This window comes from Thalia democratica, chromosome 3 (genome assembly GCF_965202585.1).
Source record: "Thalia democratica chromosome 3, ktThaDemo2.hap1.1, whole genome shotgun sequence".
NCBI lineage: Eukaryota > Metazoa > Chordata > Thaliacea > Salpida > Salpidae > Thalia > Thalia democratica.
Genome location: NC_139167.1, coordinates 43,544,251 through 43,612,768, shown reverse-complemented (window position 1 = coordinate 43,612,768; position 68,518 = coordinate 43,544,251). Strand labels below are relative to the sequence as shown.

At 25.3% G+C, this 68,518-nt stretch overlaps 2 protein-coding genes across 5 annotated transcripts; both read left to right on the top strand.

The window, feature by feature from the left end:
• Positions 1-8,357: 8,357 nt before the first annotated feature.
• Positions 8,358-29,921, top strand: LOC145832708 (formylglycine-generating enzyme-like). Of its 2 annotated transcripts, XM_082940018.1 has the most exons (7): positions 8,358-8,443; positions 13,023-13,179; positions 14,605-14,853; positions 17,897-18,064; positions 20,465-20,651; positions 22,383-22,442; positions 27,939-29,921. In XM_082940018.1, exons 1-7 carry the CDS (start codon positions 8,377-8,379, stop codon positions 28,074-28,076), a joined length of 1,026 nt encoding a protein of 341 aa, XP_082796144.1. In that variant the 5' UTR covers positions 8,358-8,376; the 3' UTR covers positions 28,077-29,921. The 2 variants fall into 2 exon arrangements, with proteins under 2 accessions (XP_082796144.1, XP_082796145.1); XM_082940019.1 differs by lacking the exon at positions 22,383-22,442.
• A 952-nt stretch (positions 29,922-30,873) lies between these two features.
• On the top strand, positions 30,874-66,385 carry LOC145831658 (putative ATP-dependent DNA helicase Q1). 3 transcript variants are annotated; one of them, XM_082938967.1, is made up of 14 exons: positions 30,874-31,094; positions 31,446-31,676; positions 34,219-34,401; positions 35,059-35,165; positions 35,672-35,779; positions 42,361-42,451; positions 47,431-47,510; positions 47,735-47,903; positions 48,537-48,685; positions 52,881-52,982; positions 56,084-56,292; positions 59,641-59,747; positions 64,533-64,722; positions 65,859-66,385. In XM_082938967.1, exons 1-14 carry the CDS (start codon positions 30,875-30,877, stop codon positions 65,977-65,979), a joined length of 2,067 nt encoding a protein of 688 aa, XP_082795093.1. In that variant the 5' UTR covers position 30,874; the 3' UTR covers positions 65,980-66,385. The 3 variants fall into 3 exon arrangements, with proteins under 3 accessions (XP_082795093.1, XP_082795095.1, XP_082795096.1); XM_082938969.1 differs by having other exon boundaries at positions 52,881-52,985; positions 56,087-56,292; XM_082938970.1 differs by lacking the exons at positions 42,361-42,451; positions 47,431-47,510.
• The last annotated feature ends 2,133 nt before the right edge of the window (positions 66,386-68,518 follow it).

Genomic DNA, 68,518 nt, shown 5'->3' with positions numbered 1-68,518 from the left:
TTAAGCCATTTTTGTCGTTAAAAAGGGTCTTGTTAAACAGTCAAGAGTATTTTTAAAGAAAGTCTAAATTTACTAACTAATAAACTTTTTTTTCTTAAACATGAGAATACATACAAATTCATATTTTAAATATTTTTCGTTGCGAAAACCAAGAAACTACCAAATGGTCTATAAATTTTACCTTTTTATCGCAACATACTTAAAAAAAAATCATTTTTTTAAATAAGAATGTTTAACAAAAATAAGTTTATTAGTCAGTGAATTTAAGTTGTCTTAGAAAAAGAATAATCTTTTTGAATAAGCAACAAGATTCTATTTAAAGAATAAAACTCAAAAAAAAAAGGTTTATATTTCAATAAGTATTAAGTTTGTATAAAAAACAAATCCGATCAATTATAAAATAATTCAAGGTTCAAATTTAATTTGCAAAACTTCGTATCTTGAGTAAGACGCTCATATATTTTTAAAATACAAGTTTTGAGTCGAAACCTATGATTATTTGTGAAGTAAATTTAAGACAATTGTATTTTTAGGGTATTATATTTGTAAAAAAATATTTTTAATGCTATGTTAAACAATTTTAAAAACAAAATGTTTTTTCTAAAATTTTAGACTTTGAAATCAAAAAGGTACTGTTTTTATTTGTCTTAAAAGTCTTTTTACAAGAGAGAATTTGTAAATAACATAGCTTACCTTACACATAGTAATGCATCTATTAATTACAGTCACACTAAGTTAAACTACACATAATGCATCTTACTAATTTTGTGTTGATTTATTCTGAAACTAGGGGATTTTATATTAGCAATTCCCACCATGCTTGATTAAATCGAATTGCCTAAAAATTAGAGCATAAAGTTAATTTTATTAGCAAATTAATTAATTTTTCAAAAAACATAAAACTTTAATGTAAATTATTTTCCTCATCTTAAAAGCTATCTAAATTTTTTATTTTATTTTAGAGAACGCATCTTTATCTTTAATTTAAAAAAAATATTTGGTTTGGGGTTGGAATTATTTCATGGGGTCCCTCCAAAAATAAAGTTTTTTTTTTGTTTTTTCATCATATAGTATTAAAATTAAAAAATAAATATTTTTATTTTATTTTATTTTCTTTTTCCTTTAGTTTGTATGTTATTTAAACTCTTAAATGTTTATTTTACCAATAATGTTAATATTTTTTACGATTTGGCCCCAAATCAAAATGATGTATACTACACTATCATTTGCCTTGGCCATTTTCTAGATAAAAAATTGATAAAAGGAAAAAAATTAATTAATAAGAATGTAAATTACAACAAGTTTAATTAAATTATTTTATTTTAATTAAATTTGATGTAATTCACATTCTTATTAACTTTTTTTTCCTTTTATCAATTTTTTATCTAGGAAATGGCCAAGGCAAATGATAGTGTAATTTACTACATTTTGATTTGGGGCCAAATCGTAAAAGATATTAACATTATTTATAAAATAAACATTTAAGAGTTTAAATAACATACAAACTAAGGGAAAAAGAAAAAAAATATTTTTGGTTTTAATACCATATGATGAAAAAAAACAAAAAAAATCCTTTATTTTTGGAGGGACCCCATGAAATAATTTCAACCCCAAACCAAATATTTTTTAAAAAATTAAAGACAAAGGTGCGTTCTCTAAAATAAAATAAAATTTTTAGATAGCTTTTAAGATAAGGAAAATAATTGACATTAAATTTTATGTTTTTTGAAAAATTAATAAATTTGCCTAAAAAATTAACTTTATGCTCGTTAAAAATTATGAGAAAGAATACATGATAAAGTTGGTAGCTAAGTAGAAGTACTACATTTATCTCTTTATTTGTGAAATTTATGTACATATATTATAATACAAAATAGGATATAGAAAGAATCGTAAATTTATACTTAGTTTTGTATTTTATAAAACTGAATAATTAGACTACTAGCTTTGTTTTTGTTGGTAAATTTGGAGGGTTATGAGTTTGTGAACAGAACTTCTAACATTAATAAGTCTAGAGGTGTTGCTTTCTATGTGAAAATTTGTCTTGACTATGAGATTGTAGAAGTTGTGTCTTTAAACCAGTGTGATGGATGATCAGTGGATTAATATTAAACTTGGAAATAGTAAATGTGTTATACTTGGTTAATGTCTATAGACACTCAAGTTCTATATTTGCTCTTTTTGAAAAAAAATTCTTCATGCTTTAGAATTTTTGAGTGAAACAAAAAATGATTATGTTATTAGTAGTGATGTGAATATTAATTTGTTAAGATGTGACCAGGCGTAGTCTTGACTATTTACAGGGTTGCCACTTTACCTGGAAACCTGGAAAAACCTTGAAAAACCTGGAGTTTGACAATTTAGGCAAAAATAACCTGGAAAAACCTGGAATTTTGAAATTTTGAAAATAACCTTGAAAAAACTGGAACTTTGAGCAAAAAACCTGGAAAAACCTGGAATTTTTAATAATTTTAACATTTTCAATACCAAAATTTTAATTTGACACAAAAAATCTATCATATAAATAAGATTTTTTGTCATTATCAAAAAACTTTTTTATTAAATAACACATTTAAAGTTACTTTACAGCATCTTTTAAATGTTTTTGTACTATTTAACACAGTTTCTTTTACAGAAATTAACTTAAAACTATAAAAAGACCCAAAAATTTTATTTTTAAAAACCTGGAAGTAATTTGGAAAACCTGAAAAATTTTTTGAAAAATCAAGTGGCAACCCTGTATTTAGACTGTATTTCCAGAGTAGGGTAAAACAATTTGTTGTCTCTCCATCAAGGTAGTCTGCTGAGTTTTATTCTATTTCATTATTCAACTATGTATACTCTAACCTTGATTGTAAAATTCTGAATATTGTTGTGGTGAACTATGATGTCTCCAATTATATGTCTGTCTGTTGTGTGTAAAATTATTTGTGAAAAAACTAAAACTGAAACTTTTAACCAGAAATAAGTTTAAGATTTTAGTATATTTGATATTAGGGTCATTTTAAATAGTCTTAGGATGATATTGCAAAATATGAGGTTGTATGCAGAATGTTGTGAAGATGTGAATAAATGCTGTGATGAGTTTGTAAATAATTTTAGTGGAATGAATCATGCTTTAATCATCATGGTTTATCATCATGCTTTAATCAAAGTATTAAATAAAAAAGAATAAAAATTAAAAGCTAAACTGTGGTCAACAAAAGGTATAACTAATTCAGTTAATAATAAAAACCTAATAATTAAATTTTGCAAAAAAAAGACAAACAAAAAATCTGTTTCATTTAAAAATGTTAGAAATTTACTTAACACAGTTATAAACCTGCCAAAAAATTTTGAAAATTGTAAATAATATTGTTTCAACTAGTTCTACTTCAGGCTGTAAAATAAATGGTGTGCTTGACAATAGTGGTAAAACTAAAAGTGACCTGAAAATAGTAACTGATTTAATGAATAAAAAATTTGTTAATAAAACTGATAAGTTATTTTAATAGTATGGTTAAATGTATGGTAAAATTATAATTTTTAGTAAAGTTTCTGCTTAGTAATTAGTAGTTAAAAAGGATTATAATAAATATCAAAATAATGAAAACCTAGATGTAGGCTTCTTTTTTTCATCTTGCAAGCTTTAAAAAATAAACATTGTTTAAATGCGATGATAGTTCTTAGTAGTTTAAGAGTTATAAATTAAAATACATTTTGATGTGGTTAATTAGAATTATGGTGTAGCTATAGTAAATGAAAAATATATATATGCTTCTAATAGCTTTGAAAACTTGAAATTTTACTTGAATCCTTTTTTAAGAACTTTTTTAGTTTGCTGAAAAAAGTAGCCACTAAAAGCTTTTTTAAAACATACAAAGAGCCAATATTACAGACAACTTTAGAACTAATAAAGTGTAGTTTTTTAAGTGCGGGTAGGAATAGAAGAGTTTGTATTATTTATTTAGCTTATACCTTCTGTCAGATTTGGCAATTGCGCCTTTTTCAAGTATTCAAGTACAGTGCTTATTCACTTATTCCAACTTCACTAATCCGGACTTTACTTATCCTAACAGTTTTAGTCAAGAAAAAATTGTAGTATTAAACACAAAAATTATTGTGTGATACAAGTATTTAGGCTTTCATACTGTAAGAAAATTTTAAGTTTATTATAATTTCTGCAATTAAGTCCTTTATGACATTGTAATACTACTAAGGCTTACATTCAAACTTTTTTCAAAATTAGTTTAGTTATCAAAAACCTTTGTATGTAAAGTAGTCAGTTTTTATTTTTTTTACAATGTTATTTAAAATATGACTTGAAGTTTGTCATTTAAACTTTTAAAGCTTTTCTGATAGGTCATTAAATTCTAATTTTAAAAAAATGTATGTATAACAGTACTGTTATGTTTGAATTTTTTTCAAACTGTACTATAAAACAGGGTTGCCACTTTACCTGGAAACCTGGAAAAATATGGAATTTGATAATTTAGGCAAAAAAAAAACTAGAAAAACTTGGAATTTGAGAAATTTTGAAAAAAAAAATTGGAAAAACCTAGAATTTTAACAACTTTCACATGTTCAGTAGTGAAATTTTGATTTCACTAAAAAAATCTATCATATAAATAAAAATATTTTTCCATCATCAAAATTATTTTATATTAAAAAACATATTTAAAGTAGCTTTACAGTATCTTTTCACTGTTTTATACTTTTAAAGCAGTTTCTTACCTTAAACTTAAGTTTAAACTAAAAATAGACCCAAAAATGTGTACTTTTTAAAAACCTGGAAGTAATTTGGAAAACCTGGAAAAAAATTTGAAAAAACAAGTGGCAACCCTGATAAAAGTTGTTAATTCAAGCACTTTTTTGTTTAAGATGAGGTGCCTGACAATTTTTATTTATAAGCTATATAAATTTGACACACTCAACATACCAGGTTTTAGAAATTTACATAAAAATAGACATAAAAAAAAAGAGTTGCTCTAACTGTTGAAAATAAAAAAGTTTTTAAATGATAAAAAATATGCTAAAGTTTTTATAGTGCAGTAGTTCAGCAAAGGCAGGTCAACTTTGTATAATCTTTTGAAACATGAGGAAAAATTAAAAAAGTTTAAAGCAGAAATAGAGGAGCTGAGCTTTTATCATTTACTATGCTTTGCATAATATACAGCGGTTTTTATTTTGTATTTATCCTGAAAAATGCTTATCTGGACACGTTTATAGAAAAATCTTCAACATGTCCAGATAAGTATATAAGCACTGTACTGCAAATATTGTGCAGTTTTTTAGCTTTACCAATAAGGTGGATTATTTCCCAGTCTATTTTAAAATTAATAATGTTGTTTTTAAGTTTACAGATGTATTTTGATAAATCTGTGCTGTTTTCTCTCTAATTTTTAAAATCACTGATATGGTTCTACCATCTTTTTTAAAAAGTGAAACCTGTTAAAGGTTATAAAGCAACTTTATTTTTGCAAAGAAAATAAATGAACTACTAAAACCCTTAATAGAATTTGTTTCAGATTATACTTAATTTAGGCAATACATTTATATTATTTTCTATTTTAATATAAAAAAAACAACTAATTTTCAAATTGTTTACTTAGTTTTGATGCTTTATGCATCTCCTCAGAACGAAATAAAGAACAAAGTAAGATTTTTAAAGAATCACACAAAAAAAACACATTGTGATGTTTCAACTAAAATTGAATAATTTTAGTTAGCCTATTTTAAAAACAACTTATGTACAAGTTAACTTATTTTTGCTTTGTTTGTTCTTGTTATTGGATTTATTTTGTTGTTATTTTTTTGTCATTATTTAGTGGCTTTTGATTTTTTAAAGTATATGTTTTGATTATGTAGGCAGGGTTGCTGCCTTTCTTTTCTTTTATTTAATGATATATCTTTTTTAATTTTTTCAATATTGTACTTTACAAGCAACATAAATGGCAAGTTTTATTGTTTATTGGTTTTGTATTGGTTCTGCAGAGTATTTCTCATTTTAAATTATTGTCTTTTTTTGCGTCTTTTAACTCCCAAATGTAGTTTGATAGTTTGGTATTGTGTCTTTTTAATTTGTTTGTAAAGCTTGCTTTATGGTTGCTATATCTGTTTTTAAATGTTGTACTAGTGGAACCTACGTAAAATTTGGTTATATCATTTGTTTTTATAGCTGCTTGGTAGATTATATTTTTTGATAGGCAATTATTGTTTAGCGGGCATTTTTCTTTCCTGCAGTTGCAGGTTTTTTCTTGTTGTTTGAAGTTTAGGTTGTTTTATATTTGTTTTTGTGTTTAAGAATTTTTGTTTTAAAATTTTCCATACAGCTATAAGAAATTTTGAGTGTGTTCCTGTTAAAGATTTTGTGATATAGGTGGTTTGTGTCAAAGTGTTTATTTACCAGGTTTAAGAATTCTTTGCCTGTTTTAGTTGCTACAGTCAGGGAAAAAGGTGGGTTGAAATAAATAATTTTTCTTTTTTATTTCTTTTTTGTTGTTTTTTCATTTGCTTTTTGGTACGTTAGGTTGAATTTGTAGTTGGCGGATTTTAGTGCTGATTGATAACTATGTTTTATACGGTTAAATGATTCTTTGTTACTTAATAAATTGTTTAGTCGTTTGTTAATAGTTATAGGTAATTGTTTTAATATTTGATTAGGGTGGTTTGATTTGTTGTTTACTTTAAGGATGTCCGAATTTGATTTTCTGACTGGGATGTATGTTTTGTTGGGCAAGTTTAGTTTGATATCTAAAAAATCTGTTTTGATTAGGCCTGCATCCACTGTTATTTTAAATCCCCATTTGTTAAAAATTTTGTGTAATTTTTTTGAGGTATTTTCTATGGTTTTCGGCGATTTAGATTGGATGACCGCAAGGCCATTGTCTCTATATATGCCGAGTTCTTCTTCATTGATTAAATTAGTTTTTTTTATTTTGCTTAGCATGAAAAGTCCTACCATGTTGCACACTTCGGCTCCATTTTAGGATCCCATGCTAACGTTAAATAAGTCAAAGGTGTTTATTTTTTCCCATGTTTTGTTTTCGTGAAAGATTGTAGATTTGCAGGAATGTAGTATTAAGTTTTGATTGTTGTTTGTGATTGGTGTGAATTTGTCAGCAAATTTTAGTGAATTAATTAAAGTTGTTTTTGTTATGGATGGGTAAAGTTTAGTGATATCGAATTTTATGAATCGGGTTTTAGGGGTTATTTTTAGTTTATTGAACCAGTTTATAACGCTGTCATCGTTATTCCATTGATTTAGTTTTAAGCCTGTTATTGTTCTTTTATTTATTGTGTATAGTTTAGCTTTAGTGAACTTGTTAAAAGGGGATTTGGAGGGGTTCAAAACTCTACAGTTTAGTTTGTGGTCTTTGTTTTTAATGAATGCAGGTTTTTGTTCTATTTTTTTTAATTTTGCCTTTTACATTGTATTTGATGGTGAATTTATAGGTTTCTTCATTTATTTTTTCAATTATTCCTGGGTCTGATTTTTTGTAGTCTGATGTGATATTTTCTTTCAAAAGTTTATTGTATGTGTTTTTGTCTATTTTGTAAATGTTAGTTGATTTGTGAGAAAAAATAAATAATTTGTCAGAGGATGTTATATTCTTGATATCTTTTTTCATGGTATTTAATAAACTATTGTTGTATTTTTTAAATTTAAGAACAAAAACCACTAAATAATAACAAAAAAATAACAACAAAATAAATCCATAAACAAGAACAAACAAAGCAAAAATAAGTTAACTTGTACATAAGTTGTTTTTAAAATAGACTTACTAAAATTATTCAATTTTAGTTGAAACGTCACAATGTGTTTTTTTTTGTGTAATTCTTTAAAAATCTTACTTTGTTCTTTATTTCCTTCTGAGGAGATATTATTTTCTATATATTTACAGTAGTTAATTCATTTCGAAACATATGTATTTTTTATTTATTGTATAGTTAACTATGAATAATTTCTAGTAAATATGATACCTAAAGGTGACAATATTTTAAATGTTAGTGTATCATTTATTAAAAAAAAATATATTTTTTACTTTTACAGGGTTGCCACTTACTCATGACACTCATGATATTTTGAAACTTATGAAACACATTATGAATTAAAAAAACTCTGGATAACTCAATCCAGTCTATTTTTTAATAAAAGCTCAGGGTAGTTTTAAGATTACTGAAAAAGTTAAAATAGATTATTTTTTTGGATAAATCAAAACAGTTTAAAGTCACTCAGGAGAGTTTTTTTTGACTAAAGAGTGGCAATTATATATCATGTAGCATTAATTTTGTTTTTTTTTAAATAATGTATTAGATGTTTTATTATATATCTGATGAGATTTTGTAATACTTGTAATAAGTGTATTCTATACAGAAAAAATTTAATAGTTTCATATGTATTTAAAATATATATTTCTGATAGTCACTATTACAAAAGAAAGTTACACTTATCTTTCTTCTAGTAAGTTTTACAATTGTTTCTATCAGTTTTTAATTTTGTCAAATAAGTAGTTTTGGTTAAGCTAATGTTTCATAAATAAATTTCTTAATTAAAGATTATTATTGCTGGTAAATTTATTTGTTAAATACTGTTTCTTGTTTAATTTTTTTGACTTTAAAAAAAAAACGCTTTAGTGTTAATGTACTGAAGCACGTTAGTTATATTGATACAATTATTAGTTGTAGTTATTCCTGTCTGATGAATTCTAATTACCATTAAACCAGATTGCATAAGTTGCACAAATATTTGTTGACCTCCCTTTGTGTATTCTAGTGCTTATTGTATAGATAAATAGCAATATACAGTAATATTTCTCCTAAGCAGTTACTTTGAAATAGCCCAAAATTTATTACTTATCAGTAATTTCATATATAGGAAGTCAAAAGAAAAATAATTAACACAATTTTTTTTGCTTAAAAATGCCTACTTATCATGATGTGTCTACTCAATAAGAAGATAACTGAACTAAAAATATTTAAAGACTTTTGACTAAGCCTTGTTAGTAAAATTTGTCTAATAAGTTAAGTAAAAGTAAATTATATTTTGGAATGAAAATGTTTTTAACTTAACTTTTCAAAATGATGTACTAGTTTTTAAATTTTACTCACAAAAACTTGAATTTCAAATTTAAGTTCAACTAAGAAAGTGTTAAAAAATACTACTTTTTTATCTGATTCTAAGAAAGTTCTTAATTACACCAAACAAAATAAACAATAATATTAAATACTTAAAAATAATAGAAACTTTTGAAAAACATATAAAAAGCAATTATTATTTAAGAAGTATGAAACTACTCACTTATATTAAGATTTTAAATATCTAGAACATAAGACAAACTTTTTGTTTTTTCATAAACTTCCTTTTAAAGAATATATAGACAAAGCTTTCAGCATATTTAGATAATTACAAAAAAAGAGAAAGAAAAGTACTCACCCTTTAAGCTTCTAGGCCAAACCTCTTTGTTAATTCAAGTTATAAGCATTTATTTGTTTAATGTTTATCCAATTAACAGTAGGCCAGAGTCACACTGAACTTGACATAGAGAATTAAATTTTGTACGAAATCAATTATTGTAAATCTTTACAAAAATCTTTTGTTTTATGTAGCCTAAAATTACACCAATTGATTTTTCAAATAAATAAAAAATCATAAAAAGACTTATTGAACTAGTAGAAGCTTATTAATATTTTTTTATTACTGTTGAAATTTAGGTTTAATTGTTTGCTAACAAAAGATCCTAGTGAAGTAACTTCACTGGAATATAAATAAAAACAAATTATACAGTAATCTTCCTTTATTCTACCAACATATGTTTCTGTGTGTCAACGAATCAACACACTTAAACAGGTTTGTTAATAGGAATGATAACAGTTAAAAGTTATCTTTCCTATTAACAACCCAGTTGAAGTGTGTTGATTCGTTGACACACAAAAACATATGTTGGTAGAATAAAGGAAGATTACTGTATAATTTGTTTTTATTTTATTTTTTTATTATGAATTTTTTTAAACAAAAAACAGATTTATACAAAACTTAAAATAGTACATACTAAATTAAAATTTTTATAAATTTTGTGTTCTAACAACTTGTAAGTGTTTAGTAAATGCTAGATGAAATAAAATATTAAAGAGAAAGAACATTTCTATAGAACTTAATCAATAAAACTTTAATCTAAAGTTAGTTCTATAAAGAATTTTTGAGCAATTCATTGGCATTATATATAAAAAAGTTAAAGAATCTAAATAATTTCATAATGCTTTTATAACTTTATTAAAGTTTAAATCTTTATAATTTTTTTGAGTATTTTCATGAATGTGGTATTACAGTCAAGAAAATACTTAATCTTTTAAGGTTTGCTAGAATTAGAACAGAAATAAGTGAAAATTAAGTTTTATGTTTACTACTAACTTAAAGTATTTTTAAAAACTTTGAAATACCTTTACTAAACTATGAAAAAGTAAAAACAAAATTAATTTTAAAAAATTTTTCCTTGCTTGCTTTTATATTTATAAAGGCATTAAAGTTAGATCTGTGCAAAAAACTTTCACATTGCCTCACGCCAACTGTCATAACTTCTGTTGTAAAAGCTAGTTTAAAAATTGGTTTGAAGCTCTAAATTTGCTAGAATCTTAGCTAATATTTTTTAAAATAATTTTTTTTGTTTCCCATGTCAAGGTGATGGCCTATTGTGAACCCTTAATCCAGTCTCAGAGATTTTTTCCCACATGCTGATCAGATACCACAAGTGTGTTAGAAACCAAGATCATATTTTTTTGACATTGATTGAAGTTTAAAACTCTTTCCAGCTAAATATTCTGGAAGCATTTTTATACAACCATTGAAACCTAGTTTGTATGTTTATCAGGCTGTACTTTTATAATTATTCTTTAATTTATTTTATTTATATAATTTATGTTTTTATTTTTTAACTTGAATATTTAATTTTGTTATAATAAGTTTTATTAAGGTATTGTTATTTTAGTTTAGTATAAAAAACAAAAATTGTATTGTTATAAATAATTGTAAAAACAAATTATACAGTAATCTTCCTTTATTCTACCAACATATGTTTCTGTGTGTCAACGAATCAACACACTTCAACTGGGTTCTGTAAAAAAATAACAATCACTGTAATAAGAGAATAGAAGCATTTTATTATTTTTTTACAGAACCCAGTGGAAGTGTGTTGATTTGTTTACACAGAAACATATGTTGGTAGAATAAAGGAAGATTACCGTATAATATGTTTTTATTTATATTCCAGTGGAGTTACTTCACTAGGATCTTTTGTTAGCAAACAATTAAACCTATATTTTGAACAGTTATAAATAATTGTAATAATATCAAAAAGTTCAGTTAACTTCATAGTTCAATTAAAGTTTATAATTTTATTTTGTGCAAGCAAAGCTTATTCAATTATTGCATAATTTTGACAGCTTATAATTAAAATTTTTTACTTAAACTATACATTAGCTTCATTTAATTAACTATTTAGATTTTACTGAGGAAGCTTAGTTGCAGTGTATTTAATTAGGTGTTTTATTCAAGTTATGGATGAGGAAAAAGTTGTTTAAGTATATTTTTTAGAAAATAACCTTTGTTGTTTAGTTTTATATTTATCATTTAAGCATCATAAAGCTAAACTTTTTTTAAGTATAAGAACTAAGTATTTAAAAAAATATAAAAAGAGATTTTTTGCATTTTAAGTGACTAAACTAAACTTTTTAACTCTATACTATAAGTTGAGGTTTATTTAACCTTTACAGCTCTTAATTATTAGAATAATATAACGTTTGTATTACCTTAACTTTACTTACATACTTTTTTTGTATTTAAAAATTAAACTTAGTTGCTTAAAGTTTACAGTAAGTTATAGAAAAAAAGTTATACAGGGTTACACAAAAGCATTTGACAAGTCTAATATAACAGTTAAATTTTGATAATAAAGCTCTTTAATAAGAATAAGAACTTAATTTACATAACTCAATTTACTAAAGTTCATACTCCAACAATAAACAAAATTAATTTAAGGCCATAGGGAAGATAAAGCACTTTTTTTAATAAAAGTTAACTTTGGCTTTTATATGAAAGCTTTAAGTACAAACTATAAGCCAGTTTTTATAGAATTCAAAAATATCATTTAATTTTTGAGACATTTTATTTTTTGTAAAAAGTTTCCAATACAATAGTATGGACCAAAAATTTTTCACGGTCAATTTTCTTGGAAATTTTAAAAATCAATAAAAATCTATTTCTTCCTTCATTTTTCAAGCAATCTTCTTCAAGTTTTCAGGAAATGTTCCTTATATTGTAAGAAAAAAAGCATTACTTTTGAATTTTGATAACAAAATATAAAAAAAAGTCTTTTTTTTTTCAATAAAAATTACCTAACAGTTTTTTAAATTCACAAGTAACGTTTTTTGTTATTGTATAAAGATTAGACTGTGAAAGTTTGAAGAAGATTGCTTGAAAAATGTAGGAGGAGTTAGATTTTAAATAAAATAGTCTTTTTTTGCTGTTTTAGTTTACCCCTCCTATAGGGAACCTATTACACTGCCCGACTTTGACTGGTCATATCTCAAAAATAATTCAAATTTTTTAAAACGATAAAAAGTATCTTGAAGCTTTAAAAAAAACTCTATAAAATAAGATCAACTTGTAAAAAACATGGTACTCCCCTATGGCCTTGAAATCTGACATTTTAAGTTATTAAATTTAAATTTACTAAATTTAGATTTTGCTGTATGAATTCTTGACTTTAATAATTAAAAATCTTGCTCTTAAATATTGGCTTTAACTTGCATTCTAAGATAAGTTTCTCAGTTTAAACCCCCACACAATTCCATTACACAATTCCAATCCAATCAAATATGAGAACCGCTTACCGACCAAGGGTAAGGGTTAGGGATAAAAAATATAGTGATAAAAATTTAAAGTATAAAAAAGTTAAAAATATTAGATTTTGAGTATACTGTAAAGCATTATTGGGTTGTAACTAGGTTCAACATTTAAAGTTTGTGTAATAAAATTTTTTTTTTAGATGGTAAAACAGACCAAGAGTTAAAAGAAGTGTTCCAAAAAATAGAAAATGAGGCAAAGGTACATCGGTTCAACAAAATGTCATTAATTCCTGAAGGTCATTTTAATATGGGAACAAACAATATAATTACAAATGATGGTGAAAGTCCCAAAAGAAAGTTATTTAATTTATTTTTCATTAAAAAACTTAATTCAGTAGTCCTAGTTTAGTCATACTTTTTTGTTTTGTTAGATGTTTGTTATAGTTTTCTCTTAATTATGTTTTGTGCTTAAAGTTTTGGTCCTATTACTTGGACCATTTGTTTTTATTAAAACTCTTCAGTTGGTTGAAAAAGGTAATGGTCAAAGTGGTCAGAACTTTATCTTAACCTAAGCTTGAAGTCCAGGGCTTGGCTCTGATTGACTTATGCTGAGGTTTTCTTTGATTGTGCAGTAACCTGCAACAAAGGTACAGATTTCTTAGATACACTCTGCCCTTCGGGTACACACTTTTTTTGCTGAGAAATAGGGTAAACATCTTTTTTTGAAATTTGATCTTATTTTATATAGTTTTTACTAAGCTGCAAGATGCTTTTTACAGATTTTAAAAATTCAAAATAATTTTTGAGATATAACCAGTCAAAGTCGGAGGCAACAACAGGATCCTTATGGGAGGTGCAAACTAAAATGGCAAAAATAGACTATTTCACTAAAAATCTATATTCTCCTACGTTTTTTGAGATAACTACCTCAAGTTTTCAGGAAATGTTCCTTGATATATTTAGGAAATTCTGTCAGAATGAATTAAAAAAAATTAAAAATAAAAATTTTATATCAAAATAAACAAAAAAAATTTTTTTTTTTAAATTTTTAAAACCACTGGTTTAGGGTGTCAATTAAAAATAGTTAATATGTAATTGTAGTTACATAAAAATTTTATGAAAAAAATAATTGCTTTATAAAAATTTAACCTAACTTTATGGTTATTAAAAGACCTTGAATCCTAAAAAACCTGAAAATTAAGAAATTTAAAAAAAAACACGGAGTTTTAAATAAAAATTACTTGAAAGTTAGGAAAAACAGGGTATTTTAAGTTTTTAGGTGTCAAATGATGAAACTTTGATTAGATACAAAAAATCTATAATATACAATAATTTTATTTTGTGTAATTTAGAAATTTAACATATTTATTATTTTATAGCTGAAAAACATCTGTTTGAAAAGAAGCAAACTTTAATTTTGTGTAATATAATAAAATTTGTAGTTTAAGAAAACAGTAAGTCTTAATTTATGTATAATGTTTTAAGATTGATAAATTTTTTTTTTCAAGCTTTTTAATATGGTTTGAAAAAATTATTAGTCTTCTGAAAACTCTTTGTAGTGTTTTTGGCTTGTCTATAAAAAAAGCTACTAACTTCTAATGTATTATTATAATTTAAGTTTTAGATTCATATAATAAGTAGAAATGCTACAACGTAAACCAAGCTACGGTATTTCAGTTAATTTTCAAGTTTAAACTTATGACTTAAGAATATGTTTATAGCTCTTGATCTAAAATTTATCTTACAAATACTAATGTAAAATAACTAGAATTCATTTTCTAGGGTTTTCGTGAAAAATTTTTTCTTAGACAAGTATGAAGTTTCAAACTTAGAGTTTGGATTGTTTGTTGAAAATACAGGATACAAAACTGAAGCTGAAGTTTTCAATACATCATTTGTTTTAAATATACTTTTGAGTGAAGAAATTTCAAAAAGCATTACACAAGCTGTCCAAGGTGCACCTTGGTGGTTACCTGTAAAGCATGCGGTTTGGTATAAACCAGAAGGACCAGATTCCAATATTTTTAATAGGTTATATTTTATTATTTTATTAACAGTTAACTATTTAGTTGTATAAATATTTTTTAAAGTAACTAATACAAGCTCCAAAAAACTATAAAGTATCAAAATTTTAAGAAAATATGTTGTCAGAAAAGAAAGTCTGTTTATTTCTACAAATAAAAGAAAAACAGAATTATAGTTTTTAAAAACATCATCAAAATTATGTAATACCATTGCAACTCAAAAGATTCAGGTTTGATACAAAGTCAGGAAAATCTGGAAAAGTCAGGAAAATTACTTAACAAAAATCAAAAAATTTGATATAAACATGCTTTTAGTAAGAAAGTTTATTATCACTAAAAAAAATGCATTTTGCTAACATTATTTTCAAAAAGTTTTGTTTTCTCAATTGATTTTTCAAGTCTTTGCTTATGTATTTTTCAATCGTTTTTAATTAAAAAATTGATTTAGAAAAGTTGGGGAATATTTTTTAGCTTTATCTGTTGCAACCCTAGAGGCTGCTTACGGTAAGTAATAGAAGAGGATGAAAAACATCTTAAATTAATATGAATAGTGAAATATATCTATTGTTTATTTTCAAGAACTTAAAAACAAAACAAAAACTATGTTCACTTTCTGTGTGGTAGACATCTCTGCAACTATTGTTAAGACACTTTGAGAGGGCAAGTGGGTTAAGACGATTCAAAAAGTATTAGTAAGCGTGAGCCCTTTCTGCTTTCTTATACAGAACTTTGTTTGTAGAGTCTGGTGTCTATTGTACCTTATGTGAATTTTCTGAAGGAGCTTAACACACTATCAATCTCAGCTTTACTTGTGTTGGAAAGGTAAATTTTTGACTATCTGTCTAAATGGAACACAAGTAGCTGTGTAGGTTATACTTGGTGGTTGTGCGTTTTTAGAATATGTTTTTTGAAAAACACACAGTTTATTGTACTATTTTGTTAAGAGCTTATCAATTGTATTATAAAGGTCTAGGCTAAAAGTCCTTCCAAAAGCATGGCACTAAAAGATTATGAGTTTGTAGACACTGTCACTAATAAATTTGTAAGCCAGCTGATTGCAACTTGTGAATCTCTATTATTTTGTTCTTCACAAGACAGAAGGGACTGGTACCTCTATTCTGTTTTGTATTTATAGATCAAGCAAAGTAACATTTCCTTTGGTGAGTCCAACTTTTTCATCTATATACAATATGACAACAGATGCTAAGTCATCAGTATAGACTATAAGTCAACATCAGTTTTAATAGCATGCATAATTTTTAAAATTATAATTCTGTCTCCCTATGCCCTTAACTGTTTAAGTTTGTTTTCCAATCTTTTCTAGGTTTTACAAGCAGCATAATTAAGAACTCTTCAGATATCTGAAATCAAAACATAAATTTTTAAATGTTTTTCTTCATTATGAATGGAAAAAACTCTTCTTTTTTATAAAATGAATTTAATAGTAAAAAAAAATACATATACTGACTAAGTTACTAATTTATGTATTTTAATTAAAAAATTTTGGATATTATGTAAACTTAGTAGATTTTTTAGGAAGATAACCCACACGAAATTTGATAATCCTCGGTCTTGTTATGATAATAAATAAATCTGTTTAAGTTGTTATATTTCAAAGTTTTGATTTTTCATTTAATAAAGCAAAAGTGTTAAAGGACGTTTAATGTTTCTTTATATTCCATTATCTAAATATGTTTGTGCAAGTTTTAGAAACATTTGTGCAAGTTTTAAAGCTTGCATGTGTAAACTAAACTAACTGACTTTAAAAAAGTAATATATTAGTCAACAACTATACAACGGTTGCGCTAGACTTACAGCACAGCTTATAGACTGTAATATAGATATCATGTATCTGAATATTTCATTTGTAACAATTTAATTTAAAGTTCTATTGTGTTAAAATAATATTCTAGTTACTTAAATGACAAATAGATAAAACTTAAATATAATTAAATAAGCTTCCTTTGAGAATTAATCAAAGCAAAACTTTTAGAAACATAATACAATATAGTAATTTTTTTAATCAGAAACAAGTTCGACTTAAGTAGGTTAATATTAAGAAAAACGTCAGAATAAGGGAAGCAATTTGAAATTATAACTAGTTAAAAAAATTTTATTATTAAAAATTCATTTGCGTTAAAACTTTTTAAGCACTAAGTTTTGGTGAAGATAAAGTGAACAATATTATAATATAAGATCAATTTGGTTTAGTGTATTTCTTTTTAAATTAATAGTGTTTAAAATAAATCCTAAAACAAAAAAAAATTACTGATCGTGTTAGAAACAATAGGGTTAGATATGATCGGGTTATAAATAGTTGGGTTAGAAACGATGTAATTGGAACGATCGGATTAGATATGACCGGGTTAAAAATAATTCGGATAGAAATGATCGGGTTAGAAATGATCTCGGATTACAAATGATAGTAAACTGTTTTTAGTAAGTTTTTAAATAATTTCTTGTGGAAAAGTATATAACATCTGTCACACGAAAATAGTCACTAACTTATAAGTTTTTAATTACGGGATAAAATTTAAACAGCTAATTATATTTTTATCAATAATGACAAATTAAATTATATAAAAGAACTAAATTAATCACAAAAGAGGTTTTTTTTTTCGAGTTGTGGAAGTATAAATTTATAAGCAAACATTTTTAATCTGTAGCCTCATACAAATGATTTAATCAATATTTTCCTAAACTTCAAGATTTTAGATTTACTATTTCAGGAGACAATAGATTTATATTTTATTTTTTTAATTAAAAGAATAGTTTATGATTAGTAGATTACCGTGTATACGTTTGTGTAGAAAACTTTATACAAAAATTAGTGTATATCAAATTTTTACTAAATATTTTTTAAGCTTGAGTGGAACCCTTTTAGTATCAGATTTAACAATAATACTTACAGCGTTTAATAAAAAAAAGCCTTAATGGTTGTTGATTTCTGATTAAAAATAAGTAAATTTTTTTTACAATTTTTATTTTTAGATAATTATAAACGTAAAATGAATAAGTAAGTTTAAATAATTTAGAAACCTTTCAAAAAGGTTAAATCATCCAGTTGTCCATGTATCTTGGAATGATGCTGTAGCTTTTTGTAAATGGGCAGAAAAGCGACTTCCAACAGAATCGGAATGGGAAAAAGGGAGTAGAGGTGGTCTTGATGACAGGTTGTATCCTTGGGGTAATAAATTCATGCCAAAAGGAAATCATTAGTAAGTTAAACATATTTAACAAGTTTTGAAGATGAAAGGGTTAATTTTAAGCATTTTTTATTTCTTATTTTTGATGCTGTATGTTTTCAAAATTGATATATTGACAATATAAAATGAAGATAAAATTCAAGTGCCACAAATAAAAACGATAAACCAAGTCGCCTTGTATAAAAAAACTAATTTGAACAATACTATGGATGTATACTTATTCACTTATATAACCTTTACAGTTTAAATAACATAAACTTGGATTTATTTGAATGATACAGTTTAAAAAAATTAAATTCTTGCTTTTATTCATTAAGACTTAAAACAGTATTAAAAATGTTTATAAATATAATCAGCTTATTTTATTTTGGAAAGTTTTTGGATAAATTTTTTTCAGTTTTATCAGGGGAAGCTAACTAGTTTGATTAAAAAATATTTTGCTGACTCAGCAAATATGCCAACTATTTGCATGATTTTCAAGCAATTTAAAAACAGTAGTGGAAATTTGAAGCTATCCCAGTTAGAACTCGCAATTGTTTTTAAAATATAACATTCTGTGAAATTGATGGCTCTATCGTGTCAAAATTTAATGTAGTACCTTATTGTATTCATAATATTATACATATCGCACATTAAGGGCATAGGGGGGAAATCACAAACAATTTTTGAGATATAGCCGTTCAAATACGTTCCTTATGGAAGGGTGAAACTAAAAAAATATTTTTCACTAAAAATATATCTTCTCCTACGTTTTTTGAGAAAATTACTTCAAAATTTCTGGAACTGTTCCTTGTAATATTTTTTTGTTCTTTGTCATTAAAAAAAAAATTTGTTCTGACAGAGTTTTCAAAGTATTGCAAGAAACATTTCCTGAAAGTTTGAGCTGAAGTTCATTGTTTATTATCGAAGGCATAAAATATCTCAACTTTGTTGATGATCGCCGAAATAAATACTGAAAGTTCGAGGTGTTTATCTCAAAAAACGTAGAAGAAGATATATTTTTAGTGACTTATAGTATTCGTAATTTTGTTTTGCGCCTCCCATAAGGAACCTATTGTAGTCTCCGACTTTGATTGACTATATTTCAAAAGTTATTTTGAGCTTTGAAAATCTGTAAAAAGCAACTTGTAGCTTAGTTAAAACTCAATAAAATAAGACAAACTTGTGAAAAAGGTGGTTTAGCCCCCTCCCCGCTATACTCTTAAACTTTATGATAACGTTTTTTTGAAGTAAAATTTATACTAAATAAAATATTTGAATCTTGTACAAATTGCATCAACAAAAGAACGGAATTAATGAACTCATGCAGACATAGAAACTAATTTTTATTAATAAACTGAAAAGCAGACAAAACTTGAACCAGAATATAATAATAGTACAAAATAGGTTTTTTTGACTTTTTTATTGAGTTTTTTTGATAATTGGGTTAAATTTAAAAAAATGTTTAGATAGTTCTTAATTCAACTTAGAAAAATTTTTAGAATTTTTTTTAGATAGTTCTTAAATCCATTTAAATCTTGACTGTTAAATTAACTTAAACAAATTAGATTTTGAAATTTTCAGCGACTTTGAGTTTTATTAATGTTTTGTTGACTCTTGGCTTAAAATCACAATTTTGAAGTAAAATTCATAATAAGTTAAAAAAAAAAATTGTGATTAGTTAAGTCTATTTTAAACACTATTTCAATTAAAACATAAATAAAGTTCTTAATCTTAAAAAAAATAACGAGCGTTTACTCTAATCCCACATTGAAACTGACCAGACTATATTAAAGATGATTTAGCAGTGTCATACTTTTCTGATTGAAACTCACAAACTGAAGCTTCAGTGCGATTGTAAAACTATTTTCGGTTTGACTTATACAATGATTCATTGTGATTATTTCTGTCTGATGAGACAAAATGAGTATGAAACTAGGTCGCAAAATGTCACATAGATAGTTTTGAACTAAAATCATTGAAAGCCTGAAAAAACTTAAACTTAAGCAATACTTAAATGTAAATTATTTTAATGTTTGAATAGGTACGGAAAATGTATCATGTACAATAGTTTTGTGTTACTTATAATCATAAAACACATTTAAAACAGAATTACATTATCTTTTCAATATTTTTTCTATTAAGACAGTTTTTTTACCTTAAAAATAATTTTGTACCAAAAGTTGACAAAAAAAACTTGTAATTTCAAAAATCTGGAATAAGTTCAGAAAACCTGGAAAGTTTTTTCAAAAACTCTTTTGCAATCATGTAAAAGGGGTAAATATCTATTCTCGCGCGTGTTAAACAAATATTTTTTAAACTTATTTACACTTTTTCTAATATAATTATGTTTTAAAGCAAAATAATGACAATTATAATTTTAATATTTTTAATTCATAGCATAAAAAATTAAAGTTAAAATTTTTACAATAGTGCGAACACTTGGCAAGGGGAATTTCCTGAAGGAAATACTGCCGAAGACGGTTATGTAGCAACAAGTCCAGTAGATAGTTTCCCTGCTAATAAATTTGGTTTGTACAATTCCGTTGGTAATGTTTGGGAATGGGTTAATGATTGGTGGACTAAAGATCACTCAAGACAATCTGATACCTGGAAATCTGTTAGTTGTTTATTAATAACTTGATAAATGAACAAAGCTTTATATAACTTAACAACATATAATTTTGATTTGAAAATAAACTAACTGTGTTTGTTATCTTAAAAGTTTAAGTAAAATTGTTGAACATTTATTTATTTTGCAGTAATGTATGCAAAGTTTTGCTTCAAGTGTAAAGTGTTTCTAAATTGGCTTTAAATGATCAAATTTTACGGCCATATGAGGGGGAAAGTGCTTTTTTATTTATTTAATATTTAGGCTTATATTTTAGCTCAAGTATTAAATATAAGGCAGTCTATATTTATAAAACATAAGTTTTAATAATTTTTTGAATTATTGTCATTTCATAAAAAATTTTTGATACGAACGTAACTTTTTCATAGTTTTTTTTTCTTAAATAAAAAAAAAGTTCTATCTACTTAAATATTTTTTAAGCCAGAAGCTTAAAATTTTTAGGAATCATTTCTTAATTAGTTTAAAAGATTTAAAGTGCTTTAATAATAAAATATAATAATGTTTAAAAGAATAATTTTTAGATAAAAAACATTATCAATTAAAAAAAACATACTAGTGGTATTAGAATATTTTTTAAGGACTAAGTTTAAAAGTTTAAGGATAATTGGTAAAAAAATGAAAGAGGTAGTAGATTTTTGGTGAAATAGCCTTCTTTTGCTTTTTTACTTTGCGCCTTCAATAAAGATCCTATTAAACTGTAGATATGTAAATATAACTTAGATTGCTTTTATTTCAAAAACTACCTAGAATTTTCTTAAGCGGTGAAAACTGTCTGAATGCTCGCATAAAACTTTACGAGATAAGATCATGTTGTAAAGGCAAAGGTGGGATCTTCCTGTTAGCTAACAGTTAGAATAGCGAAAAGGAGGCTTAATCTGCTTTTTTATATTTAAATAATTTGAACTGAAAATATTAGTTTTTTAAATTAATTTTTCTTTATTTAATTTTTTAGTTTTTTATGCGTATATACTTTAAAGTTTTAAAATGGTTCGTGTTAGTTTTTTTTTTTTTTTTTTGATTCTCTCAGAACTAAAAACACAAAATTTAGCATACATTTTTTATTAGTTTTCGAAATAGTTTAGCATTTCTTAATTCAATTTTACAAAAAAGTATCGATATTTTTAGGTTTAATCACAAGCTCAAAATAGGTTTATTTAAGTGTTCTAATAACAGTACAAGACAGTAATTTTCTTCAATAGTAATGATTTTACTTAAGACGTTTACAAGAAAGGTTTAAGAAGCCCTCCCATAACATCTAAAAACACAAGACTCATAAGAAAGACTGCCTAAGTTTGAAACTAATGTTTTTTTTCAATTATTGTTATTTATTTTAACTAGTAACCCGCTAGTGTTTTTACGGGTATCTGCAGGAAAAAAAAATCACCACCACACATTTAGAAATCGACTGCACCACTTGACCATCAAGAACAATATCACAGCAGTCCATGGTCGGTACCGTTCTTATTGGAGTTCATCAGGCAGAGAATATCACCTAAAACTTATGATTCAAGCAAACCGGTTTAATACTTAAATGGTTGCTGTTAATGACTAACAGATGCTTCATTTTTATATTGTACAGTATTTACAAAAAGTGTTACTTCGTTGCAAAAGTTTTTTACCCTGTCTGAATTGTGGCGGAAGTTTTATATGTTTTTGTTAAAGCCAAATAATTAAGTTTGATTATGTTATATTTTTTTTTTACAAAATGAACTTTAAAAGGACGGACCAGTCTCAGGAAAATCGAAAGTCAAAAAGGGAGGCTCATTTATGTGTAGCAAGGTATAAAGTTTGAAATATTTAAAAAGCCTTACAATTTTTTTTATATTAAGTTTTTTTCAGTAACCTTCAGAAACGCGACCGCAGAATTACTCATTTAAAAAAAATGCTTGGTTTAATATTTATATATTTTATGCTTTAGGTTCTATCCTGACTTAAATTACTAAACAATGCTTATAGTGTTTTAAAATATGAAACTTTTCTAAAGATACCAATATTCAAAGAATATATGAGGAAAAAAATCATATTAAATCTTATCTTCTCTATTTCAATATGTAAATAAAAAAACTAATAAGCATTGTTTTTTCTGGAAAGAAGTTTAAGTTTTTACTTATACATTTCAAACTCATTAACCAAAATTTTTATTTTTTTTATCATTTTTAAATATGAGTAAGAACATGCCTATTAAAAATCAACCAAGATATGTAAAGAGAGCAGCTATTAAAGTTTTCTACAATCAGTTAAACTCTAAGTAAAAATTGACAATGATAGGACTACTTAATATAAGTTGTTTTGGATAATTTCATATTTACACCTTTACACTGTAACTAGGTGCTTTTTTTTTCTTGTTACCATATTTTAATAGTAGTAGTTCTGAGTATCTTTATATTAAATTTACTATTTCTAAAATCTACTAAAATAAGTTAACTTCTTGCTAGTTAATATCCTAACTGAAAAAGAAGTTATTGATAAATAAAAACTGTCTATTTTGTTTATATTAGCTAAATTAATCCAAACAATAAATAAAAATTAAACCTACTAAACATTATTGTATAGCCAAAGTTTTAAGATACCTATAACTACTTTTGACTCGGTTTCAATATTCTTTGTTGCGCTGCAGATTACCTGTATAAGTTGTAGGTAATAAAAAGTTTTAGTATTTTACTTTAGTTATATTAAACATACTTAAATACTGTTTTTACTTAAAAAGTGTAAGTCTGACTTGAAGTTAGGTTAAGTTTTAAATCGGAGGAGATTATAAATTTGCTTAGCATTATTTTTGACTTATTCAAAATATAATTTCTCGCTGCGATAATATTGAATAGAGCAGGGTTTCCCAAAGTGGGCCAAGTGGCCCTTAAGGGGCCATGAGCAGCAAAGGGGCCAAAGGGGGGCCATGAGGTCATAATTTGAAACTTACACTAGATGTTCTGGAGTTGTTGATGAAGAGCAAAAAATTAAAAAAAGTCTTAGGTACTTTTAATGGTAAATAAAAAACTTACACTAGATATTCTGGAGTTTTAAACTTGAATTTATTAAGGAATCTGTTTAGGAATAATTACTGATAGCAAGTAGTAATAAAATGATGTAAACAACAGTTAAATTATTATTTTATTATTAAAAAAAGGATATCTTTAATACTTTTCTCAAGGACTGTTATAATTACTGCTTGACAATGATTGCGTCATTAATGCTCACAATTCATTGCGTAACGCATTCGTGCGCTGACTTTCTTAGCGGTTATGCGTTTCTCTTTAAAGTATATTTGACTAAGACTTTCTATCTCGTCTTGCGTCTTAATGTACACCGCGCTAGCTTGTTGTATTCCAGCAATTCTTGGGTACATCAAATCTAACGTGCAAGCCTGATAATTTACGTTATGCTTTAAGTCTGACATTGGCTTAAAACTGTTTTGTTTTTTGTTAGGATCCAGTACACTCCTAGTAACTTTTACTTTTTCTGTTTGATGGATAGAAAAACAGCCGAGGACGTTATTATTCTGATGTAATTAAATTTAATATCGCCTCTTCTCTCTTTGGTTGGTGTGTCAGATTCAAAGTCTATTGAGGATGCAGTATCCTTATAACTAATATGACTAGAGCGGGTAATCATGGTCTTAACTACCCTAGATATCTTTAGCACAGCGCGAGTCTATCTTTGTTTGTTATTTATATTAAAAAAATGCCACAAAATAGTAGAAATACCTACTAGTCTATAACATAATAATGAAGTGCAAAGCTATTTTAAGGCCATAGGGGGGGGGTAGGCCATGTTTTTTACAAGTTGATCTTATTTTATAGAGTTTTTACTAAGCTTCAAGTTGCTTTTTACCGTTTTTAAAAATTCGAATTAGTTTTTGAGATATGACCGGCCAAAGTCGGGCCGCATAACAGGTTCCTTATGGGGAAGGAAAAACTAAAACGGCAAAAAAAGACTAATGCATTCAAAATCTATCTCCTCCTTCATTTTTTAAGCAATCTTCTTCAAACTTTCACAGTCTATTCTTTATACAATAACAAAAAAACGTTATTTGTGACTTCAAAAAATTTTAAGTAAAAATATCTTTTTTTTGAAAAAAAATAATTTTTTTTGATAGTAAATCACTTTTTTTTTTTTTTTTTTGTCATAAAATTTTTATTTTTTAAAATTATTAAAATTCACAAATAACGTTTTTTTCTCATAATGTAAGGAACATTTCCTGAAAATTTGAAGAAGATTGCTTGAAAAATGAAGGAGAAGATAGATTTTAAAGCCCGTTTTTAAAAACTCGAGAAAAACGGCTTTAAAATTTTGGTAAGTTTGATTTTTTTATATAAATATTTTTATATAACCGGTTATAAAAAAAAAGTTACTTAATATTTTTAAAATCTAAAAAAAGCATCTGAAAGATTATGAAATTTACTATAATATAAGTCTATATGTTATTTTTGGTCAAAAAATGGCTTCTACCCCCCCCTATGGCCATATACAACTACTCAAGTAAACTCGAGTTATATAAAAGGTTTTAACAAATAATACAGAACGACAAATAAAAGAAAAAAACTCAGAATTACTTCTACAAAAAATGATGTATTTCGGACACAGTCTTTATATTGTTTTAGAAGGGTAGGTGTCTAAATTGCGCAAGCGTACAAAGTTGCACGAGGGGACAAAATTGCACGAAAACACAAAATTGCACGAAGATACTTTTGCACGAAGACTAATTTGCACGAGAGCACAAAATTGCACGAAGATGAAATTGCACGCAGACAAAATTGCACGAGGGTATATTTTTGCACGAGCAGACAATTTTGCACGCAGACACTTTTGCACGAAGGGTCATTTTTGCACTAGTGACAACTTAGCACGGAGGGTCAATTTTGCACGGGTTTTGTTTCCTTCCCAGGGACGGGTCAAAATTGCGCGTAGACATTTTTGCACGAGGGGACAAAATTGCACGAGAAGACTCTTTTGCACGAAATTTTTTAATAAAATTAAAAAAATAAAAAAATCAGTATTAAAAAATTTATTACTTAATAATAAAAAATACAAAACAAAACTATAAAATATTCAAAAAAAAATCTTAATTATAATATTTAATAACTAAATAACAAAAAATAAAAATCAGAATTAAAAAAGTTATACCTTAATAATAAAAATTACAAAACAAAATTATATATTATTCAAAAAAAAAAATCTGAATTATTAAATTTAATAACTAAATAACGAAAAATTAAAAAAAATTAAAAAAAAAACAGAATTGAAAATTTTATAACTTAATAATAAAAAACACGAAACAAAATTACATATTATTCAAAAAAATAAAAAAATCTGAATTATAAAATTTAATAACTAAATAAAGAAAAATTAAGAAAAAAATATTAAGTAAAATATAAAAAATAAAATGGTGAAAAATTTAAGTAAATAAAAAAATATATATAGTACTTTTAAGTAAAAAAAATATTTTCAAGTAAAAAAAAATTAAATGTTAATTAGATTTTTTTAAATAATAAAAAAGGTTAGAATATAAAAAATCAACTAACTTAATAATAAATAAGTTTTAAAAAATCAAAAAATATTTAAGATTTACAAAAATTAAAAAATTAATAATAGTAAATACATTAAATAAAAGTCCAAAACAAAAGTTAATAAAATTAATATAAAAAGTCAAATTAAATGAAATAAATAACTAAATAAATTTAAATGAAATAATAATAAATATAAAAGTCAAAATGAACAATTTAAATAATAAACAAAAATTTATCAAAATAAATTTATATAAATAAAAATAAAAACTAGATTATAAAATTAGATTCTAACCGTTATTAAAATATAATTACCAAAAAAAGAGTTTTGTTAAAACTATTTATTTTTGTTAAAAAAGAAATTAACTAATTGTAACTGTTGTATTATTTTGTTTGTTTCATTTAAGTCAAAAGCTTATATTTCCTTTTTCTTCTAAAATTGTAAAAATAAAATTGCTTCTGACAGTGCTTTTTCGCAAGTCTTGGTTAGATAAAGAGAAAATACAGAGCAGGAGAAACTTAAGAGCTAATTAGACTAAAACGCGTGCAAATACTGATGCAACTAAGATAAAGTTTAGAAAAATATAAAATATTGATATATAAATTAGGTTTAAAACTTTTATATAAAACAAAAAAGTACAATTTTAAGTATAAATTATGGAAGTACAAAGCCGTAACAGAACTTTTTGTACAATGCACAATAAAAATTTCAAAAAACGGATTTTCTCTTTTCTAAATTTATTTAATTGTTTCACCATTTCGCATGCTCGTTTTTTCTGTACAAAAGTATCTTCGTGCAATTTTGTCCCCTCGTGCAATTTTGTACACTCGCGCAATTTTAACACCTACCCGTGTAAAATTTTATTTATTTATTTTTTTTTAATCTTGTTTTATTTCATACTTAAATTTAGTATAATTATAATATAATTTATGTTTATATCGATACATGTCTATTTTTAAATAAGGATTATTTTAAGTATGATAAAATTCTAGTTTTATTTTTATTAAAATAAAAATTTTAATTTATAATAGTTTTTAAACACATTGATTTAGTTTCAATAAAAAAAGGTTATATATATTTAAAATAAAAATAAATAAAATTAATTTAAACCTGGTTAAATTAGAATGAACTACACTAGCACATGCTTATTATTATTTTTTTATAAAACATAAAGGTTTTATTATTGTTTTTTTTTTAGTTATTTTAAATTGATATTTTTTGTGCAAAATTGACCTTCCGTGCAAAATTGTAACTCGTGCAAAATCGACCTTCCGTGCAAAATAGTCTTCGTGCAATTTTGTCCCCTCGTGCAATTTTGTGCCCGCGTGCAAATTAGTCTTCGTGCAAAAGTATCTTCGTGCAATTTTGTACACTCGTGCAATTTTGTTCTCGTGCAATTTAGTCCCCGCGTGCAATTTAGTAACCTCGCGCACTTTTGTCTTCGCGCAATTTAGACCCGTTCCCGTTTTAGAAACCATTTTTTTACTTATTTATTTTAAATAATGAAATGAGAAATCAATGCAATATAGCCGCCGCTACATAATTATTAATCGTGATGAATGTGTCATTTGTGTACCTACTAATTTTGTATTGTTACATCTTTTAAAAGTATTTTTTAATAATAAAACACAGTTTAGCTACACCTTAACATTCTAGTCTCTGTAGTGCAAAAGTTGTTTTTTAAATTAAGTAACGTGTTCATAATAGCCTTTATTATAATAAACACTTTTAAGGGTTTTTTATTATTATCCAATATATATTTTACTGTTCTAGAAATTCTGCTATCGTCATAGATGTTCTGCTAGAAGTGAAAATACGGCAGATAGTTCAGCTTCAAATTTAGGATTTAGATGTGCTGCTGATAAATTACCATCGTATCTCGTCCGTAGTTATATGAATAACGAACTGTGATAAAACAACATAAAACTGACACTGATTTTATATTTATTATACAAAACTTAACAATATAGCTTTTAGATTTTTTATATACTACAACGTGTTTTAATTTCGTGTTATAAGTACCTTTTTTTAAAACTTCTTAAAGTATTAATACATAATAAAGGCTTATTAATTTAAGTTTTCAAGATACCGTTGCAAAATAAAATATATCAGCAGGTATTGCTCATTTTCCTTTTATTTTCAATTTTTATTTGACACAAAAATTTTCAATAAATAAAAACTTTATTTACTGGGAATAGCTCAGTTCCAACCCGCGCACAATTCCCACCCGAATCAGATCCTATCCGAATCAATTCCCACCCGATCAGTTCCCATCCAATCAGTTTTGCACGTCACTTTTACACAGTATCACTTTCGCACGGAGAGTCATTTTTGCATTGTGTCAGTTTTGCATAGGTGTTTATTTTCCACAAGTTAACACGTTTTTTATGACTACACTTTTGCAAAAAGCGTTCTGTTTGCAATAGCATCAATGTTTCACAGGTGCCATATTTTGCGCCAGTCTTCACTTTTTCACGGCTGACTTTTTTTGAAAATTTGATCAAACTAAGTTACCGAAATTTATCTATATACATTTATAAAAAAATAGATTTAAACTAAAATTGTATAAAAAATAATTCTCACCTGTTTACAAATCAATAACGTATTAATGTAAAACTAAACTTAAAAGTAAATAAAAATTAAAATAAATATAACTAAAGGCTAATTGAAAACTAATTTGATTTTGGTAAAAACATATATTTAAATTAATTATTATAAAAATACAGACGATTAAAAGAACAAATTATTAAGTTTAAGTTTTGTTTATTTTGGACTAGCTTTTATTTTTTTTTACTTTGATAATCATTAATTTTATAGTACCAGGTAAAATAACTTACTTAATTTATCGTTTAAATCTGTACCTGCACACGATACTGGGCAAACAGTTATAAACTAAAATATTTTAAAATATTTTTTAGACTAAACGTTACTTTTATGTTAAAATACTAACATGTACTACTAGTTTCAAATTAAATCTAAAAATTTTTTTAAGTGCACTAACCTACAAGTTTAAGCAGTTTATTAAGTTTTAATAAAAAGTTAAAAATTATTTTAAATTAAGAGTAATAAAACTACTATACTGTTAAACTAACTATAAGTAAAACTATCAAACTGTTGTTTACAAAAAAAAGTTTTTAATTAGAAAAGACTAATATCAATGTTAGACTCTTGAAATTTATAAAATTAAGCTTAAAATAATGTAATTTAACGTAATTGTCAAAAATCCTGGTACGTGCATGTTTTTGTGCGTCTATGTATTTTGTTTTGTATCTTAGATTTCAGACCAAGTCAAAGTCATCTAAAGTTTAAATTCTATTAAAAAGCTATGATTTTTTTTTTGTTACCTTACTTTAAAAAAATTGATAAGCTATAAATTTTTTTAAAGTTAAGTTTTATGTTAATTTTGTTTTGATTCTGATATATTTTAAAGTAAATAAGTAGAAGTTTTTTTATAATAAAAATTAAAGTAAAACTTAAGTTTTTTTGAATTTTTTAAGGTTTATGAAATTAAAATTTAATAACTTGGTTTAATTTATTTAAGTTATAGTTCTATATTAATATAATTAAAAACTGCAAAAGTGACGACTTGTTCAAAAGTGGCATCATGCAAAAGTGGATACTCGCTTTGTGCAAAAGTGATGAACAACTTGGGTTGGAATTAATCGTTAGGGAATCGGTTCGAGTTGGAGCTGATCTAAAGGAAATTGATTCGAGTTGCAATTGATCGGGTCGCAGTTGATTAGGATGGAAACTGATTGTGTGGCAATCGTCTGGGTGGGAATTGTGCGCGGGTGGGAATTGTTAGTATACCATATTCCTTTTACCAAATGAAAAAATAAATTAAAAAATAATGACTGAGTAAAGTAAAAAAAAAGTTAAAGTTTATGTGATGAGTATAAAATATTTTAACTTATATGTACTAAAGAAAAGTTAAGTAAGATTGTACTCCTACAAATTTAATTAATTTTCGTTTACTATATCCAAGTTAAAGTTTTGCATTTGTTTAAACTTTATTTGTACACAAAATAACACCTTAAACTAATTTCAAACTTTTTACTCTATAAGTAATTTAATATTCATTTTATAACTTAATAAAGACATATAGCAGGGTTTCCCAAAATAGGTAATATCGCCCCCCCCCCCCCCCCTTGGAAGTCATTTCAGAAATCTAAGAGGCCATGAAGCCATAAATGATAACTTACGCTAGGTATTCTGAAGTTAGTGATTAAAAGCAAAAAATAAGTCTAAGACTTATTTAAGTTTAGTTTTTTGAGAAATATTGTCGGGAGGGGGCCATGAGTTTTTTAATTTCTTTGAAAAAATCCTAGCCTATAGTTTTTCAGGTCAAAAACTGTAGTGTAAAATAAAAAAAAGCTGATTGATTTCTGAATATATGTTTTATATTGGAAATGGTATCTTAAATTAAAATAGATTTTCCTAAAGTATGATCATAAATTCTTTTGAGATTAGTATTTTTGTTTTGATGTGCCATTTAATTTTTAATTGAATATCTCTACGGGTTGTTCTAAAAAAAAGGTATATAATTCTTAAATAATGTTTATTATTATTTTCTTAAAACGTAACTCTTAAATGATTTTATCAACATTTATGTATTTGTTTTTTTTATAAAATTAAAAATCTGTTCTATTTTAAAAATTGTCTTTTAATAATTTGATTTTGCTGAAGTGAATCAATTGTAGATTTTTGTAATGTTAAGTAAAACTGGATTGCTTAAAGTAGAAAAACTTTTTAAACGCTTATCTAACTCTACTGGATGTAAAAATCAAAGACCAAATTTTACCGGAGCTAAAAAAATTTCTGTAAATGAAGCTTCTTTAGGCAGTGTAATTAATAAAAAGGAGATGAGAAACATTGTTGACGTTACAAAAGAAATGTCATGGAATAAAGAAAGTTTTTCTTCTGAAAGTAGTAAGTTTGCTTTAAAGATCTTTAATATTTTAGACGTATTATTGTTATTATTTTGTTTATTGTGCATTGTATATTTATAAAAATTGTATAACTATTTAAGTTTATAATATGCTGATTATTAAAATATCTAGAAATACTTGAGTAGTGTTTATGTCTAAAACAGACTTTTTTAAAAGAAATAAAAGTCTTGTGACTTAACAACTACTTTTAATATCCATTATCAAGAACTTTTTTGCTCTAAACTTGTGGCTTACAAGCTTTTTGTCACGGCAAAAAAAAATTAAAAAAAGCTTAGCAACATAAATAATTTGTAGTTATAGTTGATAAAAAATAGTATAATTGTTTTTACAGACTTGAAATTAGTTTACAAATGGCGAGAAGTTACAAACAAAATTTGTGAGTTTGACCAAGAGACAAAAGCAATTTTAGCTGAAAGAAAAAGAGCAGAGTTAGAAAAATACCAGATTGAAAAACAGCTTCAACATAATAATCTAAAATATCAGTCATCTTTACTTATACACGATCCTTTACTAACGGATAATAAATATTCTGATTTTAAAATTAAAAAGTATTCTACCGAAGGTAAATTTTTGTATCATTAAAATATAAATGCTGTAAAGGTATTAAAGCTTAACAATTTTTTATTAAAACATTTATATTTCCACGTACTGTAGGAGAGTTTTTTGTTAGTTTTCAGATAATATTTGCAGCTTAATATAAATAAGCAAAACTTATTCAATGTAAATTTATTAATAGTTATACAAACATTTTGACATAAACTTATGTTCTTTTTAAGAAGTTAAATGAATTTAAAATTGTATACTGAGTTTTAAATTTATAAATTACGTTTAAGATATTGTATCGTAATAAAATAAGATTTAAAGTAGTGATCTACCGGATCCAAAAAATTAGGATCCGGCCTGAACCGTATCTACTTTCGAAACTAAGATCTGGCCGGATCGTATCTGGAACCAGTTTACAAAATTATTCAAAACTTTCAATTAAACTACAATTTGAAACTGTTTTTGTCATTCATTTATCAAGGGGTCGGAATCTTTTCTAGTCAAAGGGCGAGATCTATAAAAAAGTCTTTTGCGGTCCGTTCATATAACAAAATAAATCTTGGCAGGCCGCGTAACTTTAAAAAATTTTGAATAATTTTTTTGAAGTTTTTAATCACAAAATTGTATTAAAATTGCCAATTTTGAGTACTCATGTGTATGGAAAATTAAATTGATAGCACATTTCAAAATAAAATTTATCAGAGATATCAAAAAACATGAGATCTTAGAAAACCTGGAATTTGTAAAAATTTGGAAAAACCTGGAGTTTTAAACTGTTTTTACATTTAAAGTAACGAAATTTGATCTGGTATAAATTATCTATTTTGAAGAAAAAAAACTTGTTTCATTTAAAGTTTTTTATTAAAAAAAACACATTTAAAGAAGCTTTGCAGTATCTTTTTAGTTTGTTATTCTATTTAAGTCAAATTTTTTTACCTCAAGATTAATTTTATCAAAAATGGACGAAAAAAAATTGTTTTTTAAAAACCTAAAAAAATTAACAGAAAACCTAGAATAAATCTACTAAAACCTTAGACAACTCTGATTTATTATGAATAAGCTAAACTTATTATGAATATGCTAAATTTTTGCACAAATGTTTTCGAGCTAAAACGTACGTTGCACCCCAGAGTAAGCTAGATCCAGCCTAATGGCCATACTCTGCCAACCAATGAACATGTTAGAGTTAATAATTTAATTAAGTCAGCTAAACAATTTCCAATTTATTAATTATTAATTAAATGCAGACATTTAGCCAACTTTTACTTAAATATATATTCATAAGTTGATACTATGTTTATTTTTGATGATTATTAAATCTTTAATTAAAAAAAAAACTTTTTAGGGATTTAAAAAAATTTTTAACGGTTTTTATGACTCAAAAAGTGGCAAACCTGAATGGGTACTGTTTAAATTCATTTATTTTATCCATTTCCATACTTTTGGTTATAAAAGTGCAACATTTAGAGTTCTCAACTTGGTTTAAAAGAGATAATTATTTTTTTTATTTAAGGGAAAATTTGTAAAAAATTATTTTGCATTCTGAGATTTTTTGTTAAAATAAAACTTTATCTGAATACAACTTAATTATTGCTGAAGATATTATTTAGAATAAAACTTTGATTTGTATTAGATTTCTTTGATATGTAATATTAATTATTTGCTTGAGTGTGTAAAACAAATTTAAAATGATTAAGAAGAGTCAGCATTGTATTTAAAGTATGCTGAGTAGCATCATGACATATTAAAAAAAAAGTGGAATAATTAACGGAAATTTGTGTGTGAATGTCTTTGGGAAAGTTTTTAAAATGACTTAAATTTGAAAACTAGTTTCCCATTGATTCGAAAACTTATAGGTATTCAATTTGATTAAAATATTCAATTTCTACTTATAAGCAGTAGTAATAAATAAAATTCTATACAAAATATATTTCTATATAAACATGCAACACATTATCTGAAGATAACAAGTTAAGTTGTCATAAACATTTTAAGTTTTAAAATTTAGTGTGTAAATAATTAAGGTTCTTTTACAATAAATAGTTTAACAAACAATTATCAAATACTTCTTTTGGGTAAAAGTTATAACAATGAACTATTCTGTAAACACATTTAAAAGTTATAATCGTAGAAAAGTATCAAAGATGTCAAAAAGAAACACTCCAATGCAAACCTATCTTTTTAAAAATGTTTTTTTTCTACTTAATTTAGATTATCCTTGAATTATTTTAGCGTAGTATAAGTAGATTAATTATTAAAAAAAAACTTAAACCTTTTTAAGTTTTAGAAAAGAGTTGTCAGTTCATTAAATAGTTGTACCAGTATTAAATTCGTATCAAAAAACTGCATTTAAATTGAAATAAAGTTGGAAATAAACATAGATTTCTGCCAATAGTATGTATAATTATAATCGAAACATACAGTAGTTAAGACATAGAAAATATTAGTTACGATTACTATTAATCTAATATAACATTTTTTAAGCACATTTAAATTTGTTAATTTTGATTTGGCAAAAAAACAAATTATTGCTTAGAAAAAATAATACTAAAACAAATTAGATTATCCGTGGAGTGAAATGATGAAGAAAACATTAAAATCAGTTTTTAAGTTTGAATCGTTTAGAACTACACAACAATTACAAGCATGCAATGCCACTATGGACAACAGTGATGTTCTTATTGTAATGTCAACTGGAGGCGGAAAGTCTTTATGTTTTCAACTACCGGCATTGTTATCATCTGGTTAAGTTATTTTCTATTAGAATATTAAACTTATAAAGTTTATTTTGTACACTAAATACAACTAAGTACTTAATCTTCAAAATGTTTCTACGTTTTAAAAACATTTATACACTAAAACAAATATAAGTTTCTTAAAATTTTAATTTTATTTATTTTAATTTTTAGAGTTAAAAAAGGTTGGTAAAAATTTGTTGTTGTTTAATTTGTAAAATAAAAAATTGTTAAAGTAAGTACAATTTCGTAATCCATTATTTGTTACTAATTTAAAATCAAATATTTTCGATTACTTTTTAAATACAAAAACAAAAATAAGTCTTCTGAAATGTTTTAATCAAATTTATTTTATTTTTTACCTAGTAGGCTTTAAAAGTTTTTTATATAACAGGATTCGTACGATTTAGGCTAAATCTGGTCAATACCGTAATTAAAAATGTACCAAAAAGTTCTATTTATAATTGAATACGTCGTTTCATATAGTTTGAAGCCAAACTAGGTGCCAATCAGTAAGAGTTATGAATTATTTTGGTTAAAATCAGGGCATGTCAGGCTAAAATTGTAAACTTTTGTGTACAAATCTTAAATAAATAGTGTTTTTTTAACATTTTATTTTTGCATAAATTTTTAAATGTGATAGAGCTTTATATTAAAACTAATCAGGTATAACTGTGGTTGTTGTTCCTTTAATATCTCTAATGGAAGATCAAGTGGAAAATTTAAGAAAATATGGTATTAATGCTAGAATGATTCATGCTGCTACTCCTGTGGTTTGTTTGATAGCTTTATAATAACTTTAAATGTTAAAGAAACTAGTTATTATACTTACTAAGAAATGGGAAACGATTAGTTTTTACTCTAATACAAATTTTTCTTAATAAATTTCTATCAGTAATTCAGAATGTTCCTTGTACAAGGTAGTGTGTAATATTTTGAATAAATTTATAATTATATTATAAACCTAACAGTCACGTAAAAATACAAAAGTATGACAAAACATCTGTAAGTTTTTGGCTTAGCTTGTATTTTGGTTTAAAGTACTTTCAATGTTTATTTTTCAGCAAACAGAAAGTCGTCTACCAAAAATTGATAAACTTTTAGAAAATATTTTTTTTATTTACAAGTAAAAGATCAAGACTAAAAAATGACATTCGAAATCGTTGACATACTAGAGACCATTTGAGGAAGTAATATAATATTACTAAAGAGTCAAAATATCAGCTTGAAAAAAACTTATTCATAAAACTTAGAAAATTATAAAAAAGTTTTTTTATAGAAAGAACAAATAAAAATTTATGAAGATATGCAAAAGCCTCCAGATGATTTTAAACTTTTATACGTTTCCCCAGAAAGGTTATCAGAGTCTAACAAGTTTATGAGACAGGTTTTAAAGCTTTTTTTATAAAACAATTAATTTTTATTTCAAATTCAGTAAGTAAACTTACTATGTTTATATAAGGTTGGCCAAGTACTATGAAATCCTGGTTTATCATAAAATTTGATATTAATCAAAAAAAATCTATTGAAATTACTGAAATTTTGCACTAGTTTTTTAAACTATGGAATATCTTTTTTTAATTAATGTAATTTTTAAATTAAGTACTATGAAGGCCGTGTGGGATCTTACTAGTTTTTAATAGTTTGTTTTATTTTGTTCCTCTTATCTTAGTAATGAAACAGTGGCTTTATTTAAACATATATTTAATGTAGTGTGTTTTGTCTACTTAAGTAGACTTATTTAATTTTGTGAACAGAAACAATTTTTGTTAAAATTACGTATTTGTCAGTAAGTAAAAATAAAGAAATGTTTTCTACTTTCTATATGGAACGGGAACAGGTCAAATATGCACAAAGACACTTTTGCAGGAAGAGTCAAATATGCACAAAGAGACACTTTTGCACGAAGGGAAATTTTTGAAAGAAAAAACTGCTGCTCGAAGGGTCATTTTTTCACAAGAGTTGAAAAATAAATAGAATACAAAGAAAAAGAAAATTACAATAAAAAAAATAGTTAATAAGAAAAAATTGAAAAATAAAAACTTACCGACCAAGGGTAAGGGGTAACAGTGATAGTAAAAATAGTAAAACGAATAAAATAAGTAATAAAGATAAATAATAAATCAAACGAGAAAAAAAAATCAACTGAACTAATAAAAAACAAGAAACAAAATGTTACCGACCATAAGTAACGGTTAAGGATAACAGTGATAGTAAAAGTTTTTTTTTTTAATTAATAAATAAATGAAAAAAAGTTACCAACCAAGGGTAAGGGTTAGGGGTAACAGTGATAGTAAAGTTGAAAAAGGAAAATTAATAGATCAAAATTAGAATTAAAAAAATTTTCAAGCTAAATTTTCAAAAAGGAAAAGTGACCCTTCGTGCATATTTATCACCTACCCATATAAAACAGACATTAACTTTTTGGAAACAGATCATTTTGTAAGCTTCAGTATGTAAACGGCTTCAGTTTGAAAAGTTAATGTTGCAGTTTTAAATACAATTAGTTTGAAGTTACTTTGTGTTAAAATTGTTAACCATATAGTGCAGTTCTAGTAATCATTAGAAATGTATTATTCAAGATCAAAAATATTATAAATTTAGCACTATTAGCGCTTTTTTAAAGAGTATTTATTAAATTAAATGCATTATTATAAGTTTTATTAAAAAATCTTTAATTTTTATTGAATTCAAAATGTATATTTTTAACTGAAAAGCAGCTCGCGGGCCTCAGATTTTGACTTTAAGGGCTGCATTTGGCCCGCGGGCCGCAATTTGCCGACCCCTGATTTAGTGTTAAATAAGGTCAAAGAATTGACGCCAAAGAGTTGACTAACAAACAGCAGATAAAACGCGTACAGCTAGATTTAATGATTTAAATACTAATATTTGTAATTTTATATCTGCTTTGAAAAGTAACCAGGGAAAATGATTTACAAAAGCCCTACATTTTATGAGTCTTTAAATAATCGACTCATGCATAAAAACTGTCTTAACTGCCACACGAAACAACTGCAGGTGTGCGAAACTCAAAATAAAATACTTTTTTAAGCATTCCAAATAATATTTCTCTTAATGATAGAATTTATAGAACAATAGAAATAATATTACAGTAATTTATTAAAAAATTAACTTTAAAGTGTTGTTAATTTGTTCTGCTATTATTTTATTTGCTTATTTTATAAACTTCTAAAATAAAAGAGTCTATCGCGACACAAAACACCAGCAGAAGTAAAGACAAGTTCACAAATTAGCAGATGAAAAATAAATGAAAAGATTACAAAAAGAAATTCAACACATGTGTTCTATTTGACTTATAATTTTTGTTTAAGGACTGATGAGCTTTTTGAGCGAAACACGGATTGCGTAATAAAACTTCGAAAAAATTAAATAGTATTTGTTCTCCTTGTATAAGTACAGATTTAAAGTAATTGTTTTTTCAAAACAACAAAACATATAATAGATTTTGAGAAATGTTATAACTCAATTAGAATTTGACCGAGAAAAGACGTATTACTAGTATTTTATTTTAAGTCGAGACGAATGTAATTAAAATTAGCTACAAATACATTGTTTAAATAAAGATAATGAATCGACAGAACTATTAAATAAAGTTCAGATTTAAAGATTTTTACAATTTTCAACAAAATGTTTTCGACTATAAAAAATTAATTTAATTTATAAAAGCCAACATAGTATAAATTTCATTGTTTTGGTGTATTTAAATAGGTTCCGTATATAAGGTGCAAACTAAAATGATGATAAAGAAAAATACTAATTTATTAACAATGTATCTTCTCTAAAAATTTTAACAAAGTATATTTGAATATCTTGAAAATACAAAAAAAAAGTTGTGCTTTAAAAAACCTGGAAAAAATTCAGAAAGTTCTGGAAAAATTTACCAAAAACATTTGGCAATCTTCTCAAATGAATAATCGTTTTGAATAATTTTTTTTTTTATTTAACAAAAAAATCTACAAATTTATTAGTATTTGTTATATTGTCTAAAGTACTTTCAAAATCTTCTTCAGTAGGCAATTAGAACTAATTAATTCAAAATTTTCTTGCATATAAAAGTTAAAAAAAAGGATATTATGACGTAACTATAAATCAAGTTTTAAAATAAACTTTGTTTTAAAATGCCTGTCTTTGAAATATTTTTCAAATAGTAAATCTTATTAGTATCTCTATTTTAAACTCGCAGAAACTAAATGAAATAGAATTAAAAAAAAAATAAATGAATAAAATCAAATCAAAGACAAAGGACAAAATGAAATTAAACTGTTAAACTTTGATGTGTTTGATTTAATGTTTTATAATACTTTAAATGTAAAAATAAAATTAAAATAGTAATCGAGCTTAATGTTGGTTGAAGTTAAAAAATCAAAAATAAATAGAATAAATAATCATAATAAATTAGTCGATAAAAGTAGTAGTGCGTATTACCTTAACTTGTTAAGATATTTAGAAATGTATAATCAACGTATGTATATATAATCAATGTATATATAATGAGAAACCGGTCGTGAATAAAATATACAATTTGCATAAATCTATTTAAATAAGCTCTTTACATCCCAGTAAATTGAGCATTCCTTTTTAGTTAAGGCAAATAACTTTGAAACAAGGCTCCTAATAAAGGTTGAGCCACCTTCAATTGACTAAAAGAACAATGGCAGTATATGAAAAATTAAAATTTGACTATTCCACAATAAATATACCCATAAGCAATAAAACTGAATATAAACTTAAACTCCTGGACAAAATTAGAAATTTTTGTAGAATGATAAGAATTTAAATAAACTTTTGTACTGATGAAGAAAATAATACAAACATAATTGTAAAGAAAGAAACATATGGTTTTAAATCCAAATTCATGCCAAAATTAACAGACGAACTTAAAGAATTTGAAAATGAAATGTTTAATTTAGTTAAACAAGTAAAATTTAGAAAAATTAATGACACTTTCCAAAACAAACTTAAATGATTTAAAAATGATAAACAAAACCAAAAACATAATAGTACCTGCAGATAAAACCACAAATTTTTACAAGTTACCTAAAAAAGAATACAACAATCTATTATTAGAACCTATCAGAAAAGAATACAAAAAAAGTGACAAAAATATAGTAAATAGCATAAAAAAAGAAGCAAAAGAAATTGTAAGTAATCTTAAACTTGAAAAGAAAATAATAAACCACTTACCAATCAAACAATGCTACATAACTTTGAAAGACCACAAAGTAGACTTTATAAACAACCCAAGAACCAGACTAATAAATCCATGTTATTCTGACATAGGACAAATAAGTAAAATTATCATAGACAAAATCAACAACAACTTAAGAAAAACTGACGAATACAACCAATGGAAAAGTACACAAGAAGTAATCAAATGGCACAAAAACTTAGAAATGCACAAATACAAATTAATGAAATTTGATATAGAAAACTTTTACCCATCAATAACAGAAAAATTATTAAAGGATGCTCTAAATTTTGCTAACAAAACCACACAAATTACAACACAAGAAAAAAAGATAATCTTTAATGCAACAAAATCTGTCTTATATAACCAAGAAGAAACATGAATAAGAAGAAAAAAAACAAAGATGAAAACAAACTTTTTGACATCACAATGGGTGGAAAGCATGGGGCAGAAATTTGTAAACTAATTTGGCTATACATTTTGCAGGGATTAAAAGATATCTTTACCAAACTTAATAATTGGATTATATAGAGATGATGAACTTATAGCTGTAGAAAAAAAAAGCAATGTAGAAATAGAAAAAATTAAGAAAAAATTGCACAAATTCACTAAAAGCATAGGCATAAATATAATTATAGAAAACCCCTCTTGGAAGATTGACTACTTAGATCTAAATTTCAACCTACTGAACCATACATTCTACCCATATAGAAAAGAATACAACAAAATAAGTTACATAAATTCAAAATCAAACCATCCACCAACCATACTCAAACAAATCCCAAAAATGGTAGAGACCAGACTTTCTAATAATTCAAGTAACAAAAACCTATTCAACAACATAAAAAAAGACTATAATAATGCTTTAAAGGTAAACGGATTCAATTATGAAATTAACTACACAGAAGAATTCAAAGATAAAAAAAGAAACAGAAAAAGAAAAACTATATGGTTCAATCCCCCATATTGCAGGTCAGTAAAAACAAACATAGGTAAAAAGTTTTTAAAAATAATAAACAAGCACTTTGGAGAAAATAGTAAGTTAAACAAATATTTAATCAAAAACAATATAAAATTAAGCTACAGCTGCATGTCAAACATTGAAACAATAATAAAAAACTACAACAAAAAAGTAATAAGCAACGATAAAGTAAACAAAGATGAATCATGCAACTGCAGAAAGAAAGAAACTTGCCCCCTTGAAGGAGGAGAATGTAGGGCAAAAAATGTAATTTACCAGGCAACAATAGAAACAGATGAGATAGTTTAACAAAAAATACATTGGACTAAGTGCTAATCAACTAAAAAACGTATATCTACACACAACAATAAAAAGCAATCCAAATAACAAAAACTACCTCCAGTATAAACAAGCAACTGAACTCTCAAAATTAACCCATAAATTAAAAAATGAAAATAAGAAATACAAAATAAGTTGGAAAGTATTACAAAGGGAGAAAAAATCAAAACCAGGTATTATGACATGCAGATTGTGCTTAAAAAAAGCTTTATTGATACTTGAATCTGGTACAAATTGCATCAACAAAAGAACGGAATTAATGAACTCTGTAGACACAGAAACAAATTTTTATTAATAAACTGGAAAGCAGACAAAACTTAAACCAAATCATAATTAAAGTACAAAATAGGTTATTTTTCTTGATTTTTTCATTGAGTTTTTGTGGACGTTTGGCTTAAATTAAAAAAAAAGTTTTTTTAGATAGTTTTTCATTGAGTTTTTGTGGACATTTAGCTTAAATTAAAAAAAAAGTTTTTTTTAGATAGTTATTAATTCAACTAAGATAAATTTTTAGAATTTTTTTAGATAGTTTTTTAAATCCGTTTAAATTTTGACTGTTATGTTAACTTAACACAGATTAGATTTCGAAATCTTCAGCGACTTTGAGTTTCATTAATGTTTTGTTGACTCTTGGCCTAAAATCACAATTTTAGACAATTCTTAATTTCATTTAGATAAATCTCAAGGTAGAAATTTTTTTATATTATTATTATCTTTTTTTTTAAAAAGCTCTAAATTCAGTTTTTTTCTTTAATTCATTATATTAATATTAATTTAATTTGTTTTTTTTTAAACTAGTATCAATTTTACCTAAATATACTCTGATATGCTTGAATTTTCGAATATGCAACATTTTTGTTTTTGTTTATATTCTTCACGCATGAACAAGTTTTAAATAACAGTATAAATAGCTAACATTGTTATATGCAGTTTCACATTTTATTTTTTGCTTGAAAAGGTCGCAATCTCTTGCCACCGAAACCGGTCGTGAATAAAATATACAATTTGAATAAATCTATTGAAATGTATAATCAAAAAACTTTATAAACATTAAAACATGTTAAATAATAGTAACATAGTCAATTATCTGTAAAGTGGTAATCTAGTTTTGTTTATATTTATTGTTGCTTCGAGTTTATTGATCCATTTACTTTCTAAAAAATCTAAGTCTGAATAATTTTTAGTGGTGTCATTTTTATTTTTTATTTTATTTCATTTAGTTTTTGCGAGTTTAAACTAGAGATACTAATATGATTTACTATTTGAAAAACTCTAATGAATAAAAACGTAAGAACATTTAAAAACTGTTTTAAGTACATTTCCTAGAAAAATTACTCAAACTTCCCCTTATTTTAGAATGAATGTCATGTTTTATACACTGTTGACAGTACTAACGTTGTAAATTTTAATTAAATTAAACTTTTTATAATATCTAATACTAATAATTCTTTATAAAAAGTTAGAGTCAACTTACAAGCAAGGAAAATTATCAAGAATTGCTATAGATGAAGTTCATTGTATATATGAATGGGGTCATGATTTTAGACCTGGTAATTTATTTTAAATTACTAGAGTATGTTATAGTCGTTTAGTTTAAAAATAGTCTTAAAATAGTTTTGTGAAATGTTATACCTAACAGCGTTATCCTTAAAAAAATAGATAAACAAAATACGTTTTGATTGGTAGAAATTTTTCGAGTTTTAAATAATGATTTTTATATTTAAACTTAGAATATTATATTAAAAGTTTTTTTTTTTTACTTTGCTAAATTAATTAAAAAAAAAGAAAGGCCATAGGGGGGTAAACACTTTTTTTTACAAAAATTAACTTTGGCTTCTATATGAAAGCTTTAAGTACAAACTAAAAGCTAATTTTATAGAATTCAAAAGTATCATTTAACTTTTGAGATATTTTATTTTTTGTAAAAAGTTTCCGATACAAATGTATGGACCGCAAATTTTTCGGGGTCAATTTTCTCGGAAATTTTAAAAATCACTAAAAAGCTATCTGCTCCTTCATTTTTCAAGCAATCTTCTTCAAATTTTAGGAAATGTTCCTTATATTAAAAGGAAAAAAAACATTACTTATGAATTTTATAATTTAAAATAAGAAAAATTTTATGTAAAAAAAAAAGTCTTTAAAAAAAAATATATATTTTTACAAATTTTTCTTTAAAGTCCAAAGTAAAGTTTTTTTGATATTGTATAAAGATTAGACTGTAAAAGTCTGAAGAAGATTGCTTGAAAAATGAAGGAGGAGATAGATTTTAAATAAAAGAGTCTTTTTTCGCTGTTTTAGTTTTCCCTACCTATAAGAAACCTATGACGCGGCCCGACTTTGACTGGTCATATCTCAAAAAAAAATCGAATTTTATGAAACTATAAAAAGCATCTTGAAACTTAGAAACAACTCTATAAAATAAAATCAACTTGTAAAAACATGGCTTAGCTGTTGGCCTTAAGTTTTGTAAAAGTTTGACAATAAGATTAACTACGGAATTTATTTTGGTTGTGGTTCATCTTGATTTGAATAAAAAACGTTTTACATCTTACTCCTTTCTATAACAAACTCAGCTAATATAAACTTTTAATAACACCAATGAAATAAGCTCTAGGTTGACTGAGACCCGGTATCATTTTTATTAAAACTCGTCAGTAAGTCGCAACTAAAGAAGCTTGCAGTCGTCAATATAAAAACGGTATATCAGGTTTTATCACAAAATTACCATTGCTGGTATAAATAGTGACATCAGCCTTGTTGAATTGCCGAGCAACGTTTAATACATTGTCCACTTGACAAGATAGCTTGTACGTTTGTTTAATACGATCAACTTCAACTTGTCTCACGGTACACGAAAAATCAGGCTTTTTCGGCTCTATTAGAATTTCGCCAATATTTTCTCTGACCTTTCAAAAACTTGATCACAACTAAGGTTCTACCGGATTTGGATATTTTTAATGAAATAAAGTACATGCGAGTTTTTTTTTTGTGATCTACCGGATCGTAGTATCCAGATCCGATCGGATTCTAATTTCAAAATAAGATTTGGATTCTAATCCGGCCGAATACTACTTTTTGGATCTAGTAGATAACTTAAAGCTGTTTGAATTATACTCAATTGATGTAAAAAGTTGAATGAAAAATAAAACAGTTTGGAAGAAAATTTAGATTAAAATTGATTAGGAAGTAAAACATACAAGGTTTTTTTAAATCAAGCAGTTTGAAACGAATAAAAGTTAATATAGTGTCAATAAAGCTATTCTTTCATTTGCTCTACTTGTGTGATTAACTTCAGTTTTTTGATTAGCATTGATTCTAAATTACAATGCTTACTTCTAACACACCTCTACAAATTTCAAGTTAAGTCAATGTTTGAGTTTTAACACGGTATACATTCATGCAAGCAATCGAAATAGAACTTAAAAACAGCAACTCTTTAAAACATTTGGTCTGATGTCTTTCCTATGTCAGAAATGCTCTGGTCTACAAACAGGTATACTTGATTATGACACTTGAGTTTAATATTTCTAAGTATTAGTATTCGAACACTTGTTTAATAATAATGTTGGTATTATAATTATATTGTGCTTTTCAAAAGCAGTTATAATTCTTAGCAAAAACTTCTTAACTACATGGTTGTAAAACACGAATATTGATGGATTTCAGTCGTTTGGTATTTAGTCCATTGGAATTTTAGTCATATGGTTTTTCTTTTGTTAAATGTCAGCTTACAAGTAAAATAATGTTACATACAGGCTGGTCACAATTTGGTGCAAAAAACCCAAGAACATTAATAACTCGCAACTAATTTGCATATACTAAAACAACACTTAGTTTCACAAATAAATTAAACGTTTTTTTAATCTATACCAGGGACGTAGCTAGCTCAAAAAAGTTACGAATCTGCAAAAAAAAATCAAGAATAACGTCTGATGACGTCATAGCGGGAATAGAGTAGTTTTAACTACCTTTAATTTTATATGAAAGTGTGCAGTATCTATATGGCCCTCAGTACTCATGTGTTCCCTCATCCTTACAGCCATACAACCAATGTTAGTAAAACCTGACCTAACAAAATTACTTCTAGCACCTTTATTAAATAATAAATAGAAAAACAATACAAAGAATTATTCACCCCACTTAAAACAAAGCCAATCTTTTTCCTGAATACATTTTTTTCTTAAAACTTTTTACATATTTTTTCCCATTACATACTTCAAGAAAGTTTACTTAACTGAATCATTGGTGTTGGCCTCCCTCGTAACTTGACATTCAATTTTTCCTGCTTACTTAACCTGTCAAAATTAAGTGCTTTTAGTTCCTCAACTGTCATTAGTTCGGTAAAACTAAAATCACTCATTTTTTCTACAATACAATCTGTCTAAGATATAAATAAATAATTTATTTAATATTTCATTATGATGTTGTTTAAAACTTCACTACCAAACGTGGTACTCTTAAATTAGCTCTTAGGGTTAAGATATATCTAGACATACAATGTTACCATGTCAATAAAAAAAAAAAACTGTCCTGAGCAACCTTTATATGTATGAAAAATTCAAATTTTTTTCTATATCATTCAAATTTATCAATTTTTTTTATTACAAAATTGGTTATAAAATAAAAATTTATAAAAACTAGCGAGCAAAATCTCATTCAAATCTAGAAAAACATCTATTCTGACATTATTAACAAACCTAAAAATGTCCTTAGTTTTTCATAGATAAAACAAATCTATACTGAGTCAGCCTGAGTTCAAAAATAAAACTCTAAATATAGAGTTATCCAGGATACTTCGAAAGTGTGGCGACAATGTACAATTTAAATCTTTCAACTTTGCTAAAAAATACAATAAAAACTTTAACTAAGATAAGAATTTTTAAAATCTTTAAAATAAGTTTTAATTAAAACAGTTAAATAAAGTTCTAAAATACAATAAAAAAACTAATTTGTTTATATTAATCTTGAAAAAATAAAAATTTTAATTAACCTAAGTTAAAAAATGTTAAGTTCTTTTTGACTCACTACAAACATTTCAATAGTACAAGATCCTCTCTCACACTTACTGTTTTTATTCTCTCACATCATTTAAACCAAATCTACAGCTTCTAAATGGATTTATCTACAATAGTTTGCTATTTAATAACAGAAATATACATTAAGCAATTTGTATACAATTTAGATGTATTTAATTTGTTCAATATTTACGACACTAAAAGTGCTAGAGAGTACAATAAATGTAAAAGTTATCTCTCAGGAGTGCAAAACTAAGTATAAATGAATACTGAAAGCTAAAGAAACAAGGTCTTACAAGATGAACAATCGAAACAAAAGCGAGTTTTTTCGCACAAATGTTTACGTTTCTGTAGATTTGCAGAAACGTACCAGGCTACCTAATCCACCTTACCAAACCATACAACGAATAAATCGAATATAAAATTTTTAATAATTAAAACATTATAATTCTTAGTTTACATCTTGTTCAGGGTTCGCACTTCCCTATAAATTTGCAATGTTCTGAAAAATTCCTATAAAGAAAATGAAAAATATGTGAAAATCCCTACAAACTACGTTTTTTTGCTTGGTGATTGAAATTTTAAAGCCATAACACCAACACCCTGTGGTAAAACACGTAAAAGTTTAACCATTTTCTTTTCATTCGAAATCTTTTCAATTTCATTACAAAATTGCGATTCTATGACGCCACCTAGCGGATATTTTTCCTTTTTATATTATACACAATTTATCTAAAGTTTGCGTATTTAACTAAAATTAGATCTCAAAAATCCTCGAGCATTCGTATATTTCTTATTAAGACAGTTAATGATATATTTTACTTTATTTACCTTGAAAATACTAGAGCTCTAAACTAGGAACTACAACTGTCACATGATGGGGGTGCAGTGGTTGTGTTAGAACCAAAGTCGGAAACTTTGCCTTTTTTTAATTTTGCCTTAATTGTTAACCCAAAACTTTGTATAGATAACTGTTTGTTTGGATCTTTTAGGGACCGACTTATATTGAAGCTCAGTGTTTTTACTTATATATTCCTTATTTAGTGAAATGTAAACGTTAAAATGTTTACACTACAACACTACTTTGAATCAAAGTTTACACTACATCTAAACTACAAAAAGTGGATTCATAACTTAATAAAATATTAACAGTTTCGTCGAATAATTTAACAAAACATTTTCATACGCAAAACGTTGTTTGAAGTCAAATTTCGAACGATACGATCTAGAGCAGGGTTTCCAAAATTAGGCGATTTTGGCTACCTGGGGACAAAAACTAGTAAATGGCCGATATCTAATAAAGAGGGATTTAAAAAATTAGTTTTTGGAAACCCTGATCTAGAAAAAAAAATTAAATAGATATGTACCAGTAATAGTTGACGGCACATCTTCAATCATTTATTATGTGACTAAAAGAATATTATAGGCTCATGGTTTATATAAAATGTTTATATTTAACTAGTGGATTATTTAATTATTTTTTATTAAGACTTGTATAAATATTTTGTCTTCAGGGTACAAGATAATGGAAAAAATTAAACTAATTTTTCCAAAAGTTCCAATCATTGGTATGAGTGCTACTTTAACTAACAAGGTTAAATTTTTTTAGTTTTTGTTTTAAATATCTAGTCATCTTAAAATCAGACATTATAGTTGAGTTAGTTTAATAAAAAACAAATTGTTATGGGATTTATTAAATAATAATAACAATTAATATATTGAAAATAGGGCATTAGTACTTTCATAAATCATTTGCTTAATTCAATTAAAATGATATTTCAAAAAGTACTTTAGTGAAATAATATTTTTAAATAACAGGCTACAAATGAAACCATAGCCGCGTTAAATTTTTCTAAGCCATTAGTACTAAGAAGTGGATTGAATAGAAAAAATTTACATTACAGTATTAGATGCAAACCGAAAACTCATAGCAAGTGTATGGAGGATATGATAAAACTAATTAAAGAAAAGTTTAATGAACAATCAGGTTTAAAGGGCATTTTATAGTATCTGATCATTAAACAAATATTATTTTTTAGTATAAACTCATCAAATTTAATAATTAATTGTATATTTGTTTCTTTTTACCTTTTGGTACAAATAAGGTGTGCTTTAAATAAGACTATTTTCAAAAGTTTAAATTCTTATTATTATGACCACAACATTTCAAGATTTTCAGTGGAAATTACTGTTTTCCGTGTATGACACAGAATAAAAATTAAGAAAGTAAAACGTAATTTGAACAGGAACGGGTCAAATATGCACAAAGGGACATTTTTGCACGAAGACACTTTTGCACGAAGGGTCATTTTTGCACCAGAGTAAAAAAAAAATGCTGATCGAGGGTAAGGGTTAGGGGTAACGTTGATTTAAAAAATATTAACAAAAAAATTAAATAATAATAAAAAATTGTTAAAAAAATATTTTACCGACCAAGGAAAAAGTTATTATTAGTTAAAATAAAAAAAAAAAACTTAAAAAATTTCCAACCCGTGTAAAAGTAAGTGTCTTCGTGCATATTTGACCCTTCGTGCAAAAGTATCCCTTCGTGCATTTTAGACCCATACACAATTAAAACATATAAAAGTAAAAATATCTAAACAATTCATTTTTTCTCTAGGAATAATTTACTGTTTATCAGTGCGAAACTGTAATGATGTTTGCAAATATTTAAATAAAAGTGGAATAAGTTCCGCTAGTTATTATGCTAAGCTTTCTCAGAACAATAAAACAGTGCTTCATAACAAGTGGAAAGAAGGAGAAATAAAAGTTTGTAGGTTTTAGTTGTTTTTGAAAAAGTTATACATTTAAATATATGTACTTAAATCAATTTTATTTCTTATGGATATAGCTTGGAAAACTTTGAATTTAATTATAATTTTGAAAAAAAAAAGATTCTCTTTGTCTTTAACATTCACAATAAAATATTTTCTAGTATCTTTTTAAAATTGACCACAATGTACTTAAATTTGAAATTTCTTGAAAAATGCTGGAAATTTTAGTTTTATATAATATGGAAGTGCATTTGACTAAAATGTTTTTGTTAGTTTATAATATATAGTTTTTAAATAACAAATGTTTTTTGCTTTCAAATATTTCAAACAGTTTCTGAAATTTTTCTAAACTTCCTTAATGAATATTTAACAGAAGTCTAATAAAATAATTTTCATACTTACAAGGTTGCGAATTAAATTGGATTCCCGCAGAGCCTTGATTTTGATAGTTTAGGCAAAAAACCAGGTTTTGATAAATTTTGAAAAAAAAAACTTGGTAAAACCTGAATTTTTAATTAAAAACAACTAAAAAACATGGAATTTTAAGCGGTTTTAAATGTAAAGTAATAAAATTCAATTAGATACAAAAAGTATTATATAGATAACAATTTTTTTGAATCATTTTTTTTAGTACATATCACATTTAAAGTAGTTTTATATTTGTTATACTATTTAAATGAGTTTTGTGCCTAAAATATAATTTAAAAATTAAAATGGACCAAAAAACTCGTTCTTTGAAAAACCTGGAAGAAATTCAGAATTTTTTTTTTCAAAAAACATCTGCACTTGATATTTATATGTACAACTTTTATCTGAAGTATAAGTATGAAATGTATACAAAAACTAATTTTATTATTTTATAGTAGGGATAAATTGAATTGTTTTATTAATAATATTTTTAAATAAGCTTTAAACTTGGTTTTTCAGTATACTGCAGTGTTTACACTAGGTAACTGTAACAATAATTTGATTACATTAGAAAAATATTTATTTATCTAACTTTTACCATATAAATTGCAAAATCAATAGAACTAAGAAATTTTAACACTTCCTGAAAAATACTAGTCTTTATCTACGGGTTAAAAAAAGAATAAAGAAGACTAATATGATCTAGGTGCTTTAAGAGAAAAAAATAATTGTAGTTGAAATACAAATGAAATATATATTTTTTTTAAACTGTATAACAAGTACAGGCTTCATAAAAGCTGTTTTTGAAACACAACAAACAAAGCGAAGACTAAAAATATGGTTACTAAAAATTTATAAACAAATAATAACAGTTAGACGATAGAAAATTTCTTTTTTATTGTATCCAACAACTCTTAGATACTTAAAACATAAGATAACGAAATGTATATGTTTTATCACTTTTAAACGTACTGACTTACATAATTAACACCCTAAATAACTACACACACACAAATCACCAAAACTATGCAAAATAAAAATTTAGATACTGTTTTATCCACATTCCCATGGTTCGTGCGCAACAGGCTAAATCAGTTTTTTTGAAAAAAATTGCAAAATATCAGTTTTTCAAGTTTTTTTGCTTGAAAATTTTAGAATTTCAGTTATTGTCATTTCAAATACTTGAAAACTTCTGAGTAAAAAAAAAGAGAGAGTAATTTTTATTTTTCATGATTAAATCTTATTGAAGTGTGAATCTATTTCTAAATAGAAATTTAGTTATTTAAGGCAAAATCAGTCAGTATTTGTAAAAACAAGTGCTTAAAACCTTTTATTGAATCTTTAAAAGAGTTTTAAGAATCTTTATTATTTTGTTGTCAGTAGATTATAAATTTTTTTAGTTACATTGTCTCTGTGTTAAAGCCATAATTTAGCAAGTATCAGAGAAATGATCAGGGCTGCCACAAGGTCAGGAAAATCAGGAAAAACTTAAAATATGACAAAGGTCAGGAAAAAATTAGGGTGTTAAAAAAAAAGTCAGAAAATTTGTCAAAATTTGTAAAAACGTCGGGTTTTGTCAGTTCATATTTACAAAATTTCTTATTTTCCAAAGCCATAAATGGTATATAATTAATAAAAAAAATTTTAAGAATAAACTTAAATTGCAATATTTTCCTATAAGTTTATAACAAAATTACTTAAATTGCAATACCTTCATCTGGTAAAAATTAATAAAATATCCTTTATAAAACAGCAAAATTTTTCCATTAACATATTGAACAACTACCTTACTTGAACAAGAAGTTTTTGTATTCCTTTTAGTATTGATGATCTGTGGCAAGGAAACTTCCATAGTGAAACTGTGATATATACACAAAAGTTTAACTTGAGAGTTTTAGAATCAAAGTGTTTTTTGTTTAAGTAAATAATTAAGTTTTTTATAGTTATGCACTAAATTTAGTATTTTATGTAACAGGTTTATGTGTATAGTTTACCTCTTACAATTTTTTTTTAATTGTTTAAATTTTAAAAATAAGTTCAAAGATAGGTATATGTCATGGTTAAGTTTACTTATTTGTATTTTTTTGTGGAATAACTTGAGTTTTTAAAATAAATAAGAGTAGGATTTATTTGTTACTAATTTTATACTAAATAGTTATAGGAAATATTATATATAACAGATATATAGTTTACTTTTTTATGTACTTTTTTACAGTTACAGTAACCTCTCGGATCTTTACGCACTCGTGACGTTACGCACTCTCGTTTAGTTACGCATTTCAGAATTCTATAAAATTCAGAAAAAAATATATTTTTTTTAATATTACACAAATTAGGTTTAATGTATATTTTTAATTTTAAATATGTTTTTGAATGCTAACACACCTCTCTATATCTTTAGACTTTGTAAATTTATGTTCCTTGACTAATTGATAAACATTTAGTTATACCTCAGTATATCAGAAATGTTGTTAACAATAAGAGATTAAATCAAAATTCTGAAATAAACATGACTGTGTTTAATAATGAAAGTATAATGAAATAATGAGAGTTTAAAACACAATGAAATTATACAACAGTCTTGCCCTATATATTAATAAACACCATTTTATAATTGCAAAGAAATTCTTAATTATAAATTGAATTTGCTAAGAAGAATAGAATATAAATGTCACATATAAATAAAGATAAAGGTAATTTCTACTTACTATTAAAATAGTAAAACTATTTCTACTCGTATTATTATTAGTTTATAGAAATTCAAATCCTTTTTTTTTAATATATGTATAGTTTTATCTGTTGTTTTCATATTTATAAATGAAGTAAACAAATAGTTAAAAGTGGGAAAGTGCCCAGTCTGCTTTTAACTTGAAGCAATATTAAAAAACAGCCATTATAGTGAGTATATTTGGTACCTCTCGTTTCTTTACGATCTCTCATATCTTTACGCACTTTTTCTGTGGACACAATGTGCGTAAATAAGCGAGAGGTTACTGTACTTAAGTATTTATTTTCCATTTAGTTTGTAATTTTGTTGTTAAGGCAGTATTTTATTTAACTAAGTGAACAATTTATACAAGTATTACATGTTTTAGATAAATATTTTTTTTATTACATTATTATTTACCTTTTAGAGCAATGGAAGTTAGATGATTGAATTCAGCAAAAAACTGTTGTTTTAACCTGTATAAAAATAAGATTGAAGATTTATTTAATTTCAAGTGTTTGATTATGTATTTTAGTTAAATATAAATTAAGTGTTTGATTTAGAAAAGTCAGGAAAATTTTAGAAAAATGTCAGGAAAAAGTCAGAAAATTTATTCATTTTGATCTGCGGCAACCCTGAATGATTCGTTGGTGCCTATAATGGCAGATCATGCTCTTAATTATTTTAGTAGTTATTTTTTATTCTTTCCGTTTTATTTTTACTCTTACTGTTACCCCTTTTCCTTGGTCGGTAACTTATTTTTTTTCCTTATTTTTTGTTTTTTATATTAGTTTATCTTTTTATTTTTTTTTTGTTTTGTAATTTTTTTTTACTTTCATGCAAAAGTGACTTTGTAAATTCCCTTCGTTCGTGACCCGTTACCGAAATTAATAGCTTATTCCACTAACTGATTTTTATTTTGCTTTGTCTATCTTATAACTCAACACCTTGCTACAGTAATTAAAGTCGTTTGTTATATAATTTTCCTTTGGTAGAATCATATAACACTAATAATGTTTTTAATAATAATGGTAATTCAATTTTTAAGTGTTTAATAAAATATATATTCTTAAAGGTAATGGTTGCTACACAATCATTCGGAATGGGAATTGACAAATCTGACGTTAAATTTGTTATTCATCATACAGTCAGTAAAAGTGTTGAACAGTATTTTCAGGTAGTTATACATTAAAAAAATATTTTAGCGGAACTATATTGTGTAAAAAGTATATTGATGTATAGCTAATTTTTATTTGTAAAAATATGTAAAGTTAGTAAAATAAAAGCTTTTAGAATTCTAAAACTTAAAATTACCAGTATTTTGATTTAATCAAACTTTATGTAATAGCTTTTTAAATCATTTATTGTATTTTTTATTTAATCGTCGTTTGACTTAATTTCTTGTATGTAGTTATTTAAAGCTTGATCTTCTTTAAGTTGTTGTTATATAGTTTCTTTAAAAGATTATAAATGAATCATTTAAAGTCAACCACATTATATACAAAATAATATAGCTCTGCATAAATTGTCGCATCAAAAAGTCTATATATATTAGTTAACGCCTATTTTTAGTCAACTCCATAAATGGCTACTTAAATGCAAAACCTTTAATACACAAAATATGTTTTATTCTGTACTGAATGCATTGCTTTGTTAAATAATATTATCTAAAAATATAGTAAAGTACATATTCAGAGTAAATTTTTGTTTTTTAATTTAAGTTAGCTTACCAAAAAACCTTAATAAACTCAAAAAACTTGAGTCTCTATATCTTATATTAGAATCTATCTTGATATTTAGGTCTGTTAAAGAATTTTTATCTCTTTTACACAGTTCTTTTTTAATGAAATAGCGCCTAATGTTGCGATCGTTAGTTAGCTTTTCCCATATTTTATAGTTTGTCCACACTTAAACACCTTATAATGTAATTGTATATAGAAATTCTATAAAGCATCAAAAATATAGACAGAAAGGCTCGGCTCAGTGTGTGAGATACATCTTCTAGGCAGAGATATATTATTACTGTACCCGAAGACTTACAAGTTTATTTTAATTTACTTATCAAACAATTTTCCGAATTATCTTATTGTAAAAATCGACTAGGTTGTATTTGCTCAGTAAAAGTTTTTAAGTACTTTTGGAAAGGTGTTTTATATATACAATCTAGTTTACTTTTTATAAAGACCATAAATTGCGGAACTGTTTCTGTCAGTTATACTATTATACTTTATTTTTTGTCTCTTTTTTCTTGTACAAAGTTTCCAACTTTAAATTGTAATGCTGTTATATTTAAATTCCAAAAAAAAAGTTACTTATATTTGTTGATCATTAACGCAATTAATTAACTTCTTTCTTGGAATTAAACTTATATAACCAATATGATTTAAGAAATAAAAATTTAACGTCAGATGAGCAGAAGTTTTGAAATATGAGAATTCTTCTATTATAAATTAAGATTTTCAACATATAACTTTTTAAAATTTAAACTCACTTTTAAGGTATTAAATCAAGGGTGGGAAAACTACAACCCAAGGGCTAAATCCGGCACGTCAAACAAAAATATCTGAACTCTGACTTTTTTTCAGCTTAAAACTAACAAAAATAAGCTTTTTTGTTATAAATATTTAAAAAAAGATTCTTTTTTTAATTTTTAAACACTTGTGCTTATCTAATTAAATTTTTGTGGTTAGGTTAGACTATAATTTCATAACTTTCCAAACTATAGGTGGTCTGCGTAGACTTTTTTGAAACAAATGCACAAAAGAATTTTTCGAGTAAATCTGAACCGTTGGATATAAAATACTGTTTTTCACTTATCTACAGCGTAAACAAAAGTGTTTATTTCTTAAATAAATACAACTGTGATATAATATAGAAGAATAAAATACTTTCAACAAAGATTATGCATACTGATTCAAACAAAAACAAAAAGATTTAAACAAATTATCAGTAAAAACTTAAAAAATTACACTTAATAGTTACTTAACTAGCATATGGTCATATAAACAATCTACCAGTAACTTATGTTTTATCTAATTAAAGTTATATGTACCGAGAAAATTTGAAAAAGATTCCTTAATAACTACATGAGAACATCAAATTTTTATGAATTATTTTTTTTATTTCATATTTTTCACTTTGTCCTCAAATAAAGAACCGGTTTAGCTCTCCGACATTTTACCCTTTTATCTCAAAAACTAAATGAATTTTTAAAAACGGTAAGTAGGAACTGTTAGCTATGTTTAAGGCATTTGAAATATAATATTGTAATTTGTTTTAAATGAAACAATTCAAAGTTCTCGACTTAAATAGCTTTAAGGAGATTTTTATATATTATTTATTTTTACGCTTTACTATTGTTTAGATAATAAGCATTTAAAATATGATCAATATGTAAAAAATATCCTTCATCCTCCATATGCCCAAATTGAATTAATTAGAAATCTTGGAATTTACATTTTGTGATAACAAGAAAGAATAAAAATAATGAGCATTTTAAATAATTTCAGTCTTTCTCATTACATTGCTTTATATAGCCAGTATTTATTTCGGCCATCGTCAACAAGTTGAGATGTTTTATGCCATCGAATATAAACAATGAACTTCACCGCACGATCTACAACAACTTCCTAATAAGGACGAAACCGGTCGTAGGATTGTCTCGGATGCTGTTGTTGTAGATCGTGCGGTGAAGTTCATTGTTTATATTGCTTTATATAATAATAACTACTTTGTGAAGTATTTATTCTATTTTCAAGAGTTTTTTAAAAAGTTTTTGAATTTAAATATTTAGTTTAAGTTCGATTAACTATAAAACAAAATAAAGCAATAAGAGCTTAAACAAAATTTTAGAGATTTTACTCAAAGTTGACAAAATTTAGCGATAAATAGGCAATTTTTTGTAATCAAAAAACTGTAACCTATTCTAAAACAAAATAATGCTTTTTTGATAGTTTTTATTTCTATTTCTACGTGTAGTAGAAAACTTTGTTTAAACTCTAATATATAAATATCGAAAAAAAAGAATGATAAAAGTTTAAAATTAGAAACTTTAAACAGCTAACTAGTCACAGTGTTTTAGTTTTTTTTAACATTGTTTTTAAGTAAAGTAAGAAAGTAAACTTGTAATATAAAAGTTATTAATGCTGTTTTTTTGTACTTTTATTCCAACTTTTGCGGTTTATGTTAGTAGTTTTATCACATATTTAGTTGTTTTGAATGAGTTTCAAATTTTTTTTATACTTCAAGGTTGGAATAACAAAATAAAATAAAAAACAGGAGTCAGGTAGAGCAGGTAGAGATGGTCAAGCTGCAAATTGCATTTTATATTTAAATTTTAATGATGTGTTTCGTGTTTTGTCACTTTTAGGCTCAAAAAAAACTGGTCTGGCTGTAATAGAACCTCAAAGCAATTCAAGTGAAAACACTTACTCGACAAGTATAAATAACTTCATCAACTTTATTAAAAGTTTGAATGATTATCCAAGGTTTGTTTCTTAATTTTTTAAAATTATTGTTATTAAACTGTTATGAATTAAAGAAAAATAACTTGTTTTATTAATTGATTCTAACTAAGGTTAATCTATTGTAAAAATTTTAAATCGATTTAGTAAAAAAATATTACATCAAATATCAATACCATTGTTTTGCGCGAGAAAAATGTTTAAGAAATTTCATTGGACCTAAAAAACTAGTATATGCTTTCTAATAACTAAAGTTTTCTGGAAATAACATAGGCAATATATTCTCATTAAAGTTGAATAGTTGCACTTTTTATTTCTGTAAGGAAGGGTTGGCTTGGCTCATGTCCAAATAATCAGACTCTCTATTAAACATTAAAAACGAAAATAAATGTTTTATTTTTTGAACTAAAGTTTTGAAACTGTTTATAGGGTAATAAAGTATAACATTTTATTCTAATTAGCAAGGTATGTAACAAAAATTTGACTTGTTTGTGACAACAAAAATATTTTGCAGAATTTTTAAGAAAACAATGTAAGAATAATTAAGTCAGTATCTAAGAATAGAGTAAATATTTTCTTGGATCAATAAAATAGTATGAGTTTGTCAGGGTTGCCAAAAAACCTGAAATTTGACAATTTAGGCTAAAAAAATCTGGAACCTGAGAAATTTTGAAAAAAAAACTGGAATTTTAAACAACTTTTACATTTTAAGCAGTAAAATTTCAATTTAGCACAAAAAACTGTAATATAGATTAAAAAAAATTGATCTCATCAAATTTTTTTTATTAAAAAACATATTTAAAGAAGCTTAAAGATATCTTTTTAATGTCGTTATACTATTTAACACAGTTTTTTTTTACTTTGAACTTAATTTTAAACTAAAAATAGACCCTAAAACGTGTAATTTTAGAAACCTGAAAGAAATTTTGAAAACCTGGAGAAAATTTGCCAAAAACATTTGGCAAGCCTGGTTTGTAAGGGGCATAGTTTTTAAACATTTTTTAAGGGTCATTTGTAATATCATTCAGCTAGTATTTCGACATAGCTGTTCAGCCTAAAGAATTTACTTCTAATATTTTAGTTGCTAAAGTTCAGGTAAGTTTACTGTTAGTTGCCTTGTTTTTTTTACATTATCGCATATAGATTTTATTCAGCTTTTGTAGTTATAAAGTTTTACTAAAATATTTCTTAATCTGTACTTGAGTTTGTTTTGTTTGAAATTAAATATAAGCACTAGACTGCACCGCACGATATTCAACAACAGTTCATGTGATAATCTACTTATTCAATGCTTGAGTAAAAACATTTCAATATTGCTAGAGATAGCTTAAATAACTACTTGAATAAAATATAAAGATCTCAAAAAAATTAATTTATGAAATATATTTCAACATTTTTGCATGTAAATTGTTTAGTGACGTAACATGGTTGGCATAAAGTTTTCATTATATGCTATAATCTATATAAACTAGACATAAAAATTCTTAAACAACAAACTATATTATATAACAAATGTAAACTAAATAAGTTGGTGATAAAAGTATTGTAATGTTAATATATAAATTGTTTTGATAAAGTTAGTAAACAGTATGAACAGTAGCTTAATATAATTATTCTCTAACACTATCTATCAAGCAAAGTTTTTTGATAATTTACCTATAAATCTTAATATAGTTGTTCTCTAACACAATCTATCAGGCAAATTTTTTTAATATTTTCCGTATAAATTTGCTATCCTTTATGGATTTCCCTTTAGTTTATTTTAAATTTTAGTGGAAACTCTGTAAGTTTCCACTAAAACTTACTTGCGTTCCAAAAAAAGTAGTAGAGGTATTAGTATTATTGTAGTTATAACTAGATCATATTAGTAATATATTAGTTTAAAAAATAATTTTATTTTAAAACCATAATAGCTAAAAGATTTTGATTACCATTTTTCGTGTGTAAATTAGTTGGTTGCTCAAATGCTGTTTCAACACAAACTTATACTATAAGATAATAAATAGCTTGTTATTTGAGGTTCTAAATTGAACAAAAATAGTTCTCAACTTATTTGAAAATAAGGAGACAAATAAACAACATTAATTAATCACAATTTTATTTGTAAAACCAAGTTTCACCCTTAAGGGATCTTTAGTTACAAATTAAATCTTAAAAATAGAAGTTAAACAAAACATGGAAGATACTAAAAAGTAAAACAAAACAAGTATATTAGAAATTGTAACTTATGATATTTTGAAAGTTTTGAGTCGTAAACATGAAAATTGTATGTACTAGAATTACTAAATAAACTGAAAACTTTAACTTAGGTATTGAACATAAAACTACTAGATTTAAAAATACAATCAGCTTAAGTGAATAAATAAACTAAATGACTTACATATTACCATGAAGAAAGGGATTTGAATTAAATTTATAACTTGATAAACTGCTAGCTAGCTGAAGTTAAATTGAATTAATCTAAAAGTGCATCAAAAATTTTTACTACTGAAAAAAAAAAAACAACAATATTAAGTATAACATCAGATGGAGTATCATCCACCACATCGGGGAGGTAAGAAAAATCCATAGCATATGCAGCACTTGCAGCCTAGAAAAACTAGAAATAGCCAAAGCTTATAAAAAAACAACTTAAAGAAAGACACGAACTGTTTGCTAATTTTCCACACTTGAAAAAACTTTTATTAAAAGACTAAGGCGCTTGATAATTAGTTTTGCATGTCATTTTATTTAATTTACTTAAATTCATTTTAATTTATAAGTTTTAAGCCCTACTTTAATAACTTAAAAAAAAACTCCAGCTTTAAACTGTAAAAACTAGATTATAACATGAACTTAGTTCAAAGTATACATTAGTTACGTCATAATGATAGAAGCGATGTTATTCAAAAATTTTCAATGCACTTTTAAATTAATTCAATTTAACTTCAGCTGGCTAGTAGTTTATCAAGTTATCAATTTAATTCGAATCCCTTTATTCATAGTAATATGTAATTTATTTAGATTATTTATTCACTTTAAAGCTGATTGTATTTTTTAATCTAGTAGTTTTATGTTCAACACCTAAGTTAAAGTTTTCAATTTATTTAGTAATTCTAGTACATGCAATTTTCATGTTTAAGACTCAAAACTTTCTAAATATCATAAGTTACAATTTCTAATATACTTGTTTTGTTTTACTTTTAAGTATCTTCCATGTTTTGTTTAACTTTTATCTTTAAGATTTAAATTGTAACTGAAGATCCCTTAAAGGGTGAAACTTGTTTTACAAATAAAATTTTGATTAATCAATGTTGTATAAGATAATAGCATCTAATTTTTTTTAAAAGTCAGTTGTTTGTAAATTATCATTGCAAACTTTGCTTTTTTTAGCTGCCGTAGAAAGCAACTGCTTGGACTACTTGATGAAAATTATGACACTAAAAATTGTTCAGGAATGTGTGATTTCTGCTCAAATGACATTTATGATAATTTAAATTGTAAGTTAAATAAATTTTGTTTTATATAATTTTTGAGTAATCATGAAATGATTCTTTTTAAAGATGTGCTAATTTCTTAAAATTATTTTTCTGTACGTTTAGTTATATACACAGATATTTTTAATTATACATATAGAAATTTTTAAAGTATGTTTTAGTAACTAGTATAAAAATATATAATGACATGCGGATGGAAAAAAAAAGATACTAGAAAAATGTTTTAACTGTTCGTTTACACGGCCTAGTTTTGCTTCAAGTTTAATTTATTTAAGTTTGTTTTTGATAAAATGGAATTTTTGATAAAGTATTTATACAAAAAGGTATACATTATACTTTTTTTTTAGTGATTTAGTCTTATCTGTTTTATCTATTTGGATTTTTTCTAAATTACAAAATCTGCAACAAAATTGGTAATTGAATTTTTATTATGTGTTGCTAAATATTCTTCATTTTACTTTAAAGTATGTGTTGTTGTCTTTTAAACCCTAAAATACTAAATGTAGTATGTTAGTTCTGTTGTATGTCTTTATTTATCTTGTTAGGTCGAGATTCATGGTTCTTATAATTTCTTTAGAAGTGTTTCCTGTAGATCCGACGTAGTGTTTGGTTGGTTATTAGATGTTACTACTACGATTATATTAGAAGTAAAGCACTGATAGACCAAAAAATAAGGATCTTTACGGCAATTACAAAGTTTATCTTAAGTGCAACTTATATTTGATTTATATTTTTGTTTAAAAATTTTAAACTATGTGTTTTTTTTAAAGTACTTGTGGAACTGTATGGTAGTTTGAATGTATACGATTGAATATTTTTTGTAGAAAAGATATTCAATCGCTATAGAACTACTATTCAATGTAAAGTTTTGTTTTTGTGTACTTAATTTTTAATTGGTACGCACTTAGGAAAAATGACTATCGTCTTTTTTATCAAAAGACTTCACAAAGCAAGTATGTATTTAACATATATAGAAAACAAAGAGGTACAATAGTAAGCCAGATATTTAGTGAGTTTATTAACAAAACTAATAGTAAACAAAAAGTTGTTTTAATAAACTACTAAAAATCTGGATTACTTTAAAATTTAGTGAAACTGCTGTATTAGATAAAAATGTTAGATATTTTATTTTTACTATATGTTACGACACCTAAAGCTTTTGTGGAGATACTCTTTATTATATATTGCCCTTATATTTAAAGAAAAGTATATAAGAAATGTATTTACTTAATATGAAAACAAATACTGTTTTAAGCACGTTTCAAATTTAATGTTTGATCATCAAATTATAATCACAGATATTGATGAGTTAATGAAAATTAGTATTTAAATTAAATTTACAAGTATCATCAAGTAATAAATGCACAGCACAGTGGACCCGTAACTGCAAAAAATTAAAAAATTCACTTTTTAGTTTTAATTTGAAAATTGGTGGCCATAAAGCCAATATTTTCGCATTTTTAAAGCTTAAACAAAGTTTAAAAAAATCCGTGTACAACAGACAGATGCAATATTAATTGCTGTGCGACGATTCGAATTTTTTTCATTAAACGAGTTTAGGTGTGTTCGAAAGAAAAGTCAACCATGAAAGATAAAACCCATTAAAAATTATCTTTAACTTAAAATGTTTGGTTTAAAAGAAAAAGTTTTATTGATATGTATATATATGTTTTATTAGTAGATAAAAAACTATCTCTGGAAAAATACTAAAGCAATTTTTTTTTTGTTGTCTTTATAAGCTTTTGAAGTTTTTAAAAAGACTGCTAAATGAGGAAATCTATATGTATATATTAAAATAATTTATAGACTTACAGAATGTAATAAGTTTAACAGGAAATTTTCCCCATTGCCTTATTTTTTCTATAGCTTTTGAGCCAATATGACGGGTTGGATACCTTTTATTTAATTATTAATGACAAATTTAAGTAGAACGTGTTTTTTATAAATTATTAAACCTTTATATTTTACATCTATTAAAAAAACTATTATTTATTATTATATTACAACAGTCAGTTGTTTCTTGTTTTTTTGGATTTTACTGAATTTTTTTTTTTGGTGACGATGTCTCAATAAACAGGAATGTTTATGGGTAATAGGGAATAGAAAGGTATAATAGAAGACGACATTTAAGATTGATATACAAATGAAATAAAAACTAATCTTTTTTTTACATGAACTTAAAAGCACAAAGATACATGATAACTACATCACAGTATACTAAAACTACAGTTGAGCACAAATAATCAAAGAGTACTAATAAGTATCTTAAATCTAACGTGTTTGTGATAAAACATGCTGAAGCACATTGCTTTCACCAATTACTGTTGAATGTCAAAAACTTTCAAAATGTTTTCTATTTTATATTAAAAGGTTTTTTTTCTTACTATTCATTGGAAAGAAATTAACTCCTTTGAATAAACAATGTTGTTTTGGAAATTGGGAATATTGTTTTGAGAAAGCTAATAGAATGTTTATTTTTACAAAAAATCCTACATTAATTCACAAGCTCTAAAATTATAAATGAAATGTTAATTTCGTTACAGAGAACGTATAAATTTTGTCTTCAGGAAAAACAAAACAAAAAAGTCAGGAAATAAAAAGTTTTCAAAAAAAAAGCAGGAACTTTGGTATAAGCATGCTGTAATAAGAAAGTTTATTACCAGTAAAAACTGCATTTTGCTAATATTATTTTCTAAAAAAAATTTTCACAATTCATCTTTTTTTCTAATTGAATTTTGAAAATCTCACGTATTTATTTACTAAGTGGTAGAGAGTGAGTTTATTATATGTTTTAAGGTGTTTAATTAGGATTATTTGTACAGAAAGCCAATACTTAATGAATAAGGTTTTCATAGTCAGACTAATCATTGTTGTATTTGTTTTCAATTACTTAAGTAAGTTCGTTATACATATATGATATTTAAATTATGCCAAAGTCAAACCAACATATTTCAAGAATTCCTCGCTTTCTGGCTAAGATTTTCTTAATGGCTCATTAAAGATGATGATTGAAAAAAAAAAAAACGCAAGTGGTGTTCATGGATTTTGTCACTGTCCAATGGAGGCAGAAAGGTGCTCACTTACCATATGACTGGTGCTGGATATATAAATAAAAGACCAGGAGTAAACCAAATTCAATCATATTTATTTAATGCATAATCGAGTTCCAGTGCTGTAGGTGGTGAGAGCAGCGCCAGAGTAGTAAGTTGTGAGAGCAATGGTAGAAGTATAAGCCCATCAGTAAGTTTTGTGGTAAGTCACAAACCGCAACCCCTGAAATCTTATGTGCTTTACATACTGTCAAGCACAATTGCTAAGCCAATTCGTGTGGGAAAGTGACAGAGCTTAACAAAAAGATGTATGCTGACAGTGCGATAGCACAGTCATGCCATATTGCCCAAACCAAATTGTCATATACGATAAAAATTGGGCTTTGACCACAATTCCAAAACACCTTGCTGAAAGCAATAAACAAATTCAGATGGTGTAGTGTATCTTTTGATGAAGGCTACAATGATATCATTAATGTTGCCCAAATGAAAATTTAGGTTGATTACATGTGTAATATTGAGTTGTTTTACAATACAAAACTTAGAAATTTTTGTGTCATACCACCGCTGAGGACCTCAAAGAAAACTTTTTTACAGCTTTACTAGCCCCTCTCGATGAATCCAAACTGTTCAATATGAGTATAAACGGACACTATTCAAATTAGTTTTTATATAGAAAAATCATGGATCAGAGAAATTTATTTAGAAAAGTTAGGACATTTTTTCAGCTCGATCTTTGAATAGGATCTGTCTATACTTATCTTGCAAGTTTGGATTCATGTACCAAACAGGGTTGCCAATAAACCTGAAATCCTGGAATTTGAAAATTTAGGCTAAAAAAAAGGAATTTAAAACAACTCTTACATCTTAAGTAGTAAAATTTCGAATTGACACAAATTACCGTTTAGTATTAATAATAAAAAAACACATATATTTTTAATGTCGTTATACTATTTAACACAGTTTTTACCTTAAATAAATATAGACCCTAAAACATGTAGTTCTAAAAACTTGGAAGAAATTTTGAAACCCTAGAGAAAACTTGCCAAAAGCATTTGGCAACCCTGCCCTGTTTCTTTCTTATATTTGCAAATGAATTTTTAAAAAAGTATCAGTTAAGCTTTTATTTGTTGTAGTACATAAGTGTAACAAACACATAAAACAAGAATTTTATTGTAAAATAAACATCTACTTTACAGTTTGTTTCTTTTGTTTGATTATTCTAATTTCTAAGTGCTTAACTGATAATTTTATCAATCAATACTGCAGAATTAAATACAATTATAAGAAGTTTTATTTTCATTATAGTCAGTTATTCTTAAGCAGTTTTAAAGTTGGTTTTGTTATTTGTATGTCGCCATTTGCATGTCGCCATCTATGGATCTTATAATTTTTGTTATTAAAGCATTTATTTTAAGAAAATTACTTTTTTTTTTCTTTTCAGTTAAATCTAGTGAAAAAATTTAAAGATGGAAATAAATATAATTCTTATTTATTAGGTAATGGGTTAGCAGTAGTTCTAATTTAATGATAGTTAAATTACAATTAGCTGTTTAATATTTTATCAAATTAATTTTATAGAAAAAAAGGTTGGCAAAATGCTAAAGAAGTTGTTTTGATTTTACTTTATACTTTTATTAAATTTCAATTCTAAAAGAGTCTAAATATTTTAATTTAAGTAACTTTTAACAGTTTGTTTATGTTAATTTTTCAATAAAAAATAAAATTTTTACATTAGCAAAAACCTTGAGTACTCAAGATGTAACCTTCGAGTGTACAGAAATTTTGAAACAAGTTATATATAGAAAATTAAGTGATGAACCAATCACCTTCATTCAGCTAGTTGATAATATAATGAAATTTGGTTCAATGAAAAGAATTTATTATGAACAACTTGTACTCAAAATGCTGCTTTTTGGATACTTAAAGTTAGTTTTAAAGATGTTTTTCATTTAAGATTTTACTATACTTTTTACATAAGTTATTTAACATTGCAAGGATTTTTTGATCAGAAAATTATTCATAGTATATACTTGTATAACTTGAAATTCTACGGGAAAAACAATAAAAATTAAAAATACAGGGAATAGACACTAAAAGACAGCACTTGAATTTTAATTAAAGCTTAGTTTTTTTGTCAAACTTGAAAACACATAATTTAAATTAATTCAAGTACTGTTCGTTGTTGTTTGACCACAAAAATAACTTAATTTAACACAAACTATAAATATTCCTTAAATATCAATTAAAAAAACATAAACATTTTAACGTTATAACACTAGTTCAATTAAGTAATCTAATAATAAACTTTACAAGTTTTTTTTTACATTACAAAATTCTTAGACGCATCAATGTGTTTTCATTTGTGGACACTTTCTAAAAATGGATTGTCAGTCTCTATGGCAATAAAAAATTTATTACTTAATATTCACAGTTTTAAAAGAGTAAGTGATTACTCTATTAATAGGTACCAAGTCATGCAATTTCGTGATTCGATTTATTTTTAAGTAATTTATTTTTTAATTTAGACTACAAACGGATCTTGTGTATAAGTATCATGATAATCAAAACTATTTGTACTTTATACTAAAGTCTACTTGTAAATTTATGCATATAGTTTTACGGCACTTTAGTAAGTAAGTCAAAATAAAATAGTTAAGTGTTTTCGGAATTTATCATAGTCTTAAAAAAAACTTTTTTAAACTTTTATAAGTTTTGTTTGTGACAATTTATTTATACCGAAGTTTTATACTACTAGTTTATAAAACGTAACAATAATTTTAGTTTGTAGTTTCATCTAAAGCTGCAATTTTACTAACTTGCAATATATTCAACAATGCATATTTTATCAATTAGTCAATTTTTTATAAAAGACTCGCTATATTTAGACAAAAGTACTCTAAATATTTTCTTTAAAATATTTTTGCCTGCTCTATAAAATTAAAAAGAGTTCGGTCATCAAAAAAAATTGTTTACTAGAACTCTAAAGACAATTTTTTTTTTTTTCAAACTATTTTACTCTGATAATTTAACCTTAGTTTTAAATAATAGATAAAACTTTCAGATGTAAATTTCGAACCCACAAAAGTTCATATGTGCACACGTTTGTTGCACCAGGCAAACAATCAAAAATTCATGGAAAAGTTATGTTCAGACTTCCTGCTCCTACATCATTACGTAGTTAAAGTTTTTCTGGAAATAATAATTTAATTTTTTGTTTGAGTTTTGCTGCCACAATGAATCCTTTTTGGTGCTACAATATTTTCTAAAACAAACTGACTAGTTAGGTAATTTTCGCTAGATAAAGTACTTATGAACTGTTTGTTTTTACCTTAATTTTTTCAATCATGTTTGATTTCTATTAGTTTAGAATTAATAAGAAAGTATAATTTTCATACCATTAAAAATTTACTTTTTAAAAGTTACACATTTAAAATGATGCACTTGTTTTATAAGTTTTTTAGAACTTGTTTAGACATGTTTTGTAAAATATAAAGTTTTAATTAATGATAGTTTAAACGTTATCAAATTATTATTTAAAATGTTACAGTAAAAGTTGTTTTGTTTAATAATTTTTGCCTAGTGTTTTTTTGTAAGCACAGTTACTTTGTAAGTACTAAATTGTTTATTTCCTTGTAACAGAAAAAACTTACTCGAGAATTTTACTGATTTGGTTTAACTAAACTTTTGTAAAATTATAAATTTAATTGTACTAAAATTTCATTATTTTAAAAGTCTTTAATCTTATTTACACTTTTAGAAGATTAATTGCATGCATTTTACAGTTGTTAGCCATAACTAATTATATTTTACATACGATACAAAAATTGTTCATAAATTACGTTTTTAAGTGTAAATTTAATGGTTTCTGTTTGTTTTTAAGTTGACAATAGAAAATATATATCTGTTTTTTTTTTTTTTCATTTTATTGGTATAAAAATATGTTAAGAAATATTTTTGGCCTTTTTGTTAGTAGTTGAGTTTAAATTGCTTTGGCAGTCCTTTAATCTTAGTATAATTAATTTAATTTGCATAAATTTAATAAAATTCAGTTTTGAAAAGAACTTAAATGATGGTGTCGATGTATCAAAAAAAAGTAATTGATTAAATAGCTGAATAGAAAATTTAATACACAGTTCACACTATAAACAACAAAGTTTTTTTTTCTAATTTAAACACGGAGATGTTGTTTACTTTTATTCACTACCAAAGTGACAAATATGTAAGCACATGGGTAGGCTAGAGATTGTACTTTAAGGGTTAGAACGATTATAATGAGTAACTTAAAGATTGAGAAACACTTTTTTTTTTTAGACAAATTACACAAACTATTAAACTGCAAGCTAAACAATTTGTTAAGTAAAATCTCTAACTAAAGACAATTTATTTAAAATATACCTACGATACATATAACAAAATAAAATCAGATAATTGTCATATAAAACTTCACTTAGTTTTACAAAAAGAAGTTATAAATCGAACAATTTCGAAAATTTTGTGCCCTGCCCGTTTTATAAAAATCTTAGTAATAACAACTTTCATTTAAACAAACTTTTACATTTATCAATTACTTGTTTACAAAAGCTACCAAGAACGCTTATTTTCCTAAATAAGTATTTTTCCTTATTTGAATTTAAAATAAAGTTATATAGTTTTTTACATTTTCACTTTTTAAACATTAAGATTGATTAGAGCTTTATTATTAATTATTTAAAACAAAATTTTACTGTGTTCCACCACTTTTTAAATAAAGTTTTATGGGCAATTTTTTCATTTCAAATTCAAAATTGCAATTTGATGATAAAGAAAAACTGAACAGCTTTTAATTCAGTTTTTTAACTGTTTCCAGTATTTTATTTTTGAAATAACTTTGGTGTATTTTAGAATTATACTTTTTATCTAGTGATCTACCGAGTCCAAGATTCGGACGAATCCGGCCTTTTTGGATTCGGATCCGGCCGAATCTTAATTTCAAAGTAATATTCGGATTCGGTAGACTACTTAAAACTTTTAGAATTTTACTTAATTGTTTGTCAGAAGTTAAATGAAATGTAAAACTAGGTAATGCTTCCACGCTGGAGTGGATAAAAAATGGTTTTTCACACTTATAAAAGCCTTATAAGCTTAGATTTTTAGTTTCGCACACAATATAAAATTTATGATAAATTATTTTTGTTAGACTCTCAAATAAAATTAAGCACATCTAATAAATAAATTTAAGAAAGATACGCTTAATCTCAGCTTTTTGGATAACCGCTCTTATTTATTCATCTTATGTTAAGTTTTTTTATGTTTGCTCGTTGTAATGAACTGCTGCATTATTTATACAAAGAAAAAAAAATCAACTTAAATATGTAGCATTAAAGATGCTTGCATACTTTTAGCTGTAAACTTATTATTGGGAACGGGTCTAAATTACACGAGGAAACAAAATTACACGAAGACGAATTTGCACCAAGGGCCAATTTTGCACGAGTTACATTTTGCACCAGAGTAAAAAAATACAGAAAAAAAAAGTTACTGACAGAGGTTTAGGGGGTAAAAGTTATTAAGGATTCATTGTTGAGGACGATTGTATAAAATTGCTATTAGCAAATATACGAAAATTAGTTTCCCATTTTAGCTATTCTTCTAAAGCGAGCGAAACGCTAAAAAAGTTCCAGGTAGGTTTTGATCACGCACAAACAAAACAAAAAGCCTTGTTTTTTGTTCAAGGTGTGGATA

Coding starts and splice junctions, on each gene's coding strand:
- LOC145832708 (XM_082940018.1), top strand. CDS start 8,377: ATGTATTTAAAATATATATTTCTGATAGTCACTATTACAAAAGAAAGT. Junction 20,652..22,382: donor AATCTGATACCTGGAAATCT/GTTAGTTGTTTA, acceptor GAACTTTAAAAG/GACGGACCAGTCTCAGGAAA. Junction 22,443..27,938: donor GCTCATTTATGTGTAGCAAG/GTATAAAGTTTG, acceptor TTACTGTTCTAG/AAATTCTGCTATCGTCATAG.
- LOC145831658 (XM_082938967.1), top strand. CDS start 30,875: ATGTTAAGTAAAACTGGATTGCTTAAAGTAGAAAAACTTTTTAAACGC. Junction 48,686..52,880: donor GGAAAGAAGGAGAAATAAAA/GTTTGTAGGTTT, acceptor ATATTCTTAAAG/GTAATGGTTGCTACACAATC. Junction 59,748..64,532: donor CATTTATGATAATTTAAATT/GTAAGTTAAATA, acceptor TTTTTACATTAG/CAAAAACCTTGAGTACTCAA.